This window comes from Arvicanthis niloticus, chromosome 8 (genome assembly GCF_011762505.2).
Source record: "Arvicanthis niloticus isolate mArvNil1 chromosome 8, mArvNil1.pat.X, whole genome shotgun sequence".
NCBI lineage: Eukaryota > Metazoa > Chordata > Mammalia > Rodentia > Muridae > Arvicanthis > Arvicanthis niloticus.
In genome coordinates, this window is record NC_047665.1 from 29,154,466 (window position 1) to 29,226,554 (window position 72,089).

At 43.1% G+C, this 72,089-nt stretch overlaps 1 protein-coding gene and 2 pseudogenes across 2 annotated transcripts; 2 read left to right on the forward strand and 1 right to left on the reverse strand.

The window, feature by feature from the left end:
- Positions 1-1,457: 1,457 nt before the first annotated feature.
- Positions 1,458-13,272, forward strand: LOC117714022 (serpin B6-like; annotated as a pseudogene). Its single transcript, XR_013111955.1, has 6 exons — positions 1,458-1,628; positions 5,316-5,468; positions 6,552-6,669; positions 7,977-8,119; positions 11,418-11,573; positions 11,862-13,272. The product of XR_013111955.1 is annotated as a serpin B6-like (transcript).
- Positions 13,273-28,651: 15,379 nt separating this feature from the next.
- LOC117713945 (kinesin-like protein KIF2A pseudogene) lies at positions 28,652-30,700 on the reverse strand (annotated as a pseudogene).
- A 16,266-nt stretch (positions 30,701-46,966) lies between these two features.
- On the forward strand, positions 46,967-56,799 carry LOC117714106 (serpin B6-like). Its single transcript, XM_034510735.2, has 6 exons — positions 46,967-47,146; positions 49,504-49,656; positions 50,723-50,840; positions 52,131-52,273; positions 55,478-55,633; positions 56,398-56,799. Exons 1-6 carry the CDS (start codon positions 46,982-46,984, stop codon positions 56,797-56,799), a joined length of 1,137 nt encoding a protein of 378 aa, XP_034366626.2. The 5' UTR covers positions 46,967-46,981.
- Positions 56,800-72,089: the final 15,290 nt, after the last annotated feature.

Genomic DNA, 72,089 nt, shown 5'->3' on the forward strand with positions numbered 1-72,089 from the left:
ACAGTTAGGCGAAGGAGGGACCTTGATGGAACTGGCATCATAATGTCATCAGACTTCTGAACAGAAAAGTTGGTTGCTGGAAAACAGTGAAGAAGTGGCTCAGTTGTCATTCACACACCCTTCACAGACCTTGTTTAAAGCACAGTGGTATGGAAAAAATCATTATATTTTCAGACATGCCAGATATTAAATTAGTGACATCTATATTAGGAAGTGATTGGACAATATACTGGATTAATGGGAGGACAACTCACCACCAAGCAAAAAGATGTTGGGACCCAGAACAGAAGATGATATTAGTAAAGGGGTGTGAGCTGTGCATCAAACCCCTATGCATGAGCATAGGCAGCCAATTCAAAGTGGATCTGGGCCAATAAATTGGCTGATAGACAGCAGTTGATGTGACACATACATACATTAACAGCAAAGCGTAGTGTGCTTGTGTCCAGATGAATGCTTCCAAGTGCAAGTGTGTCTTAGAAGACTTAAGTGCATGAGAACTTCAACAGTAATCTAATTCACAGAATGATCCATGAAGACTTTGGTAAAAACATCTCTTCCAGTTTGTCACTGGTGTGCCCAACAGCAGCAGCTGGAGGTGTGTGTGTGTGTGTGTGTGTGTGTGTGTGTGTGTGTGTGGGAGTGTGTGGGAGTGCAGGCACCTCTTTTCCTTCAGGCACATATGGAGGTCAGTAGCCAACATCAGCTGTTGGTCCCTGCCTGCCACTTTCTTTGAGATAGGGTCTCCTTGTTCACAGCTGTCTTTGCCAGGTTATGGGTCCATCCATGAGCTTCCAGAGATTCTCCCGCCTCCACCTCCCTGGCCCATGATTGGGATAGTAACTATGTGCCATCTTGTTAATCCTTATATGTGCATGGCACTCTATCCACTGAGCTATTTCCCAAGCCCAACAGCTTTTAAAAATTATTTGTTGGTTTTTGACTTTTTGAGACAAGGTTTCTTAGTATATATGCCCTTGACTGTCCTGGGCTTGCTTTGTAGACCAGGCTGGCCTTGAACTTAGAGATCTGCACCACCATACCAAAACCAACAGCTGTATTTTCAATAGCACCAAAACTCTGTTCTCCAAGGAGTCAGAATTTGTACTTCATAAATTTCCCCCTAGTGAAACCAGGAGATGTTAGGCATTATGCCCTTGGATTAGAAAAATTGACCATGCATATATAAGATCCCATTTTCATGAGTTTATCTGTTTGTTTTGAGATGGGGTCTCACTATGTAGCTTTGGCCAGGTTGGACTTGCTATATAGACCATCTTCTATATGTGACCTTCAAGATGCTATATGGACATCTTCTACATGTGACCTTTGTTTTCTATGTTGTTTGTGTGTGTCTTGTTCACTGAGTCAGAGCATTACAGTGTGAGAGTGAATATTTGGCCCATATATTAGCCTATGTTTGTATGATGTTTATTGTAATCTCTCATTTTAGCCTCACCATCATGGATCCTCTGCTGGAAGCAAATGCTACTTTTGCCTTAAACCTTTCGAAACTACTGGGTGAAGACAGCTCAAAAAATGTATTTTTCTCACCCATAAGCCTCTCTTCAGCTCTGGCCATGGTCTTCTTGGGGGCTAAAGGAACCACTGCAAGCCAGATGATTCAGGTAACCAACACTATTCCACAGCAGATAAATACTGTGGACTGTGAGTTTAGCTGGTCCTCCACACGCTGGACTGTTCTTGCAGATGACATATGGCTGTGACTAGACAGTTGATGGGCAGGATGTGCTACCCTGCTGGAACCCTAGCTGTAGCATTCTGATCCATTGGTGGTGACTGTATATGTGAAGGCTAATTTGGGTCAGAACTACAAAAGCATGACACCATGGGCCCCATGACCTCCATTGTCTGTGGTCTGGCCCTAATGAATCTCAACCTTCCTACAGATAAGATCTCCTCCTAGGATCTTAAAGTTTATTTCCAAATGGGGTCAGCCTAGCCTGGACGACCAGTAATAGAACTGTCATGGTTTGAATATGCTTGGTCCAGGGAGGTGTGGTCTTGTTGGAGTAGGTGTGACCAAGGTGCCCCAAGGTGGGGATAAGTACAGTACATGCCCCCTGAAGTGTTAGTCAGCTAGGGATGTGTAACAGACAACATAGATTGGCTAGCTTAAGCAACATAGAGTATTTTCTTATAGTTCTAGAGGCTGAATACTAAATATTCAGAAGTTGGAAATCTGATTGTCTATGGTGTGTGACATCTTTGGATCGCTATATGTCTAGGTCATAATCAGCTTTTCTCACTGGGACATGGGGCTTGGGTTCCCACTCTAGTCATTTTAACTTTATTGTCCCTTATAAGAGCTTAGCTCCAAATACAGTCATATTCTGAGGAACTGGGTGTCAGATGACACTATACCAATTTGGGGTAATACATTCAGTGCATGGGAGAAAGGACACATTATAGTCTCTGAACTGTAGCTATTCTGATTCACAACCAAGTATGTGTGTCCAGTCTACTGTATCCCAAGGTTAGGGTTATCTTGATTCACACCTACTTGTATTTGAAGCTAGTCTTTCCTAATCCATGACCACCTTAGGCCATGACTTTGCATTCTGGGTTAGCTCTTGGTAGCACACTTTTGTTGTTATAAGACAAACATGTTTGTTTCTTCCCCAGCCTGTCTCCTTACTGGAGAGTTAGGTCCTAGAGGCTTGCCTTCAATTTGGACCATCTCTTTCTTTTTCAGTTTTATGGTATTATTACAGATACTGGGAGGCAGTTTATCTGTTTATTATGGGAGCAGCCAAAGTCATTTGTGTAGCTTTTCAGCAGACTTGGAATATCTAAGGAGATGTATAAAAGGTCTGGCACCTAAGTGTTCACTGTTGGCTAAGGGTCTTGCTTCTTTTTCTAGCAGCTTTATGCTAGAAATTACTGGTAGCAATTACATGGTAGAAATTACTCCATGTGACTCCCTGCCAGGTGGCTTAGATCTCCTTCCACCATAGTAGCTAGGATCAAGAGCACAAATGTGGTAGTTGCCAGGCCTTTTAAAGCCCAGGTCTGGAACATGGTCACTCTCCTCAATTTTAGTTTTCAGACAGTGCTGGAGCCAGCCCAGACCAAGAGCAGGGAAGAGACTTCCTGTCCTTGTTCAGAAGCCAGGTTCACTTGAGTGACAGCAGGTCTGGTTGGTAGCCATGCTTGAAGCCAGAGCACCATTAGTGACTATGAAGAGCTGAGCTTGTGAAAGGCCATTTCTGTCCAGACCAGGGCTGACAGGGTACAGAGAGGATCCTAGACGAAGAACTTTCTAGGTACTTTCATCTTTAACTAGGTGGGTTTTGAATGGCATCAGGGACCTGTAAAATTCTGAGTATGAATTTAGTGTTGACTCATTTCCTATAGCTGGGCCTGATGAAGTTGTGTTTTTATTTATTTATTTATTATTTATTTATTTTTAATTTATTGGATATTATATTTATAATTTCAATTTTATCCCCTTACCCCCATTCCCACCACCACCCAGGGACCACCTATCCCATCCCCCCCTCCTCATGCTGCTATGAGAATGTGCCCCCACCTCCCTCCTCCCACCTCCCCACCCTCGAATTACCCCCCCCCCCCCCACTCAGTGTTCATTCTTCATGGGACCAAGAATCTCCTCTCCCACCTATGCCCAACAAGGCTGTCCTCCCCTTCATGTACAGATGGAGTCATGGGTCCCTCCCTATGTGCTCCCAGGCTGGTGGTTTAGATCTTGGGAAGCTCTGATTGGTTGGTATTGTTGCTGTCCTCATGGGGCCACAAACCCTTTCTGCTCCTTCAGTCTTCTCTCTAGTTTCTCCATTGGGAAACCCTGGATCAGATCAGTGGTTAGTTGTGAGCATCTGTCTCTGAATGTGTCAGCCTTTGGCAGATCTCTAAGGAGACAGCTATATCAAGCTCTTGTCAGCATGCACTTCCTGCCATCCACATCAGTGTCTACCTTTGGTGACTGTACATGGGATGGATACCCAGGTGGAATGGTCTCCAGATGGCCCCTCCTTCAGTTTCTGTCCCACACTTTGTTTTCATATTTGCTCCCTTGAGTATTTTTGTTACTCCTTCTAAGTAGGACTGAGACATCCACACTTGGTCTTCCTTCTTCATGAGCTTCATGTGGTCTGTGAGTTGAGTCTTGGCTATTCCAAACTTTTGGGCTAACATCCACTTATCAGTGAGTAAATACCATGTGTGTTCTTTTGTGATTGGGTTACCTCACTCAGGATGATAATTTCTAGTTCCATCCATTTACCTAAGAATTTCTCAAATTCATTATTTTAATAGCTGAGTAATATTCCATTGTGTAAATGTACCACATTTTTTTTGTATCCATTCCTCTGTTGAAGGACATCTGGGTTCTTTCCAGCTTCTGACTATTATAAATAAGGCTGCTATGAACATAGTGGAGAATATGTCCTTGTTATATGTTGGAGCATCTTCTGGGTATATGCCCAGGAGTGGTATAGCTGGATCCACAGGTAATGGTATGTCCAATTTTCTGAGGAACCACCAGACTGATTTCCAGAGTGGTTGTACCAGCTTGCAGTCCCACCAACAATGGAGGAGTGTTCCTCTTTCTCCACATCCTCACCAGCATCTACTATCACCCGAGTTTTTGATCTTAGCCATTCTGACTGGTGTGAGGTGGTATCTCAGTGTTGTTTTGATTTGCATTTCCCTGATGACTAAGGATGTTGAGCATTTCTTAAGGTGCTTCTCAGCCATTTGAGTTTCCTCTGTTGAGAATTTTTTGTTTAGCTCTGTACCCCATTTTTAATAGGGTTATTTGGTTGTCTGGAGTCTAATTTCTTGAGTTCTTTGTACATATTGGATATTAGCCCTCTATTGGATGTAGGATTGGTAAAGATCTTTTCCCAATCTGTTGGTTGCTATTTTGTCTTATTGACAATGTCCTTTGTCTTACAGAAGCTTTGCAATTTTATGAGGTCCCATTTGTCAATTCTTGATCTTAGAGCATAAGCCATTGGTGTTCTGTTCAGGAACTTTCCCCCTGTGCCTAAGTAGTCAAGGATCTTCCCCACCTTCTCTTCTGTTAGTTTCAGTGTATCTGGTTTTATGTCAAGGTCCTTTATTCACTTGGACTTAAGTTTTGTACAAGGAGATAAGAATGGATTGATTTGCATCCTTCTACATGCTGACCTCCAGTTGAACCAGCACACTTTGCTGAAAATGCTGTCCTTTTTCCACTAGATGGTTTTAGCTCCTTTGTCAAAGATCAAGTGATCATAGGTGTGTGGGTTCATTTCTGAAGTTGTGTTTTTAATCTGCTTTGATTTCAGACACTGTCTTTGGATAAATGCAGTGGCAATGGAGGTGGAGACGTCCACCAGGGCTTCCAGTCACTTCTCACTGAAGTAAACAAGACTGGCACACAGTACTTGCTCAGAGCAGCCAACAGGCTCTTCGGAGAAAAGACATTTGATATCCTAGCAGTAAGTGACATGTAGTACTGAGAGACATTAAGCTGAAATTACCTTCTAACAATCACATAGGCTTATACACACATACATGCACACCTCCAAAACATAGTCACAAACTCACATGAAATGTATATTTGCCTTACACATAAAGACACAAATTAAAAATAAAAACAGTTCTCACATAGGAATTAAATATGCAGTCATGAACTATTTGATAGAAATATTGAGAAATTATTCCATATACACTGTCAACATAACAAGCGCCTCAGCCCATTTATGCTGTTTTGTGTTTTCTATTGTAATGTGGGAGAATGTGAGTGGTCATCAATGTCATTGTTACTTCATACACTATATCCCAAAGTGGCTTGTTCTTTTGTTTGCCTTGTGCTCGTGATTAGTTCTCTTTAAGGCCCTGTGCACGGGATGCCTGTCCTTCACTACTGCAATGAGCCACTGGACCGCACCCCACCATGGGCTGTGGTTTTGCAAATTGCTTACTCCCTGAAAATAAACTACCTGACATGGTGACCATGGAAACATAGCTATTCAAGTTCCATATCACGAAGTATGATAAATTAAAATGAAACATTCAGTTTCATAGCTTCCATGGCCACATCCCTGACGTCTGTCTCTATAGGTGACATTACTTTGAATGGTTCATATTTGTATTTCTTTTGGCATAGAAAACTGTGGTAGAAGGTCCAGCCCGTGCACAGTGCAGAGGTGTCATAGCTTTTGTGGGGTTAACCCTCACTCTGCCAGTGTGATCATCTCTTAGAGTAACAGCAGCATGATACCGCATCTGAGGCTGTTCCCAGTTACCTCCTTGAGCTTCAGCTACTACCTCAAGGATCCAGCTGCTCATCGAGCATTTTAGTGAGTCTCATATGATCCAGCACCTTATGTCATTCATAAACTAAGGGTAATGCTAGAAAGCTGAAAATGGAAAGGCTATATTTTATACTCTTTCTGAATATTCGTTTGAAAATCATATTTTACAGGATTAAATTTTGATTTTTTGTTTTCGTGCATTGGGAAGGAGGTTGTTGGTGCTAATCACTTTCATGGCTGTGTAATTATGTTGCTGTGTCTCAGTCTTTTAAGGATTCCTGCCGCAAGTTCTACGAAGCAGAGATGGAAGAGCTGGACTTTCAGGGCGCTACAGAGCAGTCCTGACAGCACATCAATACCTGGGTAGCCAAAAAGACAGAAGGTGAACACAGAGTTACTCTGTTTTGATTGTTTTAGTGCTGAGATTTGACTGCAGGGCCCTGAGCAGGCTGAGTAGGATCTCCTCTGCCACTGAGCCACACCCCATCCCTCTTAATCAGCTAGCATACTTATTAAAAAATGGTACAATTGTTTGTTTGTTTGTTGTGAGTTTTTGTGTGTCTGTGCACACCTGCAGTCAGGACAACACACAAGAGTTGGTTTTCTCTTTCTACTACTGGGTCTTAGGGATTCTATTTAGTTCTTCAGGTTTGGTAGAAAGCTCCTTCACCTGTCAGGCCATCTGTCAGTCTCTAGTATTTTTATTTTTGTTTTTGGAGACAGGGCCTCACTCTGTAGCTCTTGCTGTCTTATAACTCACTATTTAGACTAAGATGGACTAGAACTCAGAGATCCACCTTCCCCTGCCTCTCAAGTGCTAGGATTAAAGGTATGTGCCATCAGGTCTGGCTTTGTAGTCAACTGTTAATTATCATATTATTAGTGCCTTCTCAAGAGCTTCAAACAATAACGACTTTTTCTTCTTAAAATCAGGACTTCTTGTGACATACCTGATATTGAATCCAAGGACTTGAATATACTAGGCAAAGCAAAGTATTCTAAAGTTGGTCTGCACTGTTAGCTCTAAATCAGGAATCAGAAAGCTTTTTAAAAATTTTTTTGAGGCAAGGTTTCTCTGTGTAGCCCACACTATTCTGAAAGTCAGTCTGCAGACCACTGTGGCTTTGAACTCATCAAAGATCTGACTTCTTGTTGTTGATGTCAAGGTTGTTGCTTTCGGGACATGTGTCCTTTTAATATCAAGAGAAGTGAAATCTCCTATGCAAGGTTCTGACCAGAGCAGCAGGTGGCGCCATTTTCCTATCAGCTCTTGGCATATATCAGCCACCACTGTTTGCTAATTGGGTTAGCTTTGTTACTGTTCTATTGTGGTGAAGAGAGAGACACTATGACCAAGGCAACTCTTATAAAAGAATGCATCAAATTGGGGGCTTGCTTACAGTTTTAGGTGGGTTATTTCATGATCACCACGGTAGGAAGCAGACAGACAGGTGCTGGAGCAGTAGCCAGGAGTTTTACATCCTGATCTACAGGCAGCAGGCAGTGAGAGAGACTGGGCCCCCTTAGAGACTACCTCCACAACTCACCTCCTCCAACAAGGCTATGCCTACTAACTCTTCCCAAACACTTCAATAGAGGACTGAGCATGCAAATATATGATCCATCGGAGTACCACATCCAAAGTACCACAAATCTTTAATTAATTTATAAAAAATTCATTTTTTTCAGAGAAAATCAAAGAGCTGCTGGCTCCAGGTACAGTAAATTCAAACACTCCACTGGTCCTTGTGAATGCCATCTACTTCAAAGGAAACTGGGAGAAGCCATTTAACAAAGAGGACACCAGGGAGATGCCATTCAAAGTCAGCAAGGTAACCACAGTGCAGTAACTAAGGAGACTGCTGGGCCAGGTCCTCTGTTTACATTGGCTTCTGAAACATGAGGAGGCTCCTCATGTAGCCTGTGCCTCTCATGTCTCTGGGCAGCTCTGCAGGCAGGACCCTCTCTCAGCCTTGGGGCATTTCTCTTTCCTTCTCCTTTTGCATGTTGCCAATGATGGGCATAGGCTACTTGGTTTCAGGGCTGGCCCTGCTTCTGTCATGGGCTAGGCTGTCACTGGAAGCTGTTGAGGCCAATTCTGATGGCAGAGCTGTGCAGGGTACTTGGAATGCTCTTTCACAGAAGTCTGAATATAGGAAAATCTAGACTCCAGACGTGGTTTCTGAGGCGCCTTGTGGCCCAGAATGCAGCCCATTCCTTGTGCACAGTCCATTCTTTTCAGTGTGTCATCCCAGAAGTTCTGTCTTGTGCCTTCTGCCTCCTTCAAGAGGACCATACCTTGTGTTGATTGCCACAAAGCAATATATAGAGAAAATAACCTTTCTCAGCCTCTTGGACAAATAGCCAAGGGCAGAGAACTGTGTAATGAGTGCCTGGCTTATGGTTGGTGCATAGAAAACACTGAACCAATGAGTGAAATTTAGTCCTGGCTTGATGGGATAAACACAAGCTGGAACACGTTACTTGCTGATGGACCACTGTTTTTGTAGCCATATTTGCTTCTCCCCCTCATCTCTGTCTCTTTATCTCTCCTTCCCCCCTCACCTGGTGCATATACTTCTGGGCTGACAAAAGAAATTAATGACATCACATTCTGGATTAATAACCAGACTCCAGATCTCCCAGGCTAACTTTAATAGAACCTCCAGTTTCTTAGGAAATGAATTTCATTTCATGCCTTATTTTAAATAAATTCTTCAATTTGTCACTGTTTGACAAGATGTATTTTACGAGTTCTTTCAGCTGCAAGCAACAGAAACCCTAGGTGATTATAATTGAATTCTTACAAGTTCAACACCAACAAGGAGGGCAGGAAATGGGCGGAGCCTGAGGCTGCCTGAATGGGGTGATGCTTTTGGGAACAGGCTCTCCTTTTTTGGTCTGCCATCCTTAGCTTGGCGTCTTTTTCCTCATGCTCACAGTAGGGCTTTGACCCTGACTCTGCAGACCATGGGGAAGGACATAGGTCTGAGAGCAAGAAGCCTTTTTTTTTTTTCTTTTCGTTTCCCATATATTACATAAGTGGACCTACCTACTGTGGCTCTTTTTAAGTGAAGCATAGAGGCATTGCTTGCTGCCTTGTATCTACACTGATCTGTGGCTCCAGCAGCTGCTGATGGTAATCCATATATGTGGGCCATGCCTCCAAAGGATAAAGATTTTCTGTTCTATGGACTTGTATTTAAATTATGAGCAAGATTCCTGCCTGTTAGTGTTGAGAACCACACTAGCCCTACGTTGGGCGCCAAAAAATGTTGAGGCCCGAGCTGCCCCACTTTGGGTGGCCAAAAATGTTACGGTCCTCTCCACTTCACGCTTGGCAGCCACTGTTTCCTGGCCCAAGCTGTCGCTCTGGTCTGCGGGTCAGGGTTCAGCAAAAGAGAGAGTGAGGACAGACTCGAAGAATGGAGACCAGACAAAGTGTGATTCAATCCCGTTTATTCTTCAGTCTCTCTTCCTAGTCCAAGTCCCAAGTCTTGAGTTCCTAGTTCCTAGTTCCTAGTTCCTAGTTGTACTCCATGAAATGTCTGATTCTCTGTTACTCCAAATTGTACTGAACTCTCCTGTCTGCCTCTTGCCTTTTATATGTCTCACTTCTAAGCCATGCCTTTTGGTCACGCCTTTAAGTCATACCCTTAGGTCTTGTCTCTAAATCTGATCTCTAAGTCACACCTTTAATCTTACACACCTGTAATCTCACACACCCAAGGAAAGATCCTGGGTACCTAAACCAAGATGTTATCAGAGTGTGCTCAGCTGTTGCAGGCTATTGTAATCAAATCTTTTGTCACATCTCTTATCAGGGTATATGGCTCAAGATGGCTGCAAAGCTGATAGCCGCTTTCTGCTAAAAGTCGGCTCCCAACACGTTAGTTTGCCATTATAGTCTTCAGATATCACTTGAGATCCTACTGTGTACCATGCACTAACTGGCTGAGTGTGCCAGCCCTCATGAAGCTCTGTTTTCCTGGAGGAGAGAAATTTGAGATAAGCATAGGTAAGAACACAGTGGTTGGGGGAGGCTCCAGAGACACACAGGTGGTGCTTGAGTGTAGATTCAGTGAGAGTTGCTGAGGAAACCTCCACTGTAAGATGACATGAAAGCAGACTAAGCATGTTCCAGGTTCTGCAGACCAGTGTGTTGGGAGAAAGGGACATAATCTAGTTAACCACAACACCACAAATAGTCCTATGACCAAGGAAGAGTCAGTGAAGTAGGGTAGGAAACAGGGTGGGCTCCTATAGTTTATTCCATGGTGTTTTAAGGGCTTTAAGTAACTTTTGTTTCTGCTAGGGTGGTCCCACAAAATGGTATCCAGCCACAGCAGTGTGGTCTGACTTGCCTTGTGCTATGACCTATGATTACTGTGCTGAGGTCAGTGACAAGGAGGGCATCACAGCATCCCAGGGCTGTTCTGATGGCAGTGGAGCAGAGTCAAGTTTTGGTTATAATTCAGAGATACAGACAACACAGTTTTGTAATGAGTCAAATCAGGGTAAGAGAGAAAGACAGGAGTCAAGGACATGAAATGGTTTTGGTAACTGGAAGGAGGACATCCCTCTCAATCAGAACAAGACTTGTAGGTAGAGCAGCTAAACAAAGGAATATCAAAGTGCAGCAGTCAACTAGAGTATAAAATACTTATTTTCCAGAGTTCAAGGAGAAGTCCAGAACAATGAATATTGGAATTATGTTCATAGTCATAAGAATAAATCAGATCCCCCAATAGAAAAGAATTGTTGGCTCATAACATGACAGGTATTAGGAGACTGGGCTTGTCAGCTCCCTGTTTCCACCACTAATATAGAGATAACCAAGTTTACTCAGTTGATTATCCCTTTCCAGGGCACCTCTCAATGATCTGAACATCTTTCTCTAGGCTCCACCATTTAATCATCCCTTTCTTTTCCAATTTTCACTCTAAGGACCAAGTCTTAAAAAAATGGACCGATAGGGATGTGGAAAGTCTAAACTATTTCAGACATTTAGAGGCTTATAGAATGTTCTAAAAGTCCCATCAAGAAAATTCTCCCAGGGACAGTGGCTCTCTTCTGTGATATTTGCATAGTCTGCCCTATTTTAACTTAGTATTTACCCATGATTTATAGAATGAGAAGAAACCTGTGCAAATGATGTTTCAGAAGTCTACCTTTAAGATGAGCTATGTGGAAGAGATATCCACCAAGATCCTGTTGCTTCCCTATGTTGACAATGAGCTGAACATGATCATCATGCTTCCAGATGAACACGTTGAGCTCAAAACGGTAAGGATCACGGGGCCTTGATGGAGATGCAATGGAGAAAGAGTGGCATTTGGGTTTCTGCTGGGGCAGCTCTCCCAGGCTCCCACGATCATGTTTTTATCTTATATTTATTTGTGGGCCTAGGGTGGAACCCAGGGTTTGTAGCATGCTTTACAAGCTCTGCACCCTACCCCTTCCCAGATACCATAATAAGTTACAGCCACACTTCCCTGGGCACTGTAGAACCTCCCTATTGTCTCAAGAGCCCTGTGTGACATCACTGTCCTAATGTTTTTACATCTCTTCTAGGTGGAAAAGGAAATAACTTTTGAGAAGTTTATAGAGTGGAGGAGACTCGACAGGATGAAGGGAGAAAAGGTGGAGGTTTTTCTTCCACGGTTTAAATTGGAGGAGAACTATGACATGAATGACATCCTGTGCAGGTTGGGCATGACTGGTGACTTTGAGAAGTGTAGAGCAGACTTTTCTGGAATATCTTCCAAGCAATGCCTATTTCTGTCCAGGGTCATACATAAGGTCTTTGTGGAGGTGAATGAGGAGGGCACAGAGGCTGCAGCTGCTACTGCAATTGTTTTGAAGGGGTCATCACGGTTTAGTCCCCGCTTCTGTGCCGATCACCCCTTCCTTTTCTTTATTCAGCATGTTAAGACAAATGGGATTCTGTTCTGTGGCCGGTTCTCCAGTCCCTGAGAAAAGGATGTTTCTGTCATTCTTTTACCCACTTTCCATGGTTTGCCTGTGACCCAAGTGACCCTCTCCATAAGTGCAATGACAGGAAATAAAGGACTTTATGGCACCCTACCTTCAGAACTGAGTGTTCTCTAGGATCTGAATTTGCACTCCTGTGGGTTTCTGGTGTTGCTGGCTACAGAGCTTATCTCTGCTGGAGGGCCCTATGGGTGCCAACAAAGGCAGCCATGTGTGTTTCTGTTTCTTTTCTTGGTAGCATCAGAATTTCATTCCACTTTAAGTGAAAAAAGTCAACAAGTTGAAGGTCTGAAGAGTGGACAGTGGGGACATGTCTCAGATAGTCTTTGTGTAGAATTGAGGTTTGCAGAGACTCAGCCCTGTAGGAAAAGCTTCTTTCTCCCATATCTCTGTTTCCCCTGTTGTATGGTATAGCACGTATGCCTCCTTACATACATACTGACCATTTTCTCCTGGGGTTGGAAGCATGAGGTTGCTCACGGAAATATAGTTGACCATGGATGTGTGAATAAACACTAGGTGACTTTATTTAGTGACAAGTATTACAAATGGAAAATGAAAAGTTTTTGCAGCCATATTGGTCACCTCCTTGAAATATAATAGAAGCATTTATCAGGAAGGGAAGAAATTGAAGAGGCAGGGTCTATATGAAAGAAGCATGTGGATGGGCTGGCAGGAAGTACTTTCCATGACCTGTCATGGATACCTCAAGATGTTAGAGATGTCAGAGTGATGGGATACCTGCCTCGGAAAGCTGCTAACAAGAAGTGGAACCAGCAAAACAGAATTGTGTTGTAGTCAACAAAGCTGAAAGGATTTGGTGACCTGAAGAGTGCTTTGACCTCAGACATGGCTATGCAGAGTTTGGAGTTTACCCAGCTGGTTTTCTGTTTTGCTTTGGCCCAGCGTTTCCTCATCATAATGTTTTGGAATGGTGATGTATAATCCTGCATGATATTGCAGGTATGTGATCTGCTTTTTTATTTTGATTTCTTAGGGGATAGCAGTTAAGAGATTGCATCAATCGTAGAAGAGACTTTGAACTTTGGACTTTTAACATTGTTGTGACTGTTGTGGACCATGGTACTGTTGAAGTTAAATTAAAAGTATTTTGCATTATGCTATGTCTATATCATATAAACCCCATAAACTTGTGTTTGAACAAACCTTTGGGGGAGTGGAATGTGGTGGTTTGAATATGCTTGGCCAAGGGAATGGAACTATTAAGAGGTATGGCCTTGTGAATTAGATTTGGCCTTGTTGGAGGAAGTGTGTCACTGTTTGGTAGGCTTTGAGACCATCCTCCTAGCTGCCTGAGAGTCAGTCTTCTCATGTTTGCCTTCAGAATAAGATGTAGAATTCTCAGCTCATCTTAATACTATGCCTGCCTGGATGCCGCCATGCTTCCTACCATGATAATAATGGACTGAACCTGTAAGCCAGCCCCAATTAAATGTTTTATTTATGGGACTTGCCTTGGTCATAGTGTTTCTTCACAGCAATGGAAACTCTAACTAAGACATTGAGTAACAACATTAGGACACATGAAATTTATGAGTCGGTGTGAAGAAAGGGTGAGGAAGGTTTGCTGCTTTTGATGTTCACGGTCGGTATTCTGTTGCTACAGCAAAAAGGCCTGTGACTGAAAAAGCTGAGCATAATGGTACAGACAAATGATTGCATAACTTGGAAAATAGAGGTGGCAGGATCAATTATCAAAGCCATCTGGAGCTAACTGGAGTTTAATGACACAAATTCAATGGATCTAGCAGACATCTATAGAACATTCCATCCAAACAGCATTTCTCAGTAGCCCATGTAAAGTCCTCCATAATCTACCACATATTAGAACACAAAGCAAGTTCATCTTCCATCCTATCTGACCACAGTGAAATAAACTTGGTTACCAATAGAAACTACAAAAAGCACACATATCCATAGAGACTAAACAACACACCTGAGTGGCAGTTGTGTCAAGGAAGAAATCAATAAGAAAATTAATATTTCCTAGAATTGAATGAAAATGAAAATACAACCTACCCAAACCTACTTCATTACAGCTCTAAGTACTTACATCAAAAATTTGAAAGATGTCAGATTAATAGTGACACATCTGATATCCTTGGAAAAACAAGAACAAACAACATCCTAAAAGAGCATGGGAAGAGATAACAAAATTCAGGGCTAAACGTAACGAAATAGAAACAAACAAACAAATAAAATACAAAGAATCTGTATGACATCTGTCCAGGATCTTCTGGCTTTTATAGTCACAGGTGAGAAAGTCTGGTGTAATTCTGATAAGTCTACCTTTATAAGTTACTTGACTTTTTTCCCTTACTGCTTTTAATATTTTTTTCTTTGTTTTGTGCATTTGGTGTTTTGATTATTATGTGATGAGAGGAATTTCTTTTCTGGTCCAGTCTATTTGTAGTTTTGTAGGCTTCTTGTACATTCACAGGCATCTCTTTCTTTAGGTTAGGGAAGTTTTCTTCTACAATTTTGTTGAAGATCTTTACTGGCCCTTTAAGTTGGGAATCGTCACTCTCATCTATACCTATTATCCTTAGGTTTGGTCTCCTCATTGTGTCCTGTATTTCCTGGATGTTTAGGCTTAGGAGCTTTTTGCATTTTCTTTGACTGTTGTGTCAATATTTTCTATGGTATCGTCTGTACCTGAGAGTCTCACTTCTATCTCTTGTATTCTGTTGGTGATGCTTGCATCCATGACTCCTGATCTCTTTCCTAGATTTTCTATCTCCAGAGAGTTTCCCTTTGTGATTTCTTTATTGTTTCTACTTCCATTTTTATGTCCTGGATGGTTTTGTTCAATTCCTTCACCTGATTGGTTGTGTTTTCTTGTAATTCTTTAAGGGATGTATGTGTTTCCTCTTTGAGGTCTTCTACCTGTTTACCTGTGTTCTCCTGTATTTCTTTGAGGAAGTTATTTAAGTCCTTCTTAAAATCTTCTATCGTCATCATGAGAAGTGATTTTAAATCTGAATCTTGTTTTTCTGGTGTGATGGGCTATTCAGGATGTGTTATGGTGGGAGAACTAGGTTCTGATGATGCCAAGTAACTTTGGCTGCTGTTGCTTATGTTCTTGCAGTTGCCTTTTGCCATCTGGTTATCTCTAGTGCTACCTGCACTCACTGTCTCTGACTGGAGCTTGTTTTTCCTGTTATATTGGTCGTGTCAGAACTCCTCAGAGTTCAGCTGCCTGTTTGATCCTGTGATCTTGAGATCCTGGGGGTAGCAGCTCCTGGAAGTCAGGCTGCCTCTGGGATTCTGAAATCCTGGTGCAACCAATCTCCTGAGGTCCTGTGATCCAATGATCCTATGTTCCTGGGTGTGTTAGAGCTCCTGGAAGTCCAGCCTCCTCTGGGTTTGGGGGGATTGGGTGCAGAGCTGATGCCCAAAGTCTGTCCAGGGCACCTGCACAGACCGGAAGTAACCTGTGCTACTGGCTGGGAGTGAGTTCTTGGGTACCTGTGAGTTCCAATTATTCCCTGTTTGGGACAGGTGTCCTTAGCTAATCTTTTATAGGAGCCTCACAAGGGGATTTGTGACTCAGAATAGCATACAAAGCTGCTACCAATCTCTATCAAGGTAGAGATCTTACCAATCGATCTCTACCTATGAAGTGTTTTCATTATTATTACTTCTTAAAGAGGCTGTTGTTTTTAATACCTAGATACTGCTTCCAGCAGTAACTGACTTAGATCTTATCACAATATCATAGAACGCATACATTGTTCTGAGTTGGGAACAAATGGGTCACAAAGGAAAAATAGGAAACATGGTGCAATTTAGGCTGTGCCTTCATCTAAGATTGTAAAAGTTAATTAATTACTTTGGAAATTCAAAGCATAGTAAGATTTATTGCACTGTTTATCTTAGAGATTGCTTAATTCTGAACAGGTTGAATATACAGTGTGTAAGCAGAATGTGTAAGTGTTATAAATGATCGCAGAGGTCATTAGTCACCTGGTTGGATGGAAGTTTGACTTGTAAAGGGAAGCTTCAAATAGCATTTTTCAGAAAACCCATTCCTATGGGAGGACACAGGGCTGGCAGCTCTGGGAGGGCATAAGGGGCTGGCTCTCCTGGTTATTGTTCAGCCTGGATCTACTTGATGGCATAAATATTCTTTGCTTTCTTAATCCTTTAGTTTTATTGATATCTTTCAGATTACAGGTCATTAAATTCCAGATGGCATGATTTTAGGAATATCATTTCTTACCATATCTTCTGTGCCTTCCTCATACTCCTGAAACCATGTTACAGTGCTGACTGTGATAACCACCCCTTCCAAGCTCCAAAATGCAACTCAAACCTTTCATTCCTTAAGGTCCCACACCAGTATTGCAGACTAGGACTGCCAGTCAGGCCCCCAGCATCCCTTGTTGTGGGTCCCTGTTCTGGAGGGCGTCCCATGAAGATCTCTGGCTTGGCTAGGTGTGGGGGTCTGGGCCAAAGGGATAGAGTACAAGCAGGGAGGGAGAATTGCTTCCACTGCTGCTGCCTCCACCCACATCTCTGCTGTTGCCTCCCAGTCACTCCCAGGTGCTGCACCTGTCCCTCTGCACTGAGCTGGTCCGGGCTGGGCCTGCTAGCTGGTGAGGAGGAGAGGGTTCTGAAGGCACTTTGGGAGAGCAAATCTCTTCCCAAGTGTTACAGCTCTTGTGACAGAAAGACAATAGATGATTCTTGCACAACTCTACTTCTCCTGAATAGGGGCCTTATATACAGTTTTGGGATGGGTTAGGGTCTGGCAGCAGATAACCCCTATTGGCTTGGTCTGAGATCTTGGAGATACCTCATCTACATGTGGGAGTGCCTGAGGCACTATTCCTACACTGACGGGCCATAGACCTCTCTGTGGGAGGGGCTGTGGAGGGCTAAAGCTAAGTGAAAGGATCCAGGGGTCCAGGAGCAGAGCTGAATATCTTCTGTCCCATTAGGGTCTGGGGTTCAAGGCCTGTGCTTGACCAGGTGCCCAGCTGCCTCTTACAGCCCACCACCCCACAATTCCCCCCCCCCTTTTTTTTTTTTTTTTTTTATAAAGGAGAGGTTTCATCAGAATAAGTGTCTCCTATGTTGGGAACAGTTTGATACTGAACCAAGACCTGATTGGTACTTACCTTTGCAATGCTACTCAGCTGCTGCTTTAGAAACTGAGTGAGGCAGGGTGCCAAGAGAAGCAAGGCTCCAATAGCTAGTATGGGGCCAAGGAGAGGAAGAATCCAAGCCATCAAGGGGTTAGAGTACCAAGGGGTAGGGGTGTTGGGAGTATAGCATGCTGGGAGGTTCCCCCAGAGCATTTGTACATCTTGTTCTACCAGCCCAGATTCATGGACATAGAAGCAACATTCCTCCTCCAGCAAAACACAAGTCCACCAGCAAAACACAAGTCCACCCCCCCACCCCCCGTTCAGCAGTCAACAAGTCTAGGGCCCTGCAGTTTTGGAGAGCAACTCCTGCTAAAGAGGTTATCTGGCATTGAAGAGATTCAAGGCTGTCTGTAGTAGAGGTTATTGCCTGGTCAAACTTGTCCTGGAAGTCGTCGGCCAGATGTTGTGTTTGGACAAGGGCGGCTCCAGCAGTTCCAGTAGCACCAAGTGAAACAGCAAGGCCTAGTCCAATGAGCAGAGGGATGAAGATCTCTCTCTTCTTTTAGTTTCCTCCCATCTGCAAGGCGAGTTCTTCAGGTTTGTAGAGATAAACCTGGGGGACTACAATCATGGAGGCACAGGAGCCATGAAAATGAGGGTTGATACAGGCACCTGTAGTGTCTTTGCACCAGAGGAGGGCAGGAGAGTTAACATATACTGATTTGGTAATGGTGATGTTATGGGCACATGTGAGATGGGGTTTTGAGGAGGGCTCTACAAGGCAAAGAGGTGGGGGTAGGTCAAAGAGAGGAATGTCCTATGCTTTCCTCAATGGGCAGGGGTCCACAGAGGTTGTAAAGGGAAAAGTTAATGGAGTTGGCTATTAATAATGCTCAGGAGAGAGAGGCACATAAAAAGCATTGGGAGGAATTGGGGTGGGTCGTAAAGGGAAGTAGGTCCGCTGCGTATTGGATGTACTGTAGCTAGGAGAGGGTAGCTTGTAGTTCCTCCTGAGACTCGTTTTCCTGTTGGATAACATTAGCATAGGTAAAGGCTGATTTGGAGTTGAGCAAGGGGGATGTGAGGAAGCAAGCATGAAGCTCCTTTATATTTGTGCGTGTGCATGAATGAAATTGGTCTGCTTGCTAAGTGGAGGCGATGCATGTCTCTGTTGAGGCAGATTGGTCAGTGAGTGCATTTCCCTCAGATATAGGACCTGGCAGGGGAATGTGAGATTGGATTTGCTGGATATAGATGAAGAAGACTCTTTCCTGTAAGAGGGCAGAGACCTGTATGAGTAGAGGGGAATGTGGGTTGGCATCTAGTTTGACAAATGATCTTGACAGCCAGGGGAGCAAATTGACAGCATATACATTGTCTGAAAAGAGGTTAAGGGGGACTTTGACTTCTTTTAGAGCTAGGTAAATGGCATATAGTTCTTTATATTGTGGGGAGTGGTGGAGAAGCTCTTTGAATTGGAAGATAGGGGGTTCATCCTCAGGTAAGTAGTATATTACTGCTGCAGCTCCTCTCTTACCCCCATTGGTAAATATTGAGGGCACTCCTGCTATGGAGTCTCTGGAGAATAGTTTGGGGGTAGCCATCACAACAGAGGATAGGGCAGAAGCCCATTTTTCATCAGAATAATGGTTGTCAATTTGTTCTGGGAATCCTATGAAGCTGATAGAAAAGTGGGAATGATTTTTGATTAGCCACTGAACATCAGAGAGGGAGAAGGGGGTGACAAGAATGTTAGTTCTTTTCTTAGGGTTTGTAGGGCTCTATCCCTGCCATTTTTTAATCATGCTAGCAAGTGCATCCACTTCAATTAAAATTCAGGGTGCACCACCCATTGGGGTATGGAGCCATTCTAGCACCCTCTGAGGTTGGTAAAGGGCTCCTACAAGTGTAGGGGATTTGTTAAAGATAAGGAGATGTACAGGTATTGTTGGGTCATACTTAGTAAGAGCCATATCTTTTAGGGCTGAATTGACAAAATTTAGGGCTTGGATTGCTTCTGGGGACAGTGTTCATGGGGAGGAGGGACTTTTATCTCCTTTCAGGAGGTTGAAGAGGGGTTGAAGGGTGCTTGTGAGGCAAATTTTTGAAGGGGCATGTTGAAGTAAGGGAGATCTATGTTCCTAAAAATGTAATAGGAAGAATAAGTTGGATTTTGTGAGGGGCTATTTTGAATCCTAGGGCAGATATGGAAGGTCTTAGCTGGTCTTTAAGTTGGGAGGGAGAGGTAGAAGCATGTCCCCATACTAAGATATCATCCATGTAATGATATATGTTGAGTCCTTTGTCTAAATAGGGTTTTTAATACAGTGGCTACAGCCTCCTGACAAATGGTAGAACTGTTAGCCATTCCCTGGGGAAGAACAGTCCATTCATATCATGAGGCTGGGCCAGAGTTGTTAATGGGGGTGGTGGTGGAGAGGGATGAAAAAAACATCTATTGCTAATAGAGAAAACATTGGCAGGAATGGCTGAGATGTGGAGTAGCCCTCTTTGCAGGGAGCCCCAGACTTGCATGGTTCTGTTAATTGCCCTCAGATCCTGCAATAGTTTCCATCCCCCTGACCTATTTTTTATAGCAAACACGGGTGTTTCAGGGACTGCAGGAGGGGCGGATGTGTTGTAGAGACAGCTGTTCCTCTACCAGTTCTCTGAGGGCTCTAAGCTTCTCCCCTGATAGAGGCCACTGTGGGACCCAGATGGCTTTGTCAAAGAACCAATCAAGGCAGGGAGTACTAAATCTAACAGAATTGGGGGTGATTTGTAGGATGGTTTTTTGGGTCTTTTTGGGTACTATTTTCTTCATAAGTAATATCCTCTATCTTAATGTGGTCTATTTTTGGTTGGGTGGTAAGAACCACATCTAAGGCTTGTAAGATATCTCCCCCTAAAAGACTGGTGGTTTGTCCTTCTGGGCCTGAGCACTAAGCAGATCCTGGGCAGCAGCTCTGCTCCCAATCTCACAGAACCCAGAGGAAGCGGGGCTCCCAGGTGCTCTAACCCTGGCACTATCTTAGGTAAGCAGACAGCAATGCTCGCCCCAAACAGAGAGTAAGTGGGACCCACTAGGACCCAGGCAGTCACTCCTGGCCAGAGCACTGAGCAGATTTGGGCCCCAGCTCTTACCCCAGTAGTAACACCCACCCCACACAGTTCTGATAAAACCAAGATAATAGGAAAGCCAGGCTCCAGTCAGAGACAGGGCAGGTAACACTAAGGAGATCCAGATGGCAAAAGGCAAGTGCAAGAATATAAGCATCAGCAACCCAGGGTACTTGGCATCATTAGAACCTAGTTCTCCCACACTAGAAAATCCTGAATTCTCTCATGGCTCTGAGTTTATTGTTAGGGTGTTTTCTATATTTTATTTAGAAATAGCTGAGAGGAGTTAACAGACAACAGTCCAGATTGCCTTACATGGATAGTTGGTTTTCAAAACCTCAGAAGTCCATAGAATTGACGTTACAAACATTTATGTATTAATGTCCACTTTGATTAGAGACCTGTCTGCTCCTGACAGCTTTCTGTCTTGGATTCTAAGAAGAAATTGAGCAGCTTTGGAATTACTCCAGTTGTGGTGAGACAGCCACTAGGCAAGAATTGCCACTTTTCATCTACAGACAAATTACTGTCCAGAAAAGGACACACTTGCGGAATAGTCAACTGATTATATCTGCCAAGACAGAGTAATCAGCCCTTAATAATTCTGCATCACTAGGTCTGTCAGATGATCCTGGGCCAGAAGGCTGAAGATCGAATGCTCTAATGTTTTGTAGTCTAGGGACTGTCCAGGTATTCAGTTGTCTCTATAAATTGGCTGAGTTTTAGAAGCTATGCTTTGTGCTTCCCATAATTTCAGTTAACTCAGTCATTCTGGATTTCTGACAGGGTTGAAGACTTATAGTCTCATAGCCAATCCTGGCTATTTACTTTGAGAGAAACGGTTTGAGAGGATGGTTTTTTAGCTGACATTCATTCTAAAGTCAAGAAAAAAAGCCAGGTTCAGAATTAAGTCTTTTATTTAGGAGGGACGACAGAGGTTCTGTTTAGTCAACAAAATGATGGCCTGGGTATTAAGTCTATTCTGTATCTTACTGACACAAATTGGTATAGTTATACTCTAATTGTATTCTAAGAGAAAAGTTTTTTTTTTTTTTAAACAGAAAGGGTGATATGTAGGAGGAGCTAAGGTGGGAGGAGTAAGGAAAGGAAGATAAGGAGTAAGGAGAGGAGGAGAAAGAGAGGAGGAGCTAGGTGACAAGAGGGGGGGGCATGGAGGTGGATGTTTGCATGTCCCGGACAGTCAAAGATAGTTGATATATGTAGGTTGGGTATTGGGTTACACTTTTGATTGATATTGAGCATTACCAAACTTATAAAGCCTTTGATTAACATTAAAAAAATAGAATAGAAGCAAAAAGGAGAAGTGGGGATGGGACAGGGGTTTTCTAGGGAGGGGAAATGGGGAAAGGGGATGGCATCTGAAATGTAAATAAAATATCCAATAAAGATTTTCACAAAAAAAATTGGTGGCTCCTTGAGCCACCAGGGGGCGTATGAGGTCAGTAGCTCCATCCAGGTCTTCCCACCTGTAGGTCTGTTTGGTGATGAATGCCTGAGAGGTACCCCCTCTGCCTAGGAGCTGGGGCCCAGGGATCAGTTGCCAGTCTTGTAGGACCTCTTGCTGTCTTAAATTGTCCTATCTGCCCCAGTATTAATAAGACACTTGAATGGTTTATCATCTATTTTAATGCTTAACTTTGGGTGGGAGCCTTCTGAGATGCTGGACACCCATAAGACTTTTATGGGAGTAGTTGTCCCTCTTACTGTCGGGGCTGAGGGTTGCCCCATTTGAAGTTTAAAGGCTCTAGTGGCTTACCATTCTTATCATATAGAGCGGTATAGTGCCTCCTCCAATGGAAACCTTTTCTGTAGTGGGGACAGATTGCCTTGGGGGATTAGAATCTGTTATGGGAGGAGAGTTTAGTGGGCATTCATTCCTCCAATGTTCTGCCTCTTCACATTTGAAGCCGATTCCTTCTGTTTTTACTGCTGCCACAAATGCTTGAGCCATGGATGCAACCTAGTATGATGGAGTTTCTATTTCTTGGGTTGCCACAACCCACCTATCTTGATGCTCTTCCCAGAGATCCTAGCAAGCTAGTCTAGACTCAGAAGTCATGCCTTCCCAAACAATGGTTTTAAGAAGAAGGTCTAGCTGTGGGTTTGGAGATTTTTTTTCTAAGCTCATTTTAGTTCTGAGAACAAAATCAGATAGGGATTCTCCAGGCTTCTGATGGAGAGAAAGCAGGGAGCAGGCAGGGTCTTGTGACCCCAAGGGTAGAGTAAGCCTATCCCAAGCTTGTGTTGCACAGAGGTGGACCTGCTCATAGTACCCTGCTGGCTGAGTTGCCTGCTGTGCTCCAGTAGAGAAATCTTTCTGACCAAAGAGTTCATTAAAACCCCATGGGGTGTTGTTACCTCTCTCCCTGTTTTGCTTGACTTGTTTACATTTGTCATGAAAGAAGGCTTCCCACTCTAGAAACATTGGGCCAGGAAGAGCAGAATGGCAAATATCTCTCCAATCTTGGGGGGTATTTAAGTTGGCAATATGGCTCTGTAGGAGAGATTTTGTCCACGGTACATGAATACTATTTTCCTTCACTGCTGGCTGAAGACCCCCAAATTAGGGAGACCCTCACTCAAGTCTCGGGAAATTGCGGCCACCCAAGAACTCTCGCAAGACACCATACCTGGATGCAAACGGCAGAGGCTTTATTAGGGAAATTGGCTGGCGGTCAAACCACAAGCTCTCTCGAAAGAGCAAGGTTTGGCACTGAGTGATGGGTTAGGGGTCTTTTAAAGAGCAAAACCACAAACCAGGGGAGTGGGGAGGGGGTGAGGGCTTGCCAAGGATACATAACATAAGAATAGTGAAACATTCCAGAGAAACCCACTCTAAAAGGTTAATGGCCATGGAAATTACTCAGTACAATCATTTTCTCAAAAATGTGGTCTTACCAAGTCACTGTCCCCTATACCGTCATTACAAAATATTTCTCACTTCCTCCAGTCACAACCCCACCTAGATGGCTTGTATTTTTTTATGGTCAGGAATGTGTCTTCCTGCCTTGGGCCTTTTCCACCCATAGGTGGGCCTACTGCCTGAGCTTTGATTCAGGGAATAATGTCCTCCACCCGGAATATGCCCCAGGGAAAGTGAAGGCCTGAAATCTTATTTTCAGTTCCTCGTTCTGGAATCTGCACTTTTCTGCCCAGGTCTAAGGGTAAAGAAATCTACACATATTTCATAAAATGGCCTTTATAATTTTTCACTCTACACTTGCCTGAGTTCTTTTAGGTCTGAGGCTTGGAGTGGGTTAAGTGGTTTAGTTTGAGTGAGGTTATTAACTGGGTATGCTTGAGCAGTTTGAGTTTCAAGTTCTGTATCAGTAGCATGGGAGGCGGGGTTAGTTTTTGCAAGAGAGTTCTGGAAATTGCAGAGTTGTTGATGGTTGAGTGTAAGGGACTATGGAATTTGGCAGGGTTTTATCTATGAGTTCTGAAGGTCTCTCACTTTTGCGGCTTGGAGAATGGGGAGGGAATTTATCTCTTTTTGGTTGGATGGGAGTTGGTGGAGTAAAGGGAGAGGCAGGTGAGAACTCCTTTGGTATTTTAATGGAGCCTTGCCTTTGAGTGGGGTAGGGAGGAGCAGGAGGATGTTGGGCATGGAAGGGTATCTTGGTTCTTGGGTGGGCATGGGCCTAGAACCCTGAGACTCCAAGGGAGAAAAGGCAGGTGTTCAGCCACACCCCCAGAACTCAGGGTCCTGACACTCGGTCTAATCTCCATTTAACCTGCACTGTTCAGTCACGTAGGACACAGGTAGAGGGCATGGCTACAGGCCTCAGCCTTGAAATTTTCATATTAATTAGTTATCTAAAGGCCAGAGGGCATAGCTAATTAAGTTATTCCCTCCCAGGTCCTCCCCTCTTCTCCCTCCCTATTTAAGCCAGGCCCACTCTGGCTTAACTGGGGGGTGCACCTAGACCACCCACACACACCATGAACAATAAACCTTTGAAACTCCTTTCAACTTTCTTATGTCATTGGGACTCCCTATCATGGAGGACTTCCCCGCACTCCCACCTGCGGCGTGTGGACCCTCCTCATGTTTTGGGGGACCCAGTGGTGTGGGAACTGCCCCGAGGGTTCCCCTGCAGCTTTTGTCCCACATAATGGCGCCTAACGTAGGGCTACAAGAACCAGGCTGCCCAAGTCTGCTAAGCAAGTATACTTCCCGAGAGGTGTGGCGCCAGAGCTCTTCCTGTCCCGGCACCGCATGCTCTCTGCCTCCATTCTGCTGGGCATCCCAAGATCCCTAGATAGCAGCCAATCTAGGAGCATGGGCCTGTCACTTGTCACAGCACAACGCTGCATGCTCACCATAGTCTCTGTTCTGCTGCACACCCACCCCATGGTGTCTGAGGTTCAGAACAGAGATCCTCAACTGAGAGCCCTGCACCCATCCCTGCTAAAATCAGGCTGAGTTTGTTCCCTGCTGGAGTGTGAGCCCCACTTCGTCTGATTGGCGTGGTGTGAGACAAACATAGCCAAGCTTTCCATGCCCGCTTCTGGTCCTCTGTGGTGGACCCTGCCTCCCTGAGACATCTACCCTGGGAAAAAGATGGTGCGGATGAATGCAACAAGAGTCCGAGATGGCATGTGGGCTTACATTGTTCCTTACAGGTGGTAGAGGATGCATGCAAAGCCGGCTCCAAGAATGCCACCCCCCACCTGCAAAATCTCTTCATGGAACCGTGAATAACTCCAGCCTAGTTCACAAGACTAGACAAGATTCTCTCTGTTCCCCCTCCCCTCTCTGTCTCTCTCTCTCCATGTGTTCTCCAGCTTAAGGTCAAGATGGCAGGGACTCCCTAATCTTCATTCTCTGCCCCTCCCCCAGGGGTTAGTCGTTTGTGCTGCCTGCCAACTTCTCTCAGGAGTACCAGCTCCAAACTTTAGTCCCCAGATCCCCTCCCCCAGGTGTCAGTCTTTCATTTCCCCTCCTCAGTCATTTGCAGCCAGCTAAAGCTACTTAGCCCAGCCAGCTTGACTGTAGTGATGGGCCAAAAACCTGCCTGCATCCTTCACCCCTGTGTTCTTCACAGTTTCTTTTTTGCAGCTAAAAACTCCATGCTAAGCCTGGAAAAACTGTGTGCCACTTGCTAGCTTCTCCTAGGAGCTGCTGGCTCTAAGCCAGCCTCCATGTGTCTCTCCCATGACTCAGTTCTTACACAAAACCTCACTTCTTCTGATTCTGACTCTCCTATTAAACACCTATGTTTCTTGCTTTGAGCTTTTCTTCAAGGTTGGCTTTTTTCTTCTCTACATTTAGGATTCCTAAGAAAAACAAATGGGGAATTCCCTGACCTCTCTGCTATAGCACAGACGCTGCGTGACAGAGCAAGTCCCTCTCCCTACTGCTTCTAAACCCACCACTAATGCTTTTTCCTCCCCAACAGGAATACTTGCAATAATGCTCATACTTTTCAACCCATTTTTTTTCACTTTTTGTTTTCATGTTTCCTTTTCTAACACTTGTGATATATGTCCAATATTTTTTCAACTTTTTAAGACTTCTTCAAGGTTCAAAAGCCATTTAATCTACTTCCACAGGTCAAATCAACAACACTGATCACCATTTTTCAATCCTTAACTAACAACTAATTTTCTTTCACAATCAAATTGTTGCTGCCTATCTCAGATACATAATTAACATGATGTTTTCTCCCTCAGCCATCCAAAAACAGACTCAAAGATACCTTCCAGAATGAAAATTTCCTCAAACACCTTTGCCTTTTCAGGATCTTAATGACAGACCATTATGTGCTTGCTCCTAAGTGACTTAATGCTTAATACCCAGCCTTTGCAGATATCTCCTTACTGGGGATGCTGCTTCCCTGTGATTATACCCATAGATCCAACAGAGACAACGCCATCTCCTGGAATCTGCCTGGGACGCCAAGCTACATCCTTCCAGACACTTTCTGACTACAGACTCCAGAGACACGCTGAGACCCTGAGACAGTGTCACCTCCTGAAACCTGCCTAGCTGCCTCCTCCTAGCCACCTCATCTGACTGAAGATCCAGAGACACATACCAAAACCCAGAGATGCTCGCTAAGATGCAGAAACACATGCTGAGACAGAAGACAGATCCAGACCTTCCAGCTATAGATGAACTCTTTTGCCAAAGTCAAATAGCTAAAGTTACATGTCAGTGAGGAAAACATAATGTCTATCTAGATTAATCAGATGTCATTACCCTCAAATTGTACCACCTATATTTAATTGATTCAATGATTCCTTGGTTTCCCAATCCTACCCTCAATTCCCCTCACCCTGTGACTTAATTATACAACCCCCTATTGCCTTTGAGTGTTTTCTTTTGACTTCCTCATCCAAAATTTTCACTAAAGAGAGTGGGATGTAGGACCGTGAAGGGATAATTTGGTCTCCCCAGTAGAGCACTGTGTTTGAGATAGCTGGAGACCCAACAGGTGACCATTGCCTGAGTAGGAACAGCAAAAATCCACGCCCCTGGATTCCAGACTCCTGACACATGGCCTACATCCCCATTAACCTGTACTTTGCAGACCACAGATGACACAGAGATGCCCCCTTCTTTTTAAAAAACAAACAGGGGGAGTTGTTGGGCCATGAAAGGGTATCTTGGTTCTTGGGTGGGCATGGGCCTGGAACCCTGAGACTCCAAGAGAGAAATGGCAGGTGTTTGGCCACTTCCCCAGAACCCAGGGTCCTGACATATGGTCTAATCTTCATTTAACCTGCACTGTTCAGTCACGGACACAGGTAGAGGGCTGAAGCTAAGTGAAAGGAATCAGGGGCCCAGGAGCAAATCTTCGGTCCCATTAGGGTCCGGGGTTCATGGCCTGTGCTTGACCAGGCGCCCAGCTGCCTCTCACAGCCCACCACCCCACACCTTGTCAGTTCTGAAGCAGTCTCAGTAGAAAGAAGACTTTGATCTAGTGTCAGTGACTTGATCTTGCTGATCTGTCATGGGAAAACTATAGAAATGAAAAGGCCCACAATGAAAGAACCTTGCCCTTCAACAGCACAACCTGACTTGCTGTAATTCTGATTCCATAACTCATGATGCCTTATGCACCATGGATCCCCTAATGGCCCCTATAATTTATTTTTTGTCAGGATAATGAGATGGGCATTCTCTGTCTATCCAGATATGATGTCACCCAAATGGCCCATGAGCTAAGATTGAGCAACTTCTCATCTGATATAAAAAGGGCCTCTTTCCATCTCAGGATAGATATTCTTTAAGAATTTTTGGTATTTCTTTTCTCCTGTATACATATTTTTTATTTCTTTACTTTTTATTATACACCAACTAGTTTATATTTTAGTTTTTTTTTTTTTACAAAGAAAATGCTAAGGAAATTATAATCACATGTCATGGTATTAAAATCATAATTCCAGATTTCTTTACATATAAGATGGAATGGTCCAGTACCTATGTCCCTTATCACAGACTTTAGTTCCATTCAGTTGATATGGCACATCCTGCAAAATTAACTAGACACACACACACACACACACACACACACACACACACACACACACACAAATGTCTCAAATATAGAAAAAATATACACACAATAAAGGTAATTTACAGTTACAAATAAGGAATGTCATTTATCTTGGCTGTGTTTCAGAAATCTAGGGTCAGGAGCTTTATTAGTCAAGGCACAGAAGGATGAGTAAGCACAACTGTCTCTAGGAATAGGCAAAGTATGGACAATCACTGATGAGGTATGCATGCACGCAACGTATTCAGAATTGCTCAGTCTTGCTACGAAAATTGATCTGAGTTAAAGAAAATTCCGTGGCTTCCCCTATTTTCCACTTCTGGATTACTTCCACAATCTTTACATAAAATTGGCAAGGATATCCAAAGCAATCACTCTTTGGGTAAATGAAACAAAATACTTCACTAATCCGAATTGTTAGTTTTGCCTCTTGGACTAGAAGCATTTTGTAGACAAAGGAGTGTTTCACAAAATTGAAATGTCATTCAGATGAAGGACAAGATATTTTCCACACACTTAAGATTTCAAAACGTTCAAGTGGCCTTTACAGTTGGACCCCGATTGTTACAGTATTGAGGATTCTGGGGATCCTTTAATAGCAAATACCAACTTAGAGGGCTCCGGGCCTCTTGGGGTTAATTTGCTTGCTGGCTTGTTCTTCTGTAGTGCTGCACAAAAAGATTTCACTCTGTTTTGTAACTCAGTTAAAATGTCTATTTTTTGCTCAAGAATAGCTTCAAGTTGTGTAGCATATGAGTCTACACCATAGTCTACTTCTTCAGTCATCTCTAGAAGAGCCTTTTCATCTTCTATCCAGCGAATGGATTCCTGGATCACTGCCCTGTGATCTTCCACAACCTGTTCTTCCATCTCTACCATCTGGGAGACAGCTTTGTGGAAAGTAAACAATTGTAGAGAAACTTCTTCTTCATTTTGTTCACAAAGATGTTTTAGATCATCTCTCTGAAGGGAACTCCCCACACCCCACTGGGTCTCTAAGTCATCAATCTGGCTTGGTGGAAGGTGCATTATTGGATGGACATCACCAGCAGCAGTTGGATCTATAGTCAATTCTTCACAGGATGCCATTCCTGGAGAGAGTGTGGCAATCATGCAAGTACGAGAATTTTCACCTATGAAGGAATCTCTCAACACCTGAGTGAGTCTACTTGCTTGGAAAGGAGTATGGGGTTTATTTCTACCTAAGGCTCTGATGCACTCCTTGAGTGCTAAAAGGCTTTTATTAATTTCAGCACCTTCAAGCCTGGTTTGCCTGTCTGCACTGATTGTATCAGCTCCTCTTTCATTCCCAGCCAAGTCAATGAGAGAAAAATTACCATGTAGTTTTCCTTTCCAAGAATGATCTGAAACACTGCATGATTCCGAGGTGACTGTGCATTGCAGATGTTTGACCGGATGTTCTGCAGCTGTTGCCTGTGTCGATGAGCTGCAGCACGTCCTCCACACACTTCATCTCCCGTTCCTGTGGTCACTTGCACCTGCTGCTTTCCATCGTCTAGGACTCTTAATTTTGTTTTCCTATTTAATAAGTCAAACATCTTTCCACTATAAATTTCAAACAATGTTGCATATACTTGAAGTTCTAGCTTCTTATAATTTGGCTTCTTCAGCATTAAAAAGACATCTCGAGCTGCTACTGCATAAATTCCCTCAGAGCAATCCTGTTCTTTCCTGAAAAGTCACCACCCATAGTATGAGTTTTTCCACTTCCAGTCTGCCCATAAGCAAAGCATGTAGCCATGAGCCTTTCAAATATTGTTTCCACTAGAGGTCTAGCAGTAAACCTGTAAACCATTTCATTAGGAGCTGAATCATCAAAGGCGTAGTCAACCCAACATGTCTGATTTTCTGAGGACCTTGTTAAGTCTACTTTCTGTTTGAGTTCATACATCTTTACTAGGGATTGTGATTACATCAAGATCTTTCATTTGAGTTTCTTTTTTACTGAGTGGTTGTTTTCTTACACAAACACATATCCTATGTTCATCAATAGGATTGAGTGTTGTTAGGGGTCTGTAATCCAAGCTGCCCCTGAAGTCTCTGATCATACACATAATTTCATAATTTGGATTTGTAGCATCAACATACTGGGCTCTTTTTTTTCTCTAAGTTCTTACTGTTGCAATCTCCTTTTTTCCCCTCGTTTTTCTTGCAATTTTTCTACTTCTTTCACACAATTATATTTTCTACTTGAAAGAAGTCCAAACTCCCTTTTTGCAGCTTGAACTGGAGATATATATGAAATGCTACCATTCTGTTGTGCAGAATATGACTGCTCAGGAAGTTGACTAGGCTGTGCGAGTGCTGAACCAACCACTCTATTGTCTCTTGGGGGAGGGTCACTCTTAATAGATGCCACAGTCTGTCGGTTCTTTACAATTTTGTTTACTTTTGAGTATGATGAGGGTGGAGGTATTTCTGGACTGGGTTCAATGTCTTCATCAGGTACAAGGACAGGGTTAAGTGAAAAGATGCTTTCCAAGTCAATCTCTTTGCCTTTTGTATCTCCATTTTCTATCCACTCAACAGTTACACTTTCATTATCTTCATTTAAAGATGTTACCATTGTTTGGTATATTTGGCCATCGCTGCGCTTGATTTCCACGTAAATCCCAATCTGGATCTTGTCGAAGTTGGCCGTTGCTGTCACCTCATCAGGAGCAGTGGTGGGCAGGCAAAACAGGCAGGGAGGGGGCAGGGTGCCAGCGGGAGGGCAGAGGTGGCCCGTGGCCACGCTGGCCCAGGAGGAAACAGTGGACAAGTAGGCTGAAGCCCTGCAGGCCTGCGGGAGGGCAGGAGAGCGGGAGGGTGGGCGAGCCGGCAGGCGTGCACGCTTGGCCTCGGGGTGAAGTCAGCATTTTTTTTTTTGTAATTAAACCTTCTATCAGTTCTAATCTGGTAAACACTTTTATACCTTTGCCACCATCTTGTTTGTTCTCATGTAATTTCTTCATTCCTACATAGTTGAGAAACCCTTGCCTAGAGAGGCTCTCCCCTCAGTGGGCTGAGTCTGCCCACATTAATTAATTAAGACACCCCCCAAAAGACATAGCTACAGGTCAACCTAATGTAGGCAATCTCTCATCGTGAATCGCTTCATAGGTAATTGTATATTGTGTCAAGTTGGAAATTAAAGCTAACAGTCCTATCAGGTTTTATGCATTGCCAGGGGTCAAATACAGGCCCTACTTTGTGGAAACAAACCCTCTACCCACTGGCATTTATTCATAGACCAGTCATCTTTATGTCTATAAAGATATCCTAAGGTCCAGTGAAAGGCTCAAGTCCGATAAAGTGACAGCAGAAAGCCAGCCTATATTGCTCTGCCACTACAGACTAGACAAAAGCCAGTTACTATGGCTCGTGCCTGCCAGTGATAACCTTGGAAGAACCCAGGGGCTCTTGGAAATGATCTAAGTGCCATCAAGAGCACCAGCAGATAAGACATAATGAGGTTGGTCCCCATCTGCTGGGCCACAGACTCATTGAATGTCAGCACCCAAGTAGTCTGACCTGGTGTGGTTGGACAGCAAGACCCTCTCCTTGAGCACAAGCCATGGCTCCTCCTGGGTTTTCAAGCCTTTTGGGCCTGACCTTCCTTCCACCTGCCTCAGATTAGGTGCTGCTCTAGTGCTTGGGGACTGATGATAGGAGCCTTGGCTTTGTGTGCTGTTACTCTCTCATGGTAATAGAATGAATGGATAATGGTAGGTCTGGGGGATAATGGGTAATGAATTCTGCTAGGTCTGGGGAAGACAAAGAAGTCATTGGGCTAAAATAAGCAGATTGGTCACCTCCATGTATGATAGGTATCTCTTGACAGTTTTTCCTTCTCCTCACCTCTTTCACACTGCACCAGGGCCTGGGTAGTGTAACTAAGGATCCTCTTATCTCACAGATGCATAGTTTCAGCCACTTAGCCTGCTTCACAGTCCCTGTCCCTGTCCTTACAGTCTTTTCTTATTTATTCTCAGATCTCCTGAGTCTCTAACCTCTAACCTCATCACCTGGTCCCAGCCCTGTAATGCCCCAGGCTCTGGCCCAGGCTTGTGTAGCCATGGCCCCATTGCTTCACACTAAAGGAGGCTGGTAACTGGAAAATTCTGTGTCCCATGTCTCCAGGGCTTGGCCAACTGGGGTGTCAGAGTTTTGCCCAAGGCTCAACTAAGAGGCCTAGTGATAAGGACCCTGGGTTGTGAATGCTCTTCCAGGTGATGTCCTCCCTGCCATGGTGGGCTTTCCATCTGCCCATTCCCTGGAAGGAATGGGCACTCTGGGAGTGGACAGCAGCGGAGAGACTTAACTTGTTGTCTCTTTCCGAAGTACTACACATTTGGGCAGATGCCAACCAGGCTGAGGAAGCCTAGGGCTCTATAGTGGCAGGCCATTGTAGAGTGCATTTTGCTCCCACTGGTTTGACTATGCTCTCTCTCCATTTGTCTCAGCTATTCCTTGCCTTCTCTTGATGTCATCTTGGTGACTCAACTCACTCTGTCCTCACTAGTAAGTATCATCCTCTAGGTGTCTCAGGGAGGAGGCCTGATATTCTAACTTCACTTCTGTGGAATGTTCTCAAATGCCCTGCCTACCCCTCCAGCGTCTTCTGGGGTTGCCCAGCCTGTATTCTTCAGCTCATGGGTCTGTGGGCTAGGCCACACCTGTTTCGCTCTGTTCCCCACCCTGCTGCTTCTAGCCTGGTTATAGAGTATTAATATGTGACCCCACTTCCCTGTCATTCATCCCCCAAGTAAAATTGATTCATACTTGTGACTCCTCACTCTCCTGGAAAACCAATTTACTGTCTGCCAAACTGACCCCAATCCACCTCTGTGTGAAGTGTTCTGTACTAAACTCTAGCCACCCGCTTCCCTGTTTAGCAGGGATTCTTCATGGCCACTCAGGTCCTTTTTTAGTACTAGCCCCTCTTCTTTGTTCTTAATAACCCATTCCTCAGCCTTTCAGGGCTCTCTGGCCTCTCTAGTCAGTTGCTGGCTCTTTCTTCTCTATTCACATTTGTGTACTGACATTCTTGAGGATTCTCCCTAGGTAAACCTCCCTGAGACCTTTGACTTTAAGCTGTATATATTTGACAGTCACAGTGACTTCCCATGTCAAAGTTGAAATTCACTCTGGACCAGTACATAATAGGCTTGTTATTATATCTATGTAAGAAGTTGAAGGAGTTTGATTCTATCCTGGGCTACACGCAAAATTTAGGGGCAGCCTGGGATGCTTACTGAGACAGTGCCTCAAAAATAAAAAGTAAAGAAAGGGCTACGGATGTTGGTCAGTGGTAGAGTCGTTGCCTAGCATTAAGGAGACCCTGGTTCAGTCCTTAGCACCACAGTGGGCATAAAATTTAATAAGAGTTGGTTTTATGGCTATGTGGGTAAATGCTTGTCAGTCGAGCTCCTGACATGAATTTGTTTTCTTATAACCCATCCCCTGGTGCTCCCAGGGACTGAGCCACCAACCAAAGAGGGACCCATGACTCTGGCTGTGTATGTGGCAGAGGATAGTCTTGTTGGACATCAGGAGGAGAAGTGGCCCTTGGTCCTGTGGGGGTTTGATGCCCCAGTGTAGGGGAATGCTAGGGAGAGAAGGTGGGAGTGGGTGGGTGGAGGAGCACCCTCATAGAGGCAGGGGGAGGGGGAATGGGAAAGGGTATGTCTGGAGGGGAGACCTGGAGAGGGGATAAAATTTGAAATGTAAATAAAGAAAATACCCAATAAAAGGTGGAACTAACTTAACTTTTACAAATTTAACTTCCAATCTCCATGTGTAGGCTTCGTATACCTTCACCCCCTCCCCCCACACTAATAAAGTAAATGAAGAAATCATGTTTTCTCAAACTCCTCTGACTTCTGTTTTCCCATCTTGCTTGTTGTCACAGCCTCTAGCCTGCTGGGCCCAGTCATCCACCTGCACCATGTCTGCTTCCTCCCTCCTTACCCAACTTGTCTGAATGCCTCAAGGTTTTTTTATTCATGGTGTTTATTTATCTAGGTACAAGGTGTCACTGGCTCGGAGCTTTCTATTTAGACCAGGCTGTCCTTGAAGTTGCAGAGATGTTCTGCCTCTTCTTTCATAGTGCAGGGATTAAGGGAGTGCATCTACTGCTGCTGCTCCTCTTCTGTAAACACTTGTCTCGTTCCTGTTAGTGCTTTTTATCTGAAAACTTGGCAGCATTGGTTCCCTTGCCTGGTTCCCACTCCCGTCATGCTTCCACACTGCTGTGAAGCAGGCTTTCCTATCTAATTCTGAGGATATCACTACGTGCTTAGAAGTCTGTAAACCTATGGGCATGAAATCATGGATATAACATAATTCAGTATCTAAGATAATTTGCCTCTTAATTAATGACACACTATAAGCTATAGGTTTCCAGAGGTACAAACACATTTCCTTGTTTCCCAGTGTGCACACAATGATTTTCCCCCTTGTGTGCCATTTACTGAGCTCATCCTTAGTCTTCAGTTCTCAGTTCTAGCGCCACAGACTCTGATACCCTTTTTGGTCCTTATTCCTGAAGGCAAACTTGTAGGGGTTTGGCCTGGTGCTACAATGTATTCCAATGCTAAATAATGGACCCCATGATTTGATTTCCCCCAATTAGGAGATCTTCATATTCAGCAAATGATGCTATGTAAACCTTGTCCCCCACATTATCACTAATTGGTTAAAAATGATGCCTACAGCTTGGGCTGGGTAGAAGAGAGTGTGACATAGTGAAGGTTCTGGAGTTTCTGGTCTAAGGAAAGAACTACAAGTTGAGGCAAGAAAGAAGAAGAAGAAGAAGAAGAAGAAGAAGAGGAGGAGGAGGAGGAGGAGGAGGAGGAGGAGGAGGAGGAGGAGGAGGAGGAGGAAAAGGAGGAGGAGGAGGAGGAGGAGGAAGAGGAGGAGGAAGAGGAGGAGGAAGAGGAAGAGGAAGGCCTCATGAGATAATGTGGATTGTGAGTGCAGAATCATGAGGGTTGGCCTGATGGAGTGGGAGTGGCCCAGGCAGAACATGAAAGTGACACGTTGGGAATCATCACAGGGAAGTAGACATAATAGCACAGAGAATTGATATTTGTCCAGCTCCATTGTTTTTAAGCTAATTATAAATCTAAGAGGTTTTGTGTCTTTTATTTGGTGACTCTATCACCTAAGTGGGGTATAACCCCTAATAGATATTTAAAGGCAACAAGGGTGTGTAAGCCTGCATAATATTAAGAGCTACACACATTCTTTATGTTTTTTCTTCTACTTGTTCTTGCTCCTATATTCATAATCGGTCCTGTACATACCACATCCTATTTCATTTGCTTGCTTATCTGTACTAAGGCCAGAGACCTTTTCTTTCTCTTTCTGTCTCCAAAGTGCTGATGGCCCATTAAGTAAGTAGAATAAGTCTGTGGACCAAATGAAACTTTTATATAATATCTGGCAAGCAATTGGCACCATTTTCCAAATTCTCAGCAGTTCATATAATAAAATTATTAAAGCTGCTGATTACATATTGAACTATCCTAAGAAGATTGAAACTATTCTAAAGGACTTTGCCTATGAAGTTACATAGTTAACTGGGAATAATGTCTGTACTTGTGAAGGTCTTAGTTATGAGACAACCTGATAGCTGGGAAGGGCAGTGTGTGTTTGTAAGGAAGGTCTGAGGAATGCAGCAATGATAACTATAAAATAGAGTCATGATCTACACAATCACTTTCTCCTTGAGCTCAGTGAAGAGATGCCTTCCTCATAAAAGTCTGGGGTCCTGGGGTTCAGGGAGGGGTGGTGATGTGCTTTGGTTGTGCATAGAAAAACTCATCCTAAAGCCAGTCCCTCAAGTGATGTATTAGGAGGTAGGGGTCCTTATGGAATGATTAGGTCACGAGAGCTTTGCTTTAAGTGGGATAATGCATTTATGGACTAATAGATTGAATAGATTGAATGGGATATGTTGAATGGGTCTATTATGGAGCCCAATTGTCCTTGTCAGTATGTACTTCTTTCATAGTGTCAAGACTTGTACCATAAGAGGTCTTTATAGATAATCTCTACCAGCAAAAAGATTCTCATTAAGATGCAGTCCCTCATCCTTCGGCCTCTCAGCTTCTAAAATTACAACTTAAAAAAAAACCTCTGCTCCTTATAAAATATGTAGTCTGAAGTATTTAGTAATAGTCAAAGAAAATGAGCTAAGACAGGCATTGAGAAGGGAGGTTTCGTACCTTCTTTTAAATACCCCAGCACTTTTCATCAAGGAAAAACAGTGATATATTCATCTTAACCCCTTCTCCCCCCCCCCCCCCCCCCGCTTTCCTTCTAGAACACCTAAGGGGCAATTTAGAATTTATTCCCTTTGTGTGGTGTCCAAATGGGTACTCAAGAACACATGGCTGCAGGACAAACTGTAATTATAACCCACGTCTTCCAGAACAACCCTCAGAGGCAAAGTGATAGAGGGGGATGTTGTTCCTAGGTTCCAACCACTTGACATTAGCCTCATAACCCTAGCACCTCTCATCACAAGTTAACTGCCGTCTTTTTATCTTTTTGTATTTTTTTATTTTGAACTTTTACTTTAAAGAATTAATTTACAGCCCCCCCCCCCCAAAAGATCTTCTGGATGAATGCTCCAGGTGTCTCCAGGGAGCAATGTCCTGTGACTCCTCATGAAGACTCTGGTCTGATGCCCCTGTTCTAGCAAGGTGGTTACTTTTTCAGATGCCTCCTCATTTGCATTTTGAAACAGATCATCTACGGATGCTGGGGTAGGTATGAATATGAGCTTCTTTTACTATGGAAAAAGAAAGAAACAGACAAGCATGTCAAGAAATCAGGAAGCCAATCACGGAGAAATTTTGCAGTGCAAGTTTATTCCCAAAGTGGCTGAGCATGGACGGGGGTCCCAAGTCTGAAATATGTCTCTTGAAGTATTGAGGTTTGGGCTATCTTGGGGATCAAGAGGTACACTGGCCTAAGTCAAAGGAAAATGAAGTGTAGAGGAAGTGACTGTGGTCTGCCTCAGTCACTCAGTCTTCATGGCTCCTCGTGGAATGATGTTCAGAAATAGCGATGTTGGCAGGGGTTAGGGCAGATTTTTCAGCTCTCCAAGAATAATATTCACCCATCCAACACCGGAATAGTCTCAAGCTTGTAGTCTGTGTTTTCGGCAATGGCAGGTTGAATGATCAGGCCTGTAATCCCAGTGATTCAGGAAACAAGATTATCCATATCTGAGGCTTGCCTAACACAGAAGAGCCATTCGACAGCCGGGGTATATTATTGAGATGCAATTTCAGACTAAAAGGAGAAAATAAAAAGCATTGCAGGTGTAGCTCTGTGGTAGAGCACCTTGCCTGGCATGTGTAAGGCTTTGGGTGTAATGTAAGTCCAGAGTAGGGGCATGGGGAAAAAGAAAAGAGAAGAAAACAAAAGTGGCATTCACATCTATGAAAATAACTTAGACAACTGTTATCCTGCTGCAACAATGCCCTGAACCATCACATTGGCAATGCTGTTCTGGGATAGATGTGTACACTGGGCTTTTGGAGCATCACAAGAAGGGCACTTTTGCCTCCTGGCAGATTTGGCTCAGAGCAAGACTGCTGAAGCCTCTGGACCAGATGAGAAAGAGCTAACCTTAAGATCTAGCTGCAATTTCTTGTAAGGATTCCAGTAACATTCAGAGGACAGCCTCAAAAGGTGACTCTTAGTAACTCATGTAACCTTTTCTTTCCTCTCACATTTGCCTTGAAAGCAAACCCTGTCTGTATCCAGAAGGGATGTGTGTGTGTGTGTGTGTGTGTGTGTGTGTGTGTGTGTGTTGGTGGGTAGGTGTTACATTACAGCTCGGCTCAGACTGACCTGAAGTGATCTGGAACTTATTACATAGACAAGACTGTCCCAAACCTCATGTTTGCAGTGCAAGTTTATTCCCAAAGTGGCTGAGCATGGGCAGTCTGAAATATGTCGGAATTCTTCTGATTCAGGCTCATGCATTGCTGAGATTACTGCATGGGTCATCATTCTAGGTTTTCTTCTTTCTTTATAATTTAGGAGCATGCCTCTGTTTTCTGTCTGCATTCTTTGTCTCTATGACTGAACCATTCTCTACATACATTAGTTTGGGGAAAAGCCTACGTTTAAATGTAGTTGTATACAATAGAGATGACACTGACAATGAAAGAAACTAGACATACAGACCTTCAAACATAAAAGTATAAGTAATCACACCTCAGATTCCCAGTTCTTTTATGACTCAATGCCCAAAGGATTGAGATTATGGACTTGGAAAAACATTGCAGTACTGGTCATTTCTTAAAACTAATGAGCTATCCTGGCCTACCTGATATGAGCCCGATGCAACATTCTTATAAGAAATGTTATATAAATGGTTTTTAGATAGCCATTCACCTTTCAACAGATTTGTTTGGTGTTAAATGGAACTTCATTTTCTGGTCACTGTGTCTATGGACTCTTTAGCTCTATGAACCATAGTAGAATCAAATCTTTTATGATTAGACTCCATGTTTGCTGTGAGAAATATATATTTAAAACCTGACCCACTGATCATGTTTCACTGGAGTACGGTAAAACATTTTGTCCATATTTATGGTCTTTGCTTCATGTCTGATCTGTCCTTTAGAAGTGATGTATAACCAAACCATACTTCTCAGGTGAATCACTAGACATTACTATTACCGGTAGTTCATTGGAAAAAGTGTTGGATCACTTGACAAGAAGGGGTAGAAGGCAGTGTGACATGGTGATGAAGGTTTGCCATATGCTATTTGAACAGCTTTGTTGCTCATGGGAAATGCCATTTGGCACATAGAAAACTAGTGATTCAGGTGTGATCTGAAGTGTATGTACATGTCTAACTCTAGAACAGTCTGGGTTTTCTACTATAGTTATGTGGCTATTACTCATTTAATCAAATTGGGTTAATCAAGCAGTTGACAATAGTGGGTGGCTTGGTCCATAGGTGGGTTTCTAGTCTTCTAATTTTCTGTTGGCTAGACACCTAGCCTTCCTTGATTCCACTCAGTGTCTTCTGGTTTATAGGAAGTATTGTTAAATCAATACAAATCCGCCTCCACCACTGACCTCCAAGGGTAAGTGCTGTTCACATTCCATCAGTTACCTAATCCACGGAACTACAGTTACAAAATGTGTGTCAGGGTGAAGCATGCACAACTGCTAAGAAGATGTTTGTTTTCTTTTCTGAGGCCACAGGAGGGGACATGTGTGTACAGAATGATTTCTTAGTTGCTGTGCTGGTGTGTGTTCAGTGAGCTATGGGTGTGTGACAGAAATCATGCAGGATGTTTAAAAGGACTGTATTTTCATAAGTGAGAACAGCACATGCTGGGAGATAAGCTACGTGACAGAGTGCATGCTTAGCATCTGCACGGCCATGATGTAGAGTCCTAGGAAGAAACCATACCAAAATATGGTTTAATATATAAAAACATATGTAGTTGAAAAAAATCCAAAATTTCTGAGTTACTCATAAACAACATTCTTGGTACATGTCTGTCTTTCTGTCTCTCTTGTTTCTCTCTCATTTGTGTGTGAATGTGGCATATGTATGTAATGTATATATACAGTGTGTATAGTCTGTGCTCATGTGTGTATGTGTGTGTTTGTGTGTGTATGTGTGTGTATGTGTGTTTTATATTCAACTTACAAAAGAAAACAAAATGCTATTCATTGTTAGTAAAGGCAGAAATTAGAGATGTATATAGAATTCTAGTACAAACACTAAGTGTGTTTCCCTAGATAACCTGGAAGGATAGGCCATAAACACTAAGCTAGAGAGGCAGGGATCCAAGAAGCTAATGAGTGAGATATTTAAACATTCTTTTATGTTTCAATCCTTTAAAAGTTAAAGGGCCTGATGCCCAGTTTGCCATTGACATCTGCTAGGTAGAGGGGTCTGAGCTTTGGTAAAAGATCCTAAAAGTTCCTCAGAAAAGTATCTATCTTCACAGATTTCAGAGACTCAGGGTCTCCAAAGATCAACAGTTTGAGATTAACTTTCCAGCCCGTGCATACAACTGTCACAGACCCAGACACATTCCAGAAAGGCTCCAGAAAAGTAAGTCCACTCTCAGGCCTTTTTCTGGCTTCAGCTCTCTTTGACCCCCAAGGCCTGATGCATGTATCGGGAGCCTAGGATCTCACTGTCTGGGCAGGTATGTTACATGGGGATTCCTAAATCGAGGATTGCCATATTTTATAAGGTCAGGGCATCCTATACAAACAAGTGTCAGATCAAATGTCAGTAAGGTCATTGCTGGGAATCCTTGGTTTAGGCCAAGGAGGCAGAGTTGGCCAGACCCTTAAACCTGGCCATCATTCTACCCACGAGTTCATCATGTCCTCCAAGACAAACAAGAAAATGGGGTTTTCATCTTAATTTGAATAAAATAGCAACTCTTCTTTCTAGTATAGCTGGGAAAACACATGTTGTATGTGTTTAGATTCTACATACAGCCACAATTTCTGCTGTTTCTTCCAAAGAATAGCATTTTGTTATCTGTCATTGGTTTTGTAACTTGAATTTAAAAGATATCTCTCTTTAAATCACACACACACACACACACACACACACACACACACACACACACACAGAGAGAGAGAGAGAGAGAGAGAGAGAGAGAGAGAGAGAGAGAGAGAGAGATTTACCAGGAATGTTATTTGTGAGTGACAAACACAGCTAATTTTACTCATGTATTTTGATTTTTTCAACTAAGTGCATTCTTCTGTGGCCAATTATTTTGACCCAGAAGAGTAGTGAAGACTTGGGACACCTACTTGTCCTCTCTCTCTCTCTCTCTCTCTCTCTCTCTCTCTCTCTCTCTCTCTCTCTTCTATTTAGCTGTACTTGCTAGATGAACATTCAAACTTCTGTTCTGCTTTGCCCCATTTATTTCCACTAAGTGCTGGCACACTTCTGGTGTCACTGAGGCTGTCTGTCACTCAGTCTTGACAAAGGCAAATTGCACAGGCTGCTGAGACCACATTCTAGTCCTTTGTAGAAAAACCACTCAGAGACTCCAGCCTGGGTTTGATCCTTTTCCTGCTGTTCTAGAGTTTGTGGTTAAAGAAGATATGCAGGACCTGAAAGAGCAGCTGCCCTATTGCCACTTGGGGTGGCCAGGGGGCAAAAGATGTTTTGTATTGCTGGGCTCAGGTTACCAGGATATGACCTCTGCCTTTCCTAACCTAGAAGGCCAGAGCCCAGGGCTCCAGACTCCACCCACCTCTCTGCCCTACCAGTATTTGAGGCCCTGGGTGCAGCTAGTGTCTTCAGATACCTGCCCTTCTCATCATCTCCAGGTGAAGCTAGGATCCTGTGTATGCTGTGCTGTGGGCTGGCTTTGGCCCTGGGTACTGGCGGGATGGAGCATGTGGTGCAGGGCAAGAGTTAGAATTTCTTATCTGAGATGTGAAAGTGTCCCAATGTCAAGTGACTCCTCTGGGAAGTCAGTTCTCTTCTGGTTCAGGCCAGTTATTGGTGCTGCCATGTGCTTGCATCCCAGGGGCAAAGCCCTAGTTTTCCCAGCTAAGTGGTGGCTCTGCCACCTGCTTGGATGCTAGGGACATGAGTAAAGCACAGATTCAGGAGGTGGCTTGTGCACTAAGGGGTCTGTCAGCTGAATCCAGGGACACGTGTGACTCTGCTTGCTCAGAAGTTAAAATCCTGAACTTCTGTCAAATGAGACAGGCTTTGAGATCTCAAAAGGCTGGAGCCAGAGAGGCTTGCAAGGGCGTTGGACCTACTTTTCTGGAGGCTCTCTGGAATCTGTTGTTGTTTTTGTGACTTGCAAAACTGGAAAGTTAGGCTCAAACCACAGCTACTTGGAGACCCTCGATGTGAGAAGATAGAAACTGGTAAGCAGCTCTCCTGACATTTGGTGCGCTTTCTATTAAATTCACATCAGGTGAAATGTTACGAATTTGGAAACTGCCAGGCTAGCTTATAGGTTCTGCAGAAAGTTTTGATCCTGTTTTCTGTTCCAGATGAAGTTGTCCAGTGAGTTACATTTTTTCTCCCTTTCTCCTTGTTTTGTTGATGAACCTAGAGCTTCGTTGTGCAAGTGATCTGCCCCTGAAAAACAGGTCTTCAACTCCCCTTTCTCTTAAAATTGTTTTGAGAATTCAAAGTATGTAAAATAATTAGCATTCTCATGGGGTCAAGGTTACTGGAAATTTTAGGGATCCCTACCTGGAATACCACCTGATTTAGGAAAATTGGGGTTCTTTTCTAAGGGTTCCTAGTTTCCTTAAAATCTGTTTATTTTTTCACCAAGAATAGACACAGAAGGAAACACGAACACAGTTTTATTAGAGTTTAAAAGAAAAGCCACAGAATAGCTTTTGGGAGTTTTGAGGTAGAGTAGAGGGAGAGAAAGGTCCTGCTGATTGAGTTAGGGAGGGAGGATCAGCAAGCAGCCACATGGCAAAAAGGGAAGCAGTATAGAAGCAGGGAAGGCTTACTCAAGCTGTGGAGAGAAACAGAAAGAAAGAGACAAAAAGGAGAAAAGGGAACAGTTAGTCTTTTCTGTGTCTTGACTCAGAAAGGTGGACAGAGTAACCAGAGCCTCACAGCAGCTTGGGAGAGACAGTACCAGATGTGGGCTTTCTGGAAGGAAAAGTGCATTATCTCCTTAGGTGGATAATTATCCCTCCATGTATTTAGCTGGACACTTGCTGAATCCCTCCAGAGGGATGGTCTCTTAGCCAGGTGATTAACTCTTTAGTTTTTGAGTAGCTTGGAATGTTTGACATCCCTAGGCCAGAGGCAGAGTCCATTCTCTGGGCTAGAAGGAAATAGCATTTTTGAATTGGCCTCAACAGGGAGCTTTGATCAAGGCTTCAGTAACACCCAATCATTTAGGAGATGGGCTAAAGTTGGAAATAGATCTCTCTGTCTCTCTCTGTCTCAGTCTCTGTCCCAATCTGTCTCTGTCTCTTTCTCTGTTCCTCCCTGTCTCCCTGTCCCTGTCCCTGTCCCTCTCCCTCTCCCCTTCCCCCTCCCTCTCCCCCTCCCTCTCCCCCTCCCTCTCCCTCTCCCTCTCTCCCTCCCCCTCTCCCTCCTTCTCCCTCTCCCTCTCTCCCTCCCTCTTCCCCTCCCCCTCCCCCTGTCCCTCTCCCCCTCCCCCTCTCTCTCCCCCTCCCCCTCCCTTTCCCCCTCCCTGTCCCTCTCCCCCTCCCTCTCCCCCTCCCCCTGTCCCTCTCCCCCTTCCCCCTCCCTCTCCCCCTCCCCCTCCCTGTCCCTCTCCCTCTCCCCCTCCCTCTCCCTCTCCCCCTTCCCCCTTCCCCCTCCCTCTCCCTCTCCCCCTCTCCCTTTTCCTCTCCCCCTCCCTCTCCCTCTTCCCCTCTCCCCCTGTCCCTTTCCCCCTCCCCCTCCCTCTCCCTCTCCCCCTCCCCCTCCCCCTCCCTCTCCCTCACCCCCTTCCTCTCCCTTTCTCCCTCTCCCTCTCCCCCTGTCTCTCTCCCCCTCCCCCTCCCTCTCCCCCTCCCTTTTCCCCTCCCCCTCCCTTTTCCCCTCCCCCTCCCTCCCCCTCTCCCTCCCTCCCTCTCCCTCTCCCCCTCCCTCTCCCTCTCCCTCTCCCTCCCTCTCCCTCTCCCCCTCCCTCTCCCTTTCTCCCTCTCCCCCTCCCTCCCCCTCTCCCTCCCTCCCTCTCCTCTCCCCCTCCCTCTCCCTTTCTCCCCCTCCCCCTCCCCTTCCCTCTCCCCCTCTCTCCTTCCCCCTCCCCCTCCCCCTCCCCCTCTCCCCTCCTTCTCTCCCCCTCTCCCTCTCATTTTCTGGCTGTACTGGAATTCATTTTGTAGATCAAGTTGGCCTTGAACTCTCCCTGCCCCAGGCTTTGGATGCTGGTATTACAGGTGTATAGCACCACATCTAGCTTCTCTCCCAGTATTTTCTATATAGCATTGATTTCTTTCTTCTGATTTTACATATCCAATCCATGGAAACAGGCATGCCTATATTGGGAAGTATGATTACTTGAGACCAGCCTGTGTTGTATAATTAGACTCTAATTCGAATGGACAGATTTTTTTCTTCTCCAAACAGTGTGATGTACAGGCTCCATATATCTTGCAGTTACACTGTATTGAGTATCATAGGCCATCTAGGGATGATTTAAAGTTATATAAGCAAATTGAACACTTGAGGATGATAGCATTTCATAGACCAACTGATGTCATTTAGATATGTAGGAATGATTGCATTTAACATTACAATTTCAATTCAAAGCTTTTTAACGTATGTATGTATGTATGTATGTATGTATGTATGTATGTTTATTTGTTTGTTTTGGTTTTCAAGACAGGGTTTTTGTGTGTAACCCTGGCTGATCTGTAGACAATACTGGCCTTGAACTCAGAGATCTGTTTGCCTCTGCCTCTCGTTTGTTGGGATGAAAGGTGTGGTCCACAATGCCTGTTCTGTAGCATCTCTTAAAGTTAATTACAGCAAACCAGATCCATAATAGTACATGGAATTAGAACAGAGTCAAATTCCCCACCCCCTACTCCATATTTGGCAGAAATGGCAGACAGATGTTAAAGGATCACATGGAAGACCAACACTTGTGTTTTCACTTGTGTCCTCTGGGCGAGGACAGGTAATAGTCTCTATAGACCTAGCTGTGTGCTGGGCTATTGTTCTGACAAAAAGAGAAGAGATGGGTCAAGAGACTGACTCCTCACAGCTTAGCTAATGCTCTCAGTTATCCCTTTACACGCAGTAGCCTTTTCCCAAATTGCCCACACAAATGTCATGCTCTGTGTGTGCTTGGACACGGAGAAGGTTGGTGTGATAGTGTCGACTGTCAGATTGACAAAATATAGAAATGTTGATCTAGGCACACTATGAGTTGTTGTTGTTTTTTTTTTTTTTAAATTCCCCATGGGTGAATTATAATTTTAATTAGTAGATTTGGGAAGATCTACCAAAAGTGGGCAGCACCATTTTCTTATTTTGTTCCTCATTGTGAATGTAGTTTAAGGACCCGCCTCTATGTCCTGCCTCCCTGACGTATTTGCCATGAGGAACCATGAGCCAAAATACACTCCTTTTCAGTGGAGTTACTTTTTTCAGTGTATTTTATCATAGTAAGAGAGAAAGGAACTAAGATAGAAAGCAAATCCTAGATGAGTTCAGTACAAGAGTTTTACCATCTGACAAATAAGTAATGCAGGAAATGAGGGGGTAGTGGAAGGGGGGGGGGAGGAATCAGTCTGTGAGGAAGCAGCAATACTTTCAAAATTGTCACCAGAGTGAAAAGGACATGTCCTTGAATTGCTAGATTGAAAGGTCCTCCTGTTCCCTTTCTAATGGATGAGCATTTGAAATGTGCATTTCAGCAAAATGGATGAGCTGTGAGCAGACAGTGACAAGACATTTGGATATCTGAGGCTCACCGATGAATATATGAGTTTATAAGTGTTCAGGCAGTTGGGTGAAGGAAGGATGTTGATGGAGGTGGCATCAGAATGTCATCAGACTTTTGAACAAAAAAGTTGGTCTCTGGTTAACTGTGAAGAAGTGACTCAGATGTCATTCGCACGCCTTTTATAGACCCTGTTTAAAACACAGTGGCATGGAAGAATCATTATATTTTCAGACACGCCAGAAATTAAATTAATGACAATCTGTCTTAGGAAGTGATTGGACAATATACTCCATTAAGTTAGATGAAAAAATCAACAGATAAGAAAATACTGGAGCCCAGAACAGAGGATGATTTTAGCAAAGGAGTGTGAGATGTGCATCACTCTATAGGTACTTAATTGAAAGTGGGTTTGTGTCAATAAATTGGCTGATAGACAGCAGCTGATATGACACATACATACAACAACAGCAAAAAGTGTGCGTGTGCCCAGATGCATGCCTCTAAGTGCAAGTGTGTCTTAGAAGACTCAAGTACATGAGAACTTCAATGGCAATCTAATTCACAGCATGGTCCATGAAGGCTTTGGTAAAAACATCTATTCCAGTTTGTCACTGGTGTGCCCAACAGCAGCAGTTGGAGGGGTTTCCTTTTATCTTTTGAGTATATGTATGGTGTATGTGTGTGTCTGTGTTTGTATGTTTGTGAATGCAGGCACCTGTTTTTCTTCAGTCACATATGGAAGTCAGTAGCCAACATCAGCTGTTGGTCCCTGCCTGTCACTTTCTTTGAGATAGGGTCTCCTTGTTCACAGCTGCCTTTGCCAGGCTATGGGCCAATCCATGAGCTTCCAGAGATTCTCCTGCCTCCACCTCCCTGGCCCATGATTGGAATAGCAACTATGTGTCACCTTGTTGATCCTTATAAGTGCATGGCAGTCACTCAATCCGTTGAGCTATTTCCCAAGCCCAGTAGCTGTTTTTTGTTTGTTGGTTTTTGATTCCACTTCCCTGGCCCATGATTGGGATCACTACTATGTACCTCCTTCCTGAGCTTTACAGTTTAAGGGTCCAAACTAAGCTTCACAACTGCATGGTGTGCACTTTACCCATTGAGTCATTTCCCCAGCCCAACACCCATGTTTTCAATCAGCAACAATATTCAATCTTTTCTCCAAGCAGTCAGACTTTGTGCTTCCCTAATTTCCTCCTGAAAGAAACTGGGAGATGTTAGGTATTATGTCATTGGACTAGAAAAATTGAACATGCATGTAAGGTCTTTATTTTCATTTGTTTGTTTTCTTTGAGACAGGGTCTCACTATGTAGCTTATGCTAGTCTGGACTTGCTATGTAGACAAAGATGGACACTTTGTGCATGTGACCTCCTTTACTTTCCATAGTGTATCTTTCCCTTGTTCACCAAGTTAGAGTATCACAATGTTGGTGAAAGTGAAGATTCAGCCTATACATTAGACTGTGGTTTTATGATGTTTATTGTAATCCCTCATTTCAGGCTTGGCATCATGGATCCTCTGCTGGAATCAAATGATACTTTTGCCTTAAAGGTTTTCAGAGTATTGGGTGAAGACATTTCAAGAAATGTATTTTTCTCACCCTCAAGCATGTTTTCATCTCTGGCTATGATCTTAATGGGAGCAAATGGAACCACTGCAAGACAGATAAGTCAGGTAACCAACACCATTATACAGTAAATAAATACTGTATAATGTGGACTGTAGTTTGAGCTTGTCCTCCATATTTCAAGTTGCCCTTGTAGAAGACATAGGGGTGTGATTGGAGTGTTGATGGGCAGGATGTGCTATCCCTGTTGAAACCCTAGCTGTAACATTCTAACCCACTGGTGGTGACTGTGTGTGTGTGAGGTTAAATTTGGTGCAAAAATACCAAATGCATGGTACCAAGGCCTCTATGATCTCCACTGTCTGTTGTCTGGCCCTAAGGGATCTCAACCTTCTAACAAGTAAGGTTTGTTTCTAGGATCTTGAAGTTTATTCTCAAATGGGGTCAGTCTAGCCTGGAAGATCAGGGATAGAACCTTTGGGGGATTTTGTTGAGTTCTGTGCTTTATCTGCAAAAGTATGTGAACCTCAGAGACCATCTTCCCCAGAATAATGTGGATAAAAGTACAGTGCACACTCCCTAAAGTGCTAGCTTTGGTTGAGTAACAGACACTTCAGATTGCCTGGCTTTATTAACATATAATATAGTTCTAGTGGATGAATACTAAAATTCCAAAAGTTAGAACACTTTTTAAAAAAATTAATATTTAAGGGCAGTTTTGTCTTTCCTTGATGTTGGGGTTTTTGGTTTGTCATGCAATGCAGACTCAAGTGATGTCTTGTTGAGGTAGACTCATGTGGTATTTTGTTGAGGGAAGACCCATGGAATGACAAGTTATATTTGGAGAGAGTATAAATAGGACTCAATCAGCAGTGACAGGGTGTTTGCATAGCTGGCTTTAGAATGTTGGTCTTGTGTCTTTGTTGATCTTTACTTTGTTGAGAGATGCATGACAGAGAACTTCTCCTGGGGTCATGTCTGGTTCTGCTAGCTCCTGCTCACTCATGCAGATTTTGTGGAGGCCTGGCTGTTTTTGCTGGATCATGCCACCACCTCTGATTCAGGTTTAGTATCCTGACACTACTGAACTAGACTGATGGTATCCTGACAAACAGAGATTGAAATTGCCCCAAAGAACTACTTCTAAACAGGTCCACATCCCTTTGTCCTATTTACCATCATTTCTCCATTTGGACTGTGAGCTAGAAAAGGCGTCAAAGCATTTGAGAATCCTTATTAAAAGTAGGTTTTAAAAACCTAAGCCTACATTTCCTGGATGTCTATGTTATTATCAGCTCTCTTTATAGTGACACAGATTGGGTTTAGCTCACTTAATGACTTCCTTTAAACATCACTGTCCCTACAATATCTTAGCTCCAGATACAGTTATATTCTGAGGAACTGGGTATCAGATGACAATGTACCAATTTGGAGAAATATATTCAGTGCATTGGAGAAATTGCACATTGCAGTCTCCAAACTGTAGCAATTCTGAATCACATCCAAACATGTGTGTCCACTCTCTTTTACCCAAGGTTAGGGATATTTGAAGCCAGTCTTTCCTAATTCATCACCACCTTATGGCACACCATTGCATTCTGGGTTAGCTCTTGGTATCCTTTTTTCCCCCTCCTTTCTTTTCTTTTTTTCTTTTCTTTTTAGAAATAAAATAAATTTGTTTCTTTCTCAGCCTGCTTTCTTACTGGAGAGAGCTAGAACCTAAATTCAACTTAAACTCTCTCTCTCTCTCTCTCTCTCTCTCTCTCTCTCTCTCTCTCTCTCTTTTAGTTCCAAAATATTACATCCACTCATAAGCAGTTTATCTGTTTCCTATGGGTGCATCTGCAATAATCTGTGTACCTTTTCAGAAGGATAGGAAAGTCTAAGAAGGTAAATCTAATGCCTGGCTTTGATGTATCTAGCATGTTCCATGTTGGATAGGGTCATGTTTCTCTTTCAAGAATATTTGTGTGATAGCACAAATACTCCAGGATTTTCCATGTGGCTTGGGTATCTTTCCACCAGTGCAGCTGGAAACAAGAGCACAAATGTGGCAGCTTCCAGGCCCTTTACAGTCTAGGCCTGAAAGAAGGTCATTCTCCTAAATTCTGGTGGTCAGACATGCTGCAGCCGGCCCAGGCCCAAGAGCAGGGAAGAGATGACCTGAGATCAGAAGCTGGGCGCACTGGAATGACAGCAGGTCTTGTTGGTAGCCATTCTTGAAGCCAGAGTGTCATTTGTGAATTTGAAGAGGTAGGTTTGCTAAAGACCATTTCTTCTCAGATCAGGGCTGACAGGGCACATGGAGGACCTTGGAGAGGGAACCTACAAGGTACTTTCATCTCTAACTAGGTGGGTCTTTGAGTGGCATTAGGGATCTGTAAAATTCTGAGGATGAGTTTAGCGATGGCTCATTTCCTATAGCTTGGCCTATTGAAGTTGTTTTTAATCTGTTTGATTTCAGGTACTTTCTTTGGATAAATGCAGCAGCAATGGAGGTGGAGACGTCCACCAGGGCTTTCAGTCACTTCTCACAGAAGTGAACAAGACTAACACAAGGCACATGCTCAAAACAGCCAACGGTGTCTTTGTAGAAGACAGTTTTGATATCCTAGAAGTAAGTGTCATGTAGTACTCAGAGACATTAAGCAGAAGGAAGTTACCTTCTAGCCATCACATAGGCTTATACACATATACATGCACACCTTCAACACCGGCACACACCCACATGAAATGAACATTTGCCTCACACACATAAAGACACAAATAAAAAAAATAAAAACAGTTCTTTCAAAGAGGAATTTAGTATGTAGCCATGAGATCAGCTGATTTATAAAAATATTGAGAAACTGTTCCATATATACTGCTGGCATCATGGAATTTTCATCCTTTTAATACTGTGTTGGGTTTTCTCTTGTAACACGGCAGAATGTGGGTGGTCATCAATGTTATTGTCATTTCCTAAACTATATCAGCACGTGGCTTGTTCTTTAATTTGCCTTGTGCTAGTGATCAATTCCCTGTATGGTCCTGTGTAGGCTAGGCTGGTCCTTCACGACTGCAATGAGCCACTGACCCATACCCTAACACAGGCCGTGTTTTGTGAGTGGCCCACCCCCTGCTACTGAGCTGCCTGATGTGGTGACCATGGTCTAATTCCATATCATGAAGTAAAATCAATTAAAATGATATACATAGTTTATAGCTTCCATGTTTAGTTCCCTAGTGTTCTCTAGCTATAGGTGACACTATTTTGAGTGGTGAGAATCTGTATTACTGTTAACATGGAAAACTGTGGTAGAAGATCCAGCCCATGTACAGCAAAGAGGTGCCATAGTTCTAGTGGGGTTTAACCTCAGTCTGCCAGTGTTGTGTCCTCTTAGAGTGACAGCAGTATGATGCTGCATCTGAAGGTGCTCCCAGTTACCTCCTTGAGCCTCAGTCTCTATTTCACGGATCCAGCTGTTTGTCATGTTTTTTAGTTATTCTCATACCAACAAACATTTTACCTCATTCACAAACTTAGGATAAAGAAAGCCAGACACAGGAAAGCTGGATTTTATACTCTCTCCACATATTTGCTTGCAAGTCACATATGTACATCTGATATTCTGGTTTTGTGTATTGGGAAGGAGGCTATTGGTGCTAATCACTTCCATGGCTGTATAATTAATGTTGTTCAGTCTTTTAAAGATTCCTGCCGCAAGTTGTACAAAGCAGAGATAGAAAACCTGGACTTTAAGGGTGCTCCAGAGCAGTCCCGACAGCACATCAATACCTGGGTAGCCAAAAAGACAAAAGGTGAACATACAGTTACTCTGTTTTGATTGTTTTTAGTGCTGAGATTTGCCTGCAGGGCCCGGAGCAGGCTGAGTAGGATCTCCTCTGCCACTGAGCCAGATCCCATCCCTGGTAAACAGTTAGCCTATTTTGAAAAAAAAAAATGGTATATTTATGGGGGTTTTTGTTTGTTTGTTTGGGTTTGTGTCTGTCTGTGCACACCTGCTATCAGGAACACTACAGATGTGGTTTTCTCTTTTCACCAGTGTGTCTTATGATTCTACTCAGTTCTTCAGATTTGATAGTAAGTACCTTCACCTGCCAGGACAGTCTTCTGTGTCTAGTCTTTATTATTATTTTTTCATTCTTTGAGACATGGTCTAACCTTGGCTGTCCTGAAACTCACTCTTTAGACCAAGCTGGACTTAAAATCAGAAGTCAGTCTGCCTCTCAATTCTAAATAAAGGCATGCCTGGTTTTGCAGTCTATTATTACTAATAATATTGTTAGTCTATTATTACTAATAATATTATTAGTAATAGCATTACTAATAATATTGTTAATAATAATGATGAGATTTCACAAGATCTTTAAATGTAAAAAAAAAATTACCTTTTTTTTTTTTTTTTTTTTTTTTTTAATAAAGACTGCTTTTGACTTGCCTGAGGATTGAGCCCAAGGGCGTGAGTATGCTAGGCAAAGTAAAATACTCTAATTGATCTATATCTTTAGCTCTAAATCAGGAATCAGCACTCCAGAGCAGTAGGTGGCGCCATTTGCCTATGGTCCCTTTGCATGTATCAGCAAACTCTGCTAGCTATGTGGGTCTTGTCTTTGTTACTGTTCTGTGGCTGTGAAGGCACAGCACCACCAAGGCAACTGTCTTAAAAGAAAACTTCACACAGAGAGCTTGCTTACAGCAGTTTTAGGTGGGTTATTTCATGATCATCATGGTAGGAAGCAGACAGACATTGTGCTGGAGCAGTAGCAGAGAGCTTTATATCCTGATCTATAGGCAGCATGGAGAGAGAGAGAGAGAGAGAGAGAGAGAGAGAGAGAGAGAGAGAGAGAGAGAGAGAGAGAGAGAGAGAGAGAGAAAGAGAGAGACTTGGCCTGCTGTGGGTTTCAGAAATCTCAAAGACCACTCCCTCTAGTATACCTCCTCCAATCATGCCATACCTACTAATCCTTCCCAAACAGTTCAACTGTGGACTGAGTATAGAAATATTGAGCCTATGGGTCCAGTCTCATCCAAAATACCAAAAGGCTTTAATTACTTTTTGTTGTTGTTGTTGTTTGTCCTTCTTTCAGATGTAATCAGAGACTTGCTGTCTCCAGTTACAGTAAATTCAAACACACAGCTGGTCCTTGCAAATGCCATTTACTTCAAAGGAAACTGGGAGAAGCCATTTAATAAAGAGGACACCAGGGAGATGCCTTTCAAAATCAGCAAGGTAACCACAGTGCAGTAACTAAGGAGACTGCTGGTCCAGGTCCTCTGTTTAAAATTGGCTTCTGAAACATAAGGAGGCTCCTCATGTAGCCTGTGCCCCTCGTGTCTCTGGGCAGCTTTTCAGGTAGGACCCTCTGTCAGCCTTGGGGCCTTCTCTTCCCTTCTCCTTTTGCATATTCCCAGTGATGGACATAGGCTACGTGGTCTCACCATTCTGTCATGGGCTATGCTGTCACTGGCAGATGTTGAGGCCAATTCTGATGGCAGAGCTCTGCAGTGTACTTGAAATGGTCTTTCACAGACTTTTGGAGATATGAACATCAGAACTCCAATGTGGCTTATAAGGCTCCTTGTGGCCCTGAATGCAGCCCATACCTCATATTTCCCCTGTAGTAGTGCACATTCCTTACCTTTCGGTGCTGTCTTGGGTCTTCTGCCTCCTTCAAGAGGACCGAACCTCCTGCTCACTGCCACAAAACCACACAGAGGGAAAACAACCTTTCTCATTCTGTTGAAAAAATAGATGAGGGGCTGACATCTGTGTAACAAGTGCCTGGCTCAGTAAACACTGATCCAGCTAGTGAACCGGCGAGTGAAATTCAGTATTGGTTTCATGTGACAAGCACAGACCTTTGCTTACAGACAAGCAACACAGTGGGATGTGTACATCTGATAGACTCTATGTTCAGGCTCTTCTAGGTTGGAGTATGTTATTTGGTGGTGTCCCAGGTGTTTTGTAACCATTCTCTCTCTCTCTCTCTCTCTCTCTCTCTCTCTCTCTCTGTCTCTCTCTCTCTTCTTTCTTCCTCTCTCTCTCTCTCTACTTATATTTTGAGGATGACAAAACAAATTAATTACATCACATTCTGGATCATTAGCCACACCTTGCATTCCCAGACGAAGTTGAATTCGAACGTTCAGTTTCCTAGTGTTGGGGCTCAGGATTAACGGTACAAACCACACAGGTACCAGTGTCAGCCAGATGCTGGTGACTTAATGAACACTCATTCCAAGACTGATTAATCAGTGACGAAGCCAGGAGGTGGGAGCCAAGCTGGGACCCAGGGAAGTTCCCAGTCTTTATATTCCTTATCACATGTTAAAACATGGGAAAACCCACAAGTAGATTATATGGAACATTTAGGCTTTCTAGACAAAGCAGCTCTGTCTTATTTTGAAGCTGACGTGCTGGGTCTAGAGGAAGAGAAGCTAGGGAATTTCCTGTGTCCAGGAGGCTCAGTGACACTTTAAAACACAAAGTCTGGTTAGGGCGAGGGAAATTAGGTCAGGTTAAGGTAATGAGCTACAAACTGAAGGTTGAGGTAACAGTGCAAAATTGTCAAGGTTGAACATTTAACATTTAATGTTAGGAAATGCATTTTATTACAAGCTTTATTCATAATGACCTGTTCTTTTTTTTTTTTTTTTTTTCTGGTCAAAGTACTTCTGTCTTTGAAGTCACTTATGACAGGATCCTACATTAGGACTTCCTTCTACTGCAAGCAACAGAAACCCAGCTGGTATAGTTGAATTCATACAAGTTTATCATTCACCAGGAGGGCAGAAAATGGATGAAGCCTAGAGGTGCCTACAAGTGGTGATGCTCTTGAAAACTGGTTCTTCTTTCCTGCTCTGCTAATCTTTGCATGCAGTGTTTTTTCCTCAGTATCACAGCAGGGCTTTGACCCTGACTCTGTAGTCCATAGGGAAGGACATAGGCCTGAGAGCAAGAAGCCTCCTTCTGAGACCTTTCCCATATACTCCATAAATGGGAATATACTTATTGTGGTCCTGCTAAGTGTAGAGCCAACACACATTGTATTTCTTCTTGTCTCTGAACTAGACGCAGACTGCTCTGTGGCGACAGTAGATTCTGACTATAATCCACATATGAGGCCATGGCTCCAAAGGCACAAGATTTTCTGTTTTATGGATTTGTATTTAAATTATGAGCAGTATTACAGTTCATTAGTTTGTTATGAATACAGTCTTCAGATGTCACTTGAGAGCTTACTATGCCCGAGGCACTAACTGGCTTGTATGCCTAACCTCATGAAGCTCTGTTTTCCTGGAGGAGAGAAATCTGAGATAAACATATGTAATGTTCAGAGGTTTGTTGGGAGGGCTCCAGAGATCTACAGAGGTGGTGGCAGGATGCTGTGCTTGGGTGCACTGCCAGTAAGAGTTGCCAAGGAACCATTCACTGGGAAGATGACATGGGAGCAGACACCAGGACATAAGAAGCATGTACCAGCTCTGAGGACCAGTTTGTTGGGCAGAAAGAGACTTAATCTAGTTAACCACAATACCACAAACAGCCGTATGAGTATAGTGGATCAAAGAAGAGACCTGAACTAGAAGACAAAGCAACGGGGACTCTTTTGTGTTCCAGAGTGTTTTAATAACTAATGAATTAATTAATTAAATTTAATTTGTATTCCTGCTACAGTAGTCTGACTTGCCTTGTACAGGGTCCTCTGGCTGCTGTGCTGAAGTCAGTGAAAAGGAGGCTATCATGGTATTCCAGGGTTGTGAGGATGACGGAGGTTAAAAATTAAAGTAACGTTTCAGTTATAATTTAAAGATACATGCAATACAATTTGGTAATGACTAAATTCAAGGTCATGAAATTGTTTTGGCAACTGGAAAGAGGACATCACTGTCAACCAGAAAAAGTAAGACTTATAAGGTAGAGCAGGTATACAAAGAAATATTAAATTGTAGGAGTCAAATAGACTATAAAATACATTATTCCAGAGTTCAGGAAGAAGTCCAGGCTACAACGACATATTTGGGAATTATGTTCAAAGTCATGAGAATAAATGAGTTTCCCCAATAGAAAAGAATAATTTGCCTATGACATTACAGGTGTTTGGATTTGGGCCAGTCAGTTTCTCTCATTACAGCTAATATGGAGATAACCAAGTGTGCCCAATTGATTATTCCTTCCAAGGTTACATCTTAATGACCTGAACATCCTCTTCTAGGTTCCATCTCTTAAAGATTCCTTCCCTGTCCTAAACCCCATTCTAAGGGCCAAGTCTTGAAAACTGGGCCTTTAGCCACATGTAAAGTCTAAACTCTTTCAGAAGTTTAGTGACTGATAGAATATTCTAGAAGTCCAATAAAGACAGTTCTCACAGGGACAGTGACTATCTTACCCTGTTGAATTTGCCTGGTATGCCTTATTATCTATCCTTTACAGAATGAGAAAAAACCAGTTCAAATGATGTTTAAGAAGTCTACTTTCAAAATGTATTATGTGAAAGAGATATCTACTACTATTTTACTGCTTCCTCATATTGGAAATGGGTTGAACATGGGCATCATGCTTCCAGATGAATATGTTGAACTGAGAATGGTAAGGATTATGTGGCCTTGATGGAGCTGCGAGAGGGAAAGAGTGGCATTTGGGTTTATACTGGGACCGCTGTCCTGTAGGGCCATGAAGGGATGATTTGGTCTCCCTTGTAGAGCACTGGGTTTGAGATAGCCAGAGACCCAACAGGTGACCATTGCCTGGTTAGGGATGGCACATATCTCCCCATGCCCCCAGATTCAAGACTCCTACACTCGGCCTATATCCCCATTAACCTGCACCTTGCAGACACATTTGGCTCAGACAGCTCCTCCCAGAGAGGTTTGCATCACTATCCATCTACAGGTAGAGGATGTGATTACCTAAAGGTCAGGGCGTGTAGCTAATTAAGTTATTCTCTCTCAGATCCTCCCCTCTTTCCCCTCCTTATTTAAGCCAGGCCCACTCTGGCTTGACGGGGGGGGGGGCACCTAGACCATCTACACACACCATGGCAATAAAGATCTTGCAATCCTAGACTTTCTTGAGTTATTGGGACCCACCGTGTGGAAAGCCCCCTCCCCCCATCCCTGCCATGATTTTTTTCTACACTGTCCTATGCTCATATGATCATGGCTTTATTTTCTGTTCATTTGTGGGGCTGGGGTGGAACCTAGGACCTGGAGCATGCTTTACAAGCTCTGTACCCCAGCTCCTCCCAGCTACCATATGGGTCATAGTTACACTTCCATGGGCAGTAGAGCCTTCTCATTGTCACAAGAGTCCTGTGTGACAGCACTGTCCTAAAGTCTTCAACCCTCTTCTAGGTGGAAAATCAAATAACTTACAAGAAACTTATAGAGTGGACAAGGCTCGTCAAGATGGAAGAAGAAGAGGTGGAGGTTTTTCTCCCACGCTTTAAACTGGAGGGGAACTATGACATGAAAGAAGTCCTTTGCAAGCTGGGCATGACTGATGCCTTTGAGGAGGGCAGAGCAGATCTTTCAGGAATATCTTCCAAGCAAGGCCTATTTCTATCCAATGTTGTGCACAAATGTTTTGTGGAGGTCAATGAGGAAGGCACAGAGGCTGCAGCTCCCATTGGAATTGTCACAATGGAGTCACCACTGTCTCCCCGGTGCTTACTTGCTGATCACCCCTTTTTTTTCCTCATTCAAGATGATAAGAGTGAAGTGATTCTGTTTCTTGGTCGGTTTTCCTCTCCCTGACGAAAGGTTATCCCTGTCAGTATTTTACTCACTCTCCATGGTTTGCCTGTGACCCAAGTGGCCTTATCCATAAATACAATGACAGTTATGAAATACAGGGTTTATGGTAACCCATTTTCAGAACTATGTGTCTGTCTCATGGGAGGATCTAGGATCTGAGTTTTCATTTCTGGGGTTATATTATGTTGCTGTCTACAGAGCTCATCCATGCTGCAGAACATTATAGCTTCCTTCAGTCAGCCATGCATGCTCACACAGAAAAAATGGTGATGTCATCTCTTCTCCCCCCAGCTGCATTCAAATCTCATCTCACTTTATCGAGAGAATATGTATAGTGCAGGGCTCTGGGGAAAGTGGCCATGAGAACAAACTCAGATAGTCACTGTGGGCATCTCAGGTTTCATTCTGGGGCAATCAGAAGTGCAGTGTGCCAGGACTTTGCTCCATGAGAAACGTTCTTGTTTCTCTGTTTCTGTCCTGGACCTGGGGTGTGTCAGGAGCCTCTTTTTTAACAAAGGCATGTGTAATTATTCTGGGGATTATGATGATCATAACTAGTGAGTTTATCTTTCATAGGAGGTATAACAACTAAAATGCTTTAGAGAAATGGAGCAAAACAGTGTAGAGGGGCATCCATCTTGTATTCGTTTTCGTTTTCTTTCTTTTTCTTATTAATCATTCCATTAGTTTACATCTAAAATGATATCCCACTTTCAGGTTATCCTCTCCTCCAACCACCCATCTCACATCCATGCTCCTCCTCCCCTTTGACTGTATGAGAGTGCTCCCCCACCAACCCACACTCTCCCACCCCACCACTCCAGCATCTCCCTAGGCTAGGGCATCAAACCTCCCTGGGACCAAGGGCCTCCCCTCCCACTGCTGTCAGACAAGGCCATCCTCTGCTACATATGTATCTGGAGCATGGATCCCTCCGGGTACACTCCTTGGTTGGTGGTCCAGACTCTGGGAGAACTAGCTTGTCAGGCCAGTCTGTTGTTCTTCCAATGGGGTTGCAATCCTCCTCAGCTCCTCCAGCCCTTCCACCAGCTCCCCCACCAGGTTCCCTGAGTTCAGTCTGATGGTTGGCTCCAAACATCCACATCTGCATTGGTCAGTAGCTGGCTAGAAATCTCAACAAACTGCCACACTAGGTTCCAGTTAGCAAGTACCTCTGACCACAGCAACAGTGTTGGGTTTGGTGTCTGCAGACATGATGGATCCCCAGGTGGGACAGTCCCTGGATGGCTCTTCCTTCAGTCTCTGTTCCATTTTTTTTTTATCCCTGTTCTTTCTTTGGACAGGAATATTTCTGAGTTAAAAACTTTGAGATGGGTGGGTGGCATCTCTTGACCAGGGGCTGTCCCTATCTACTGGGGGGGGGGGTGGTCTCAACAGGTTCTGTCTTCTTCTTCTCTGCACATTTTGGCTAAAGGACAATTTTCTAGCACTCATAGATAAGCATATAAAGTAATAAAATAAATAAATGAGTGAAGTAAAAGAAAAGTGGAGAGAGAGAATGAAAGAGAATGAGAGAGGAGAGAGGAGAGAGAGAGAGAGAGAGAGAGAGAGAGAGAGAGAGAGAGAGAAAGAGAGAGAGAGAACCCTGACTTTAGAGAATGTGAAACTTCTTTTAGTGTCTAAGTCAGCTCAGCTCAGTCAACAGGTTCCCCAAGGCAGGAGTGAGGATTAAAAAGAAAAAGACAATTAAACAACATTGTAGCATGACCCCAGCCAGTTCTGAGGCTGAGGCGGATTTATTTTTTCCCAATCTGCTTTTATACCATTTTAATTACATGTAAGTACTAAGATTAGTGCTAGGTTGAGGAATTAGCAAGTTCTAGGTTGAGAAATAAGAAAGACAATGGATGTAATAGTCAAGGAACAACCAAGGTAATAAACAAAGTCACTCCTGTGATCATTCCAGTGATCAATGTTTCTAAGGACTTATCAGGATGACCAAAATATCTGAGCCTACTTCCCTGTTCTAGCCCAAAGTCATATTCATGCCTGAAATTACTTTTTTGTCATGGCCCAATGTCAGATTCCTGCCTGAGATCCATTTCCTTGTCCTTGGACAATGTCAGGTTCAGGCCAAGGAACCCCAAAAGCTCTCCACATTTTAGGAATCCACATGTGATCCCACCTACACAGATAGTGAGATCCTGAGTTTCTGACACATGCAACATGCTTGGAGATCTCAGAGAGCTGAAGCCAGAAAGAAGGCTGGGAGTCAGTGCCAAGAGTCTTGAACCTGCCTTTCTGGAGCCTCTTCTGGAATGTGTCTGGGTCTGTGTGAGTTGTGTTCGAGAACTGAAAAGTTAGGATCAAAGCACTAATCGTTGGATACCCTCACTCTCCCAAGTATGTGAAAATAGACACTTCTGTGGGTAACATTCCAGATCTATTAACAGAATTCAGACTTCTTTACCTAGTTGATGTTAGTAGCATGACAGGCCTCCAGCACAGATGTGAGTGCTTTACTTTTAAAGGACTGAAACATAAAGGAATACTCAAAGTATTTCACCCCCATTAGCATCTTGGGTCCTTGCCTCTCTAGCTTAATGTTTCTGGCTTATCCTTTCAGGTTATCTGGGAAAACACACTCTGTAAGTGTTTATATTAGAATTCTATATATAGCGTTAATTTCTGCCTCTCCTATAAAAGAATAGCATTTTTTTGGTTAGTTATGTAAATTGAATTTAAAAGTCACACACCCATAGAGAAATGAGAGAGAAAGACAGAAAGAGATTTACCAGGAATGTTAGTATAAAATGAGCTCTAGTTACTACTCATGGATAACACCTACACTGAGTACTATCTGTGGTCCGTAAGTAGTTTTCAGGGACAATTATTTCTTCATAGTATGGGGGAATGGATTATTTAAGCATAACCAACAATCCTGTGTCAAATCTGGACAAGAGGCATTAAGTACTTGGCAAGAAGCTTCCAACAATTGCAGGGATTCTAGTCTAAGTGGTGGAGTGGGGTTTTGCTGAAGCAGGTGGTTAGTGAATTTGCCTCTTGGTGTAGTGGTGGGAATGGGAATAGATGTGCTCAAGGGTCAGGGGATCTGGCCTTACTAGGACTTTATTGGGTCCAATGGGTACCTCTGGAACCTGTCTAACTACTCAGGCAGTGAACAGGATTCCTCCATAAGAGACCCCTACACTTTTATATCCTCTCAATCATCAAACATAACCTGTATCTAACCCTGTGGTCTGTTTCCCTCTTTCTGTGAAGCTTAATGTCAGGGGGTTACAAGGTGAATATGGATAAGGAAGACAAGAAGGTGTTCCATTTCTAACTAGCTTGATGAAATTTTAATGTGTGTGTGTGGGGAGGTGTGGTCCCAATAGATGGAGCCTGTGCATTTACAACCACAGTGTGCAGCATCTCTGGCAGGCCTGATGCTCTGGGCACACATAAAAATGTTGTTAAAGATATTTTCTCCCATAGGGGTCTAACTGGTAATGTTTTGTGACAATTCATAACAAGTCTTTCAGATCAAAGTGTAAGTCTGGGAACTAAGTCCCAAGTAAGGTTGATGAGCTGATGCCCAGCAGTGATGATTACAAGGTGCAAGCATAGAGTGAGCAGAATTAGAAACACTGAAGTCTTGTAGCTTTAGTGAATCAGCTCGGTGTGGGATGACCTTCCATCACTTTGGTGGTAACTGTCTGGAACTTTGTCTCTCTCCTGGCAGGCTTAATGTGGTAGTGGTATACCCACTTTTGGATTCCATCTACCTTAATAGCCATTGGTGTGGACAGGATCACAGCATGAGGCCCTTTCTAGCAAGGTTCAAGATTCTTGTGGTTATGTCTTTTAACCCAGACTTCATCACCTGGTTCAAAGCAATAGGGATTAGGGAGAGGAGGAGACTCAGAAACCTGGCATATGGCAGGCCAGGGTTGCTTCCAGAGTCTACGGAGAGCCTGCAAGGATTTTAAGTATGTATGTTGATCATCTTCAGCTAAAATGTCAGACTGGGGATTAGGCAGCATGGGAGAGGGGTTTGCCTTATAGGATTTCAAAGGAGTAAGTGAATTTTTGAGATTTGCCTCACTACTGGGATGTCAGAATGAACTTGAGGAAGTAAAATGCAGGGGCACTAGGCGTTTGGGAATGCTGGGCTCATGGGACACCAACATTTTGCTCACAGGAGGTCAAACACAGCCTAAGATTGCAGACCTAACCCATGTTTCTTTAGGTGAGAAATGGCAGGGGCTGAAATGGAGACTGTGGTTCTCAAACTCCCGGGCACCCAGATGCTATATTGGGAACCTTGAAGAGTTGAGAAGGTTCCCAGGGTGGGAATCTGTTTTATCTTAAGGTGAATTCCAGGAGTGTGGAGAGGCATTTTTTGGGGGGAGACTTGGGCACAGTTCTATATGATGAAAGCCTAACCCCATGACAGTCCTAGATGAGGGAGACAGTTCTTGCTTGTCCAAACTGCCTTTTTTTTTTTTAATGGCAAAAAAGGATGCATACAACTCACTTAGGGTGAATCAGAGATTGAATGCCTTTTGTAGGAAGAAATGCTTGGCAAGGGAAACTTATTGTCTAAACCCTTGGAGCTTATGTAGATATCTCACTAGCATATAAACGCTAGTATCTATAGTATGTGACCAGTTGTTATGGTCTTCCTAGTGGGATGTCATGGTTACATGCTCCAGGACAGGAACCTGGTTGGGAGTAAATTTAATCCCGTACTGTTCTCAATTTTGAGAATTTCCAGTGTTCCTTAATCTGTATGACATTACCAGATTTTCTCTCTGGTGGCATGGTCACTATCCCACAGGTAAAACCCAAAGTCTTACCAGGAGTATTCCTGGCCTTATACAAGTCATACGGTAAGAGAGATACCCAGTCACTGCCAGTTTCAAGGGTTAATTTGGTCAAGGCCTCCTTCAGGGTTCAATTTATCTTCTCTACCTGCCCTGAACTCTCCGGTCAGATTTATAATGTAATTTCCAATTGGCCCCTAGAACCTGTGCTAAAGATTGAGTTACCTGAAAGATGAAGGCTGGTCTATTGTCAGACTCAAACAGGGTAGGCAAACCACACCTGGGTACAATATCTTCCAGAAGCTTCTTTGTCATTACACTGACAGTCTCCTTCTTTTTAGGATAGGCTTCTATACATCCTGGAAATGTATTTATCAAAACTAGCAGATATTTATGTCTATATATGTCTGCTTTTGCTTATCTGTAGTCGATTTTGCAACTGGCTCCTAGTCATTGGCCTCTGATCCTAGTTTCTAAAGTTTCTTGATTTATTCCAGATGGTTTCACAGCCTGACAAATAGGGCAATTTGAGATGACCTAGTCTACTAATTGCCTCATGTTAAATATTTTGTATCTTGTCTCTTAGAGAAGTTTCTTTAGTTTTCAGTGGCCTAGTTGTGGAGCTTGATAAATCTAATGGAAGAGTCATTTAGCAAATTTCTTAGGTAAGAAAGTGTAGCCCTTTGCAGTGTATAGCCATCCATTTCTCTTATAAATTACTTGACATTTGGCCTGATGCTTTTGTCCTCTGCAGTATAGTCAGGAATGGCTCAGAGCACGGGGGTAGTAAGAATAGCAGGGTGTTGGTAGTGAAAGATTGAATGGCTTTCCTTGATGCTTTATCAGCTAGTTTGTTCCCTCAAGCTATTTCTGATGTTTCTTTGTAATGCTCAGAGCAATAGATTATGATGGCTGTTTTGAGAGGAAGCAGTAATGCCTTCAGTAAATCAAATGTTTCTTTCTTATTTTCCATGGTCTTTCCTTTAGCAATCAATAACCATCTCTTTTGAGATATAGACCCATGTGCATAAGCTGTGGCAAAGGCATATTTGCTGCCAATATGTAGTCCCCTCTGCCAACCTCAAAACCTGAGATAGAGCTGTCAACTCAGCTTTTTGTCCTGACACTTAAACTTGTCCATCAATCAACCCACAAGGTCATTTGACTCTCAAGACTAATGTGACATAGAAAAAAAGGATTTTCATACTCATTTGAATTGCCTTACATGGATATTTGGTTTTCAAAACATCAGAAGCCCACAGAATTGACATTACAAACATTTATGTATTAATGTATTTGTTATCTTAGTTTTGTAAATTGAATTACACACACACACACACACACACACACACACACACACACACACACACACACAGAGAGAGAGAGAGAGAGAGAGAGAGAGAGAGAGAGAGAGAGAGAGAGAGACATATAAGCATGCACACACAGGCACACACATACAAATGCACACATAGTCACAGACTAGATATACTTGTATACACATTAGGTATATATACCACACACACGTAATGAGAAAGGAATGAAGGAGAGGGAAAGACACAGATTTACTATGAATGTTATTTATAAATAACAAACACAGCTCATTTTACTCATATGTTTTGGCTATCTTTTCATCTGTGTTGTATTTTTGGTATGTTGTCTTCCTAGGAATCCAGCTCATGATTTTGTATGTGCAAAGCACACACTCTGTCACTTAGTTCTATACCCAGCACATGCTGTGCTCTATATACAAAGACACTACTTTTAAAGTGTTAGGGAAAACAAACTGACACAAACATGTTCACAAATGAACACTGCTATGCACACACACGTCATTGAACATATACCAGAACAACAACAAAGAAGTCATTCTGCATGAATATGTCTACTCCTGTGACCCCAGAAAAGAGAGAAAGCATTCTGTCATAGTTGCAGATCTTTCACCCTGATGTACATTTTGTAACATTAGGTAAGTCTCCTGTTCTTTGTGTGAAATATTAAAAGTTCCTTGGATTAGCTAACTGATAGAATATGAACAGCCCATACACCTGGAAGTCAGTGGTGTAGGTGGGTTTGTATTGATTTAGCAATACTTCCTGGAAACCAGAGCATAGTCAGTGGAACCATGGAAGGCTATGTGTCTAGACAACTGGAACTTTAGAAGAGTAGAAATCCACCAAGGGACTAAGCCACCCATGATTGTCGATGGCATGGTTAACTCAAGTGGATTAAATGTGTAATTGGGCCTTCCGCCCCTCTCCCGGATCTGAGGCATGACGCAGACCCCTGCCTGGTCTGTTCCTGTGTGGACATCTGATCCCTCCCGAGACATCCTAGAGGGTCCACTGAACACAGAGCATTAGGTAAGAACACCCACACATTGCCCTACGTCCATAGCTGGGTGCAGGGAGTGCTCAGATCTCAGCAGACACCCAAACCCCACCCCTGTGGAATACCACTCCCCTTCCACCCCTCTCCTGGATCTGAGGCCTGATGCAGACCCCCACCTAGAGGAGCCACTGCACTCAGAGCAGTGACCACCTTATCCTGAGACATCCTAGAGGAGACATTGCACTCAGAGCAGTGGACATCTTATCCTGAGACATCCTAGAGGAGACACTGCACCCAGAACAGTGGACACATAGCTGGTCTGCAACCTTGGAGACACCATATCCTGAGACATCCTAGAGGAACCACTGTACTCAGAGAAGCTGGAGCTCAGTACTAAAAGATAACAGAGACATCTGGACCCTGAGGAGATCAGACACAAGCAAGATAACTGGAAAGGCAGGCTCCAGTCAGATACAGTGAGTACAGGTAGCACTAGAGTTAACCAGATGGCAAAAGGCAAGTGCAAGAATGTAAGCAACAGAAACCAAAGTTACATGGCATTATCAGAACCTAGCTCCCCCATCATAGCAAGCCCTGAACACCCCATCACACAGAAAAACAGGATTCAGAATTAAAATCACTTCTCATGACAATGATAGAGGACTTTAAGGAGGACATAAATAACACTCTCAAAGAATTTAAGGAGAACACAGGTAGACAGATAGAAGCCCTTAAAGAGGAAACACAAAAATCCCTTAAGGAATTGCAAGAAAATGCAACCAAATGGGAGAAGGAATTAAACAAAACCATGCAGGATCTAAAAATGGAAGTAGAAACAATAAAGAAATCACAAAAGGTGACTACACTGGAGATAGAAAACCTAGGAAAAAGATCAGGAGTCATAGACACAAGTATCACCAATAGAATACAAGAGATAGAAAAGAGAATCTCATGTGCAGAAGATACCATGGAAAACATTGACACAACTGTCAAAGAAAATGCAAAATACAAAAAGCTACTAACCCAAAACATACAAGAAATCCAAGACACAATGAGAAGGCCAAACCTGAGGATAATAGGTATAGATGAGGGTGAAGACTCCTAACTTAAAGGACCAGTAAATATCTTCAACAAAATTATAGAGGAAAACTTTCCTAACCTACAGAAAGAGATGTCCATAAATATACAAGAAGCCTACAGAATTTCAAATAGTTTAGACCAGAAAAGAAATACCTCCTGTCACATAATAATCAAAACATCAAATGTACAAAACAAAGAAAAAATACTAAAAGCAGTAAGGAAAAAATGTAAAGTAACATATAAAGGCAGACCTATAAGAATTACACCAGACTTCTCACCAGAGACTATAAAAGCCAGAAGATCCTGGACTGATATCATACAGACCCTAAGAGAACACAAATGCCAGCCCAGACTACTATACCCAGCAAAACTCTCAATCAATATTGATGGAGAACGCAAAATATTCCATGACAAAACCAAATTTACACAATATCTTACCACAAATCCAGCCCTTCAAAGGATAATTGGTGGAAAACTCCAACACAAGGAGGGAAACTACAACCTAGAAAAAGCAAGAAAGTAATCTTCCAACAGCCCTAAAAAAGATAGCTACACAAACATAATTCCACCTCCAATAACAAAAATAACAGGAAGGAACATTCATTTTTCCTTAATATCTCTTAATATCAATGAACTCAATTCTCCAATAAAAAGACATAGACTATCAGACTGGATACATAAATACTACCCAACATTTTGCTGCATACAGGAAACGCACCTCTGTGAAAAAGATAGACACTACCTCAGAGTAAAAGGATAGAAAACAATCTTCCAAGCAAATGGTCCGAAGAAACAAGCTTGAGTAGCAATTCTAATATCAAACAAAAGCAATTTTCAACCAAAAGTAATCAAAAAAGATAAGGAAGGACACTTCATATTCATCAAAGGAAAAATGTACCAAGAGGAACTCGCAATTCTGAACATCTATGCCCCAAATGCAAGGGCACCCACATACACAAAAGAAACTTTACTGAAGCTTAAAGCATACATTGCACCTCACACAATAATAGTGGGGGATTTCAACACCCCACTCTCAGCTATGGACAGATCATAGAAACAAAAACTAAACCGAGACACAAGGAAACTAATGGAAGTTATTAACCAACTGAACTTAACTGATAACTATAGAAAATTTCATCCTAAAACAAAAGAATATACTTTTTTCTCAGCACCTCATGGTACCTTCTCCCAAATGGACCATATAATTGGTCACAAAACAGGCCTCGACAGATCAAAAAAGATTGAAATAATCCCTTGTATCTTATCAGACCACCATGGACTAAGACTTGTCTTTGACATGGACAAAACCAATGGAAAGCCCACATACACTTGGAAAGTGAACAATGCTCTACTCAATGATGACTTGGTCAAGAAAGAAAGAAAGGAAAAAAGAAAGAAAGAAAGAAAGAAAGAAAGAAAGAAAGAAAGAAAGAAAGGAAGAAAGAAAGAAAGAAAGAAGAAAAGAAAGAAAGAAGGAAAGAAAGAAAAGACTTTTTAGAATTTAATGAAAATGAGGACACATCATATTAAAACTTGTGGGACTCCATGAAAGCAGTACTAAGAGGGAAATTCATAGCTCTAAGTGCCCACAAAAAGAAACTAGAAAGAGCATACACGCCAGGTGTGGTGGCGCTCACCTTTAATCCCAGCACTTGGGAGGCAGAGGCAGGCGGATTTCTGAGTTCGAGGCAGCCTGGTCTACAGAGTGAGTTCCAGGACAGCGAAACCCTGTCTCGAAACAGGGAGACAGACAGAGAAACCCTGTCTTGAAAAACAAAACAAACAAAAACAAAAACAAAAACAAAACAAAACAAAAAACTGAAAGAGCATACACTAGCAACTTGACAGCACACCTGAAAGTGTTAGAACAAAAAGAAGCTAATATACCCAAGAGGAGTAGATGGCAGGAAATAATCAAACTCAGGGCTGAAATCAACCAAGTTGAAACAGAAAGAAGTATACAAAATATCAACAAAACCAGGAGCTGGTTCTTTGAGAAAATCAACAAGATAGACAAACACTTAGCCAGACTAACCAAAGGGCACAGAGACAGTACTCAAATTAATAAAATCAGAAATGAAAAGGGAGACATAACAACAGAAACTGAGGAAATTAAAAAAATCTCATCAGATCCTACTACAAAGGCCTGTACTCTACAAAATTGGAAAATATGGATGAAATGGACAATTTTCTAGAGAGATATCAAGTATCAAAATTAAAACAAGAGCAGATAAACCAACTAAACAGACCCACAATCCCTAAAGAAATAGTAGCAGTCATTAAAAGTCTCCCCACCAAAAAAAGTCCAGGACCAGATGGTTTTAGTGCAGAATTTTATCAGACCTTCCAGGAAACCCTAATACCAATTCTCTTCAAACTACTCCACAGAATAGAAACAGAAGGAACACTACCCAATTTGTTCTATGAAGCTACAATTACACTCATACCTAAACCTCACAAAGACCCAACAAAGAAAGAGAACTACAGGCCAATCTCTCTTATGAATATTGATGCAAAAATACTCAATAAATTTCTCGCAGACTGAATCCAACAACACATCAAAACAATCATCCATCATGATCAAGTAAGCTTTATCCCAGGAGTGCAAACATGGTTCAATATTTAGAAATCCATCAATGTAATTCACTACATAAATAAACTCAAAGAAAAAAAACCACATGGTCATCTCACTAGATGCTGAGAAAGCATTTGACAAAATTCAACATCCCTTCATGTTAAAAGTCTTGGAAAGATCAGGAATCCAAGGCCTATACCTAAACATAGTAAAAGCAATATATAGCAAGCCAGTAGCCAACATCAAACTAAATGGAGAGAAACCTGAAGCAATCCCACTAAAATCAGGGACTAAACAAGGCTGCCCACTCTCTCCCTACCTATTCAATATAGTACTGGAAGTCCTAGCCAGAGCAATTAGACAACAAAAGGAAGTCAAAGGGATACAAATAGGAAAGGAAGAAGTCAAATTATCACTATTAGCAGATGGTATGATAGTATACTTAAGTGACCCTTAAACTTCCACCAGAGAACTCCTAAACCTAAGAAACAACTTCAGCAAAGTGGCTGGATATAAAATCAACTAAAATAAATCTGTAGCTTTCCTCTATTCAAAGGATAAACAGGCTGAGAAAAAATTTAAGAAAATGATACCCTTCACAATAGTTGCAAACAGTATAAAATACCTTGGAGTGAATCTAACCAAGCAAGTAAAAGATCTGTATGACAAGAACTTCAAGTCTCTGAAGAAAGAAATTGAAGAAGATCTCAGAAGATGAAAAGATCTGCTTCTGGATTGGCAGGATTAATATAGTAAAAATGACCATCTTGCCAAAAGCAATTTATAGATTCAATGCAATCCCTATAAAAATTCCAAATCAATTCTTCATAGAGATCGAAAGAGCAATTTGCACATTCATTTGGAACAACAAAAAACCCAGGATAGCGAGAACTATTCTCAACAATAAAAGAACTTCTGGGGGAATCACTGTCCCTGACCTCAAACTGTACTACAGGGCAATAGTAATAAAAACTGCATGGTATTGGTACAGTGACAGGCAGGAAGATCAATGGAATAGAATTGAGGATCCAGAAATGAACCCACACACCTATGATCACTTGATCTTTGATAAAAGAGCTAAAACCATCCAGTGGAAAAAGGACAGCATTTTCAGCACATGGTGCTGGTTCACCTGGAGGTCAACTTGTAGAAGGACGCAAATCAATCCATTCATATCTCCTTGTACAAAGCTCAAGTTCAAGTGGATAAAAGACATTCACATAAAACCAGATCCACTGAAACTAATAGAAGAGAAGGTAGGGAAGACACTTGAATACCTAGGCACAGGGGGAAAGTTCCTGAACAGAACACCAATGGCTTATGGTCTAAAATCAAGAATTGACAAATGGGACCTCATAAAATTGCAAAGCTTTTGTAAGGCAAAGGACATTGTCAATAAGACACAATGGCAACCAACAAATTGGGAAAAGATTTTTACCAATCCTGCATCTGATAGAGGGCTAATATCCAATATATACAAAGAACTCAAGAAATTATATTCCAGACAACCAAATAACCCTATTAAAAATGGGGTACAGACCTAAACAAAGAATTCTCAACTGAGGAAACTCGAATGGCGAAGAAGCATTTAAAGAAATATTCAATATCCTTAGTCAACAGGGAAATGTAAATCAAAAATACCCTGAGGCTCCACCTCACATCAGTCAGAATGACCAAGACTAAAAACTCAGGTGATGGTAGATGCTGGCGAGGATGCAGAGAAAGAGGAACACTCCTTCATTGTTGGTGGGATTGCAAGCTGGTACAACCACTCTGGAAATCAGTTTGGCGATTCCTCAGAAAACTAGACATAGCATTACCTGAGGATCCAGCTATACCACTCCTGGTCATATACCCAGAAGATGCTCCAACATATAACAAGGACATATGCTCCACTATGTTCATAGAAGCCTTATTTATAATAGCCAGAAGCTGGAAGGAACCCAGATGTCCTTCAACAGAGGAATGGATACAAAAAATGTGATACATTTACACAATGGAGTATTACTCAGCTATTAAAAACAATGAATTTGAGAAAATCTTAGGTAAATGGATGGAACTAGAAATTATGATCCTGAGTGAGTTAACCCAATCACAAAAGAACACACATCGTATTTACTCACTGATAAGCATATGTTAGCCCAAAAGCTTGGAATATCAAAGACAACTCACAGACCACATGTTGCTCATGAAGAAGGAAGACCATGTGGGGATGCTTCAGTCCTACTTAGAAGGAGTAACAAAAATACTCAAGGGAGCAAATATGGAAACAAAATGTGGGACAGAAACTGAAGGAGGGGCCATCTGGAGACCATTCCACCTGGGTATCCATCCCATGTACAGTCACCTAAGCTAGACACTGATGTGGATGGCTGGATTTGCATGCTGACAAGAACCTGATATAGCCATTTCCTTAGAGGTCTGCCAGAGACCGACACATAGGTCCCATGAAGGACGAACACCGAGTACTGGTAATGTGGGGGTGGGGAGGTGGGAGTGGGGGGTGTAGGTGGGGGCACAGCCTCATAGAAGCATTAGGAGGGGGGAAGAGATAGGAGGTTTCTGGGTGGTGGTGGGAAGTGCGGTAAGGGGATAAAATCTGAAATGTAAATATAATACCCAATAATAAATAAATAAATAAATAAATAAATAACTATGCAATTGGCCACATATCTATAGTACAAACTGAGACTTTTACAAAGGTAGAGTCCATGTACATATACCTCAAATCATGTCTGTGTCTTTTTCTATGGGCACTCTGTCATTTCCCATGAACAACAATGTTGTTCAAATGGCATATGGCAAACCTTCATCACCGTGCCACATTGCCTTCTAGCTCTTAGTGTCAAGTGATTCAACACTTTTTCCAATGATCCAGTAATAGTAATGTGTAATGATTCACCTGTGAAGCATGATTGGATTATATGTTACTTCTAAAAGAGATAGGTCAGCAGAGACTATTACAAGACGGTGAACATAGACAAAATGTTTTACCTTACTCTAGTGAAAGCCAATCAGTAGGCCAGTTTTTTAAAGAAAGATATTGTTCTCAGTAGACACAGTCTGTAATCTTAAACACTTTCATTTTGGATTAAATAGGGGTCCCTCGTCTGCCCTGCCACTGGACTAGGGCCTCTTGGGGACGCAGGACACGAGGTGTTTGACTGTGCTCACACCACACCAGGTGGGCAGGTGTCAGGCTATGAGAAGCCTCAGGACACCACTCCGGGGGTGGGGAAGCACAGTCTGTGGTCCCGGGGACTGTTGGAGCTGGCTCAGGGGCCCTCAGGCCTGCAGGACTGCCAGAGACCATCTGGTTCTCAGGTTCTTGGTCATACAGACACCACTGGAAGCCACAGAAGAGCTGAGAACAAAGTGGGGGCCCACAGGCTGGACTGGCCCATGGCCAAATGAGAGAGGGGGAGAGTGTTCAGCTGGGTCCTCCGGGGATGATTGTTGTTGGCTTGGTTGTGGTGGTCGGCTTGGGTTCATGGTCGCAGTGGCTGGGAATTGTGAGAAGCCTTTGGTGGGAGATTAAACGTGGCTTTTTAGGTGAAGGCCTTCTCCATTTCTCCCCACAGCAGATCCCAATGAAAAGACTCAGTCCATGGTTTAAAGCATTTATTGTCATGGTGGAGAGTAGATGAGTAAAATCCATACTTCCTTTTCTCAGGGTGGGCCTGAGGTTAAATGCCTTTTGCAGGGAGGAGTGTCTGGGAAGGAAAGCTTAATTGGCTACACCCTTCTGGTCTTTAAATACTGCATTAATATGGAGATCTGTCTTGAGGCTATGTGGCCTGTGGTCAAGACCTCTACCTATGGAGAGGCTAGGGTTATTGCCCTAGCTTGAGTGATGGCCACAAATCTATGGAGGGCTGTGGCCTTGTGTCAGGAGCCTGAAGTCTGGGAACCAGACAAAACGCCTACTGTCTCTCAGGGTCACTAGGGTTTTCAACCTTAGCTCAACCAGAAACCAGGCTGCCTTTCACAGCCCTACACTTTCATACTTGGGCCCCCTGTTCATAAACTTACACTGCAAAATTCTTCTAAGTGATTGGTTTCCTGAACAGCCTGGTTCCAAGATAGCTTCTCTGTGTCTTTGTTTTTTCATTGCAAAAGAAGCTCATCTTATCTACTTTGGCATGAGTGTTCTATTTCAAAGTGCAATTGAGAAGGCAGCAGAGTAGCTATCTACCTTATTAGGACAGCATGCAGCTGACCAGCAGCCTTGATCTGAGATCACTGACCACTGCTAGAAAATTTTATTCATTCTTCATGAGGACCCCCCATGGTACAGTTCCCAGGAGACATTTAGAAAGTTTACCCACATGGTCTTCTAGAGGGCCTTATGAATAAAATTCTTAAAATTAAAACTACAAAATATGTAAAAATGAAGCAAAAAAGGTGTGTAAGCCTGTGATGAGTGAGGCTTGAGGGCTATGAGGGCTATGACATTAATGTCAGGTGGCATTTGATTATCATCTAGGAACAATGCACCCCTCCAGACTCTACCACCC

Excerpts from the sequence above, each read along its gene's own strand:
- LOC117714106 (XM_034510735.2), top strand. The coding sequence starts at position 46,982 with ATGGATCCTCTGCTGGAATCAAATGATACTTTTGCCTTAAAGGTTTTC. Across the intron at positions 49,657-50,722 it reads ACAGTTTTGATATCCTAGAA|TCTTTTAAAGATTCCTGCCG; the intron begins GTAAGTGTCATG and ends AATGTTGTTCAG. Across the intron at positions 55,634-56,397 it reads AATATGTTGAACTGAGAATG|GTGGAAAATCAAATAACTTA; the intron begins GTAAGGATTATG and ends ACCCTCTTCTAG.